Source organism: Urtica dioica, chromosome 2, assembly GCF_054948205.1.
Source record: "Urtica dioica subsp. dioica isolate 48M chromosome 2, U.dioica_male_clone48M_v1_H2, whole genome shotgun sequence".
Classification (NCBI taxonomy): domain Eukaryota; kingdom Viridiplantae; phylum Streptophyta; class Magnoliopsida; order Rosales; family Urticaceae; genus Urtica; species Urtica dioica.
In genome coordinates, this window is record NC_142757.1 from 40,042,634 (window position 1) to 40,114,722 (window position 72,089).

The window sequence follows — 72,089 nt, forward strand, 5'->3', positions numbered from 1 at the left end:
CGAGATTATGAACATAGTCGCACCAACAAAAATCAAAGTGACTACATTTACACTTTCCAAAGACACTCCAAAACAACCGGGAAGTGTGGAATATGCATATTACATTCTACTTTATATGTGCGACATCATCAAATTAGGTACAGATGGTCTTCCTAAAAAAATAACTTTATTCATAAAGTGAAATAGATGAAATTATACTAAAATGGTGTGAACATGTATGATGTTTTATTACTTTTGACTAGGTTAGTTTGTGGAATATGTTAAGATGATACAAATATGCATTTTTGGCACTTTGGTAGGATTTTTGGAATTGAAATGAATATTGATTTTAATTGGTTATGGCGAATATTTTGATAGAAAAATTAAAAGCATCAATCCCGCCATGGCAGCATAATTTCATGTCGTGGCCAAGCGAAACTGCAAATGGCGCCACCGCATCAGAATATTACTCTCCGAGGCTCCATTTGACAGTTATAGACTATCGTCCAAGCTTGTTCAGCCGTGGCGGATGTTATGACGCCACGACGAGAGGATTTCATTAGCCAATTTGGGTGACAGGACGACAGTTACAAAAAATTGTTGTCCAAACATGTACGACGGCAGCTTGAACGACATAAAAGTCCATCGTCCAAGCCAATTTTTGTAGTAGTGTATATTGAAAAATTCTCACAAAGAATAGGTCAACTTAGCCATGCACCATAATTCATTGATTAATTTTAAACATCTATTAGTTTCTAAGTTTGTTTGAAATTCATTGACTCACATCGTCGTGAGCCGGACTCGCATCTTCGTGCGCATGAATTGCATCATTGTGCGCCTGACTCAAATTGTCCTGAGCCTGACTCGCATCGCTGTGAACCTGACTCATATCGCCATGCGCCTAACACGCTTTCCCAAGACACGCCCGGCCTTGTCCCAGCTCCGAATCACCTTGCCACGACTTGCCATGCCTTGTCGCTCCACGACAAGCTTTCCCAAGACATGCCACTACTTGGCCACGCTTCAAAGACGTTGGCCATGCATTAACACGTGTTTCATAGGCCTTTAGCGCACTCCGACACCCAAACCAAGCCAAATAAGCACAACGAGAGAAATTTTGGGGCCATGCAAGCATCTAACCGGAACGAAAACCACTCTTTACCACATTTCCGGGCCAGACACACACTTGCTGACACGAAAATATGCTTGCCCCACAAAATTTACGGGCTGGCCACATTCTTGCTGCCACAGAAACTTCCTTGCCCTCCAAAATCTGGGCCGGCCACATCACTGCCGGCCTGGGATTATCCTAGAGGCCAAGTTTCCAGGCCGGCCACCCATGCCGGCCCGGAAACTCACTGAATGCTCAAGATTCGGGACGACCACATCATACCCAGCTTGGAAAATCACCTTGCCCCTAGTTTCTGTGCCGACCATTTCTCTGGTGCCCTAGAAACGTGCCCACATACCAAAGTTCGGGCCGGCCACACCCCTATCGGCCCAGACTCCCTTGTCCTTAACCATTTTTGGGCCGGCCACACTCTTGCCGGCCAGGAAATGTCTCAAACAGACCCAAATCCGGGCCGGCCAACCTATGCTTATCCAGACTTGACTCTCTTTGGTTGCCACATGGCCAAATGCCATCCAAATAGCCTTAAACTTCCAAAATCCGGCCGTTTTGCTAATGGTGGATCTCTCCACTCACCAATTGAGCTCCAATCTCACATAAACATCCAAGAAACTTCCTAGCACCTTCCTCACCATCGCAACACCTCAAAAACTCTAAACCCACTATTTCATGACAAGAGGGATGAACCAATTCATTCCTCCAAAAAATATACACAAATTACCACACACTCTCTTTTCTCTCTAACTTCACAACACCTCTACCACCACATCAACACATTCTTGTTCTTCCATCACTTCAAAAACACCTTTTCTCACCACATCATTCTCACATCACCACAACCACCACGAATCTCCATCTTTTCACCACAAATCTTATCCTTTTCACTAGAAAACCTCCATATTTCACACTAAAAAATACACTTTTCCTTTGCACTACACTCAAGAACACCAACAAAAGAGTCATATTTTCCTACCTTTCTTTCTAGAATTGGAGGAAAATCTCTCTTTATACACATTGACACATTTTTGTCCATTATAGAGTACATGGCATCACAAACGTCTTATTATCAAACCCTCTCAATGTGTCTAGGAACTTGTTGAAATAATATTCACAAGTTCCTCACTTTACATAGAGGAACATTCCATCTTTGACCCAATAAAATTCTCTTTTGTCACCTTGACTTAGAAGGAAAAACAAGAAGACTCCATGACGGACCACTCAAGGACGGCCACAACCTAGAACCACTCTCCCACGGAACTAAGGGAATCTTGGTTACTTCGGACTTGTACTCATCCGCCTTGATTCCTTAGTGACCCAAGGAAGTGGTTGATAGACTCGGGATTATCTCTCCGAAGAACTTTGGAAATAGAAGCCTTGCGGTATCAATGGTCTCGGATCTAAGGGAGAAATATCTCCATCACGACGTGTAGAAGCCGGAATCCTCCATGGGACACATGTCGCAAATGTTGTGTGAAAACTGCATCAACATTTATTTTGGTACTTTTTCATTGTGTGTGTTTATCTTCATTCTTTCCGAAGAAAAAAAAAACTTAATAATAAAAAATAAAATAAATAAATAAGAAAAAATAAAAGAAAACATATATAAAAGAAAGAGAAGTCATACTTGTTAGGAATATTGCCCACTGAAAATAATAAAATAAACATAAATGATTACTGAATTCGATAAGAAGTTTATTGTATTAGCATTTATGATTACTGTGTTGTTTTCTAAAGAGAATCAATAACATCTACCATCCATAGACTCCGTATTAAACTGAATTACATGTTGGGCATCTAAGTTCGGGCGGTAAGCTAAAACATGGTCGATGATTGATACATGCCTGTATAGCTGTATCTAAAATCATATATGTGGAACACAAGTGAAAGTTGATCACTTGGTGAGAGCATTTTACACTTTTGGTAGGTGTACGGCCTGGACAGACTTTGGTTGTTGATGTGTCGTTTAAGTAGCGTTACGACACACTAACCAGGGTCGCTATGATGATCAAAGTGAGACTTAGTCTAAATATTGAAGTGGTCATGGACTTCTGGATTGTATTATCAGGTTCTTTGACTCATTCGTTAATGGAACACACTAACCAGGGTCGCTATGATGGTCACAATGAGACTTAGTCTAAATCTTGAAGTGGTCATGGACTTCTGGATTGTATTACAGGGTTATTTGACCCATTCGTTAGTGGCTACTTGAAGATTCCATATCACTTCTGTCATGGGAATTCGAGATATGATATGAGCGGAAACTGATTCACATATACGAAATCCAGCCTTCCTGAAAGAAGGTCAATGTTCATTCACCTAAGGGTTGATTCCAGAACCGATTGATTGTGCACACTTTCATAGTAAGTACGTACGAAAGAATATTTCGCTGGGGAAGTAACGTACACTAACCATGGTCACTATGATGGCCACAGTGAGACTTAATCTAAATCCATTGATCACTGACTTCTAGGTTATATTACTGGGTTCTTTGACTCATTCGTTAATGGCTACTATCATGCCAAAATACTTACGTATTGGGAATTCAGGATATGCTCTGAGAAGAAAGTAATTCACAGATACGGAATCCAGCCTTCCTGGAAGAAGGTCAATGTTCACTCACCTAAGCGTTGATTCCAAAACCGATTGATTGTACACACTTTCGTAGTAAGTACGTACGAAAGAATCTTTCGCTAGGGAAGCAATGGTGCTTAGGGCTCATATGAAGGGTATAACAGAATAATTGACATTTCTCGATACGAGTTGAATCTGGAGGATTGAGATCATGTATTAACTATATCAGTGGACGCTCTTACATGAGTAAAATATAATTATATTAATAAGAAGAATGCAGTCTTGGATTATTTTGCAGAGTATCCCCAAGATTGCCGAATCGATTAAATTAGAGAAAAGGACTGTTTCGTCTATTTAATAGGATTTTTAGGAGCTTTTGTTACTAAGTTCATAATCCCCGATTCGGCTCTGATAAAGATGGATAAGAACTCTCTAGTAATAATGAATATTTATTATTACAATATCACAATTGTAAAATGTATTAGCAGCATTCTTTCGGAAATTTGTCTATTTGACGAATTAAATATTTATTGTGAAATTAATTATTTATTGTTGGATCGAGTAAGTAATAAATTGAATTTTAAGTTGGGCCTTGTGCACATTGTAAAATTAAAAAAATTCTTAGGCCCAATACCACTAGTTGGGCGCCTACTTTAGGGTTTAAATACCCAATATTCTCTATTTAATTGTTGTTAGATTTGTGGAAAAGAAATCAGGTAACTAAATAAATAAGAACGAGAATAATAATGGTTGATATATTTTTTCTCCATTAAATAAGGAAATAAGATATTTCTCTTTGTTCTCTCTCATGAATATGTTCCTAATATCTATGAGAATAATAATGGTAGAGATATTCTCTCTATTAAATAAGGAAATAAGATATTGTCCTCATTATTCTCAAATATTTAGATACCTTAAATATATGAAAAAAATAAGGAAATATAATATCCTAGATTTTGATCTGATGGATGAAAGAAAAAGTAGGATTTCTAGTCAAGATCCAATGGTTTATGCTTAACTACAAAATATGAAAGAATATAAGAGAATAATGAAATCCTAATGGCTTCCTAAAATATATCCATTCTACCATTATAAATAGGGGTCGAGGAGAACACAAAGAAAGTGAAGCCAACAGAAAAATTCGCTCATCACAACATCAGTGTGGCCGAATTCTTTTGTTCTCCCTCTCCCTTGAAATTTTGTGATTCCAATCCCATAAACACGATACAACTTGAATCTCCAAATCAAGTCGTTGTGAGATAACAAGTGAGCCCACACTTTCTTCTTATTCTATCTGGAGATTACGCTTCGGAAGATTACGGTATCATCTCTGGAGATCCAAACGATGAGAGTCCTGTCATCGTTCCCTAAGATTAAAAGCTTGAAGATCGAGTTATTGGAGCTCAAAACAGGATCTTGAAGAACTCAATTGTAGGAGTCAGTACCAAATTACCAAATATGTAAGTAATCTGAAAACTTGTCTTTTAATCGGTTGGTTGAATCGCTCTCTATTCTATTCAAATCTGCAAATCTAGATCTTGCTTTTTTATAATCGTATAAATAATTATCCTGTAAGCTAAGTTATTTATTTTTCGCATGATTATACGGATGATTAATTCCGAACAATACTAAATCAAGTAACTTTAGCAATTTTTTTTTCTCTCGAGAAAACTTATTTTGTATATGTTTACATCTTTTTATATTTATGTTTTTTTCATTGCATTTAGTTAGTTTCATGTGGTTGGGCTCGTTGAACTTTAGAGCGAGATTAGATTTGAGAGTTTATTTTGAGGTTTAGTCGCAATGCTTGATATGTTGATCTTTTGAGCCATAATATTTTCTTATCTCACCATTGACCCTAACCTAAAATTAAAAGTTGAGTAATAATCCTATGGACTTCCACGATAATATATCATGCATCAGTGGAGAATGAGTGGTGCTAAGCATGCCTAATGTTTTTTGCATTTTTTCTTTGAGCTTTTGTCTTCTAAAAGTTTGAGCGAATCAAAATTCTAACGACACTTAGCTTCGAGATAAATTCACACACACAGATCGATTTTAACATTAGAGCACTTGCTTTGTTGTTTTCCAATAATACATTTAAAATTATATTCGAATCACCATGACATTAGAGTTTTCATTTTTCTTAGTTGATATATTAAACTAACATGTGGAACAGTTCTTTAACTACGATCACCAAACCTTTTTTTTTTTTTCTTCTTTGCATTATTTAGTTAGTTAAGTTTTGTGTTGCTTGAAGACAAGCAATAGTTCAAAATCGGGGGTATTGGATAAGTGCATTTCATAATCATTTATAACGTGCTTAAGCATGAATCAAAGTACATGGTTAGGTGTTTTTTTTATTTTTTTGGGTGTAACTTTCTTAAAATATTTAGATCTTTTGTGTGAATAATATAGATTTTTCGAGAATGATTGAACAAAATTGGGGTATCGTAAGACGATTCAGATTATTTTCAGACAAGTTTGAGTAAAAAAACATACAAATATGTGTCATATTCTATATGATTTTGAGGTTCTAATAGAAAGATTTGAAATTATTTATTTGGTTAATAAATCAGAGCTCTCAATAACCTCTCCAACACTTGTCTATTTTCAAAAATCAAACACATGAAAATATAAGTTATGATTCATTCAAGCATCACTATGTGCTAAGGCACATCGCCACATAGACTAATGAAGCGGAAATGGATAACTTCGATACAAGCAAAGCTAATTTTGATGCACCATTAAGCTATTTGATGCATTGGTGGTTTTTCGGAGGCTTAAATCAAGAGGATTTTTTTTGTCAAGGGTTGCCTCCGGAGACGGTCCGACCGACGAGAGCCCATGTCAACACTGACTAGGTGAGGGCTGTCGTCTGTGGTGGTTCGACGAAGCATGATGCCTGTTGTGGTGAAGAGAAAGATGCGGTCAAGGGGAAACAATGTTTTCAATGAGGTGGCAATATTAGAGTCGGTGTTGTTGCGTGACTCGGAGTCTCCCATGTTGCCAGTGGTTTTTGATATGTTACATCTTCGACTTTGTACAAGCGGCTATATAGCCAAATAGAACTTAAGCTTTTGCAAAATAGCCATAGTTTGTCAACTATATGCAAACTAGCCAAAGTAAGATTAATCTAGGCTGGATTAAATTTAATCCCAACGAACTATAAAGACAGAATGTAAGTTTTATGAAGGCTGGATTAAAATTAATCGAGGTAGGATTAAAATTCGTAGTACTCTCAATTGGCTATTTTGCTATACCTAATGAAACTATGGCTATTTTGCAAAAGTCATAGTTTGAATTGGCTATTTCATACCATTTTTCCATTATTCTAAGCCGATGTCCTTAATCTTTTATGTATACAGTTACCATAACTAGGTTGATTTTCCGTTATTATTATTTTTTATAGTTTCACTATCTTTATCAATGTTATTTTATGTTCTTATGTATTGGACGCTTTAATTTGGATTGGAGACGGATTTGCTGCCTTTTATTATAATGATTTCAATCCTCTGTTAGATTTTAGTCTATAGAAAGACTAAAGAATTATCTCTTTCATAGTCGTTGGGCTGTAATTATTTGGCACTCTCTATTACTCATATAATTAGCCTAGTCTGAGCATGTTTTCGGACCCTCCGGGAACGTGCTCGGACCGTCCTAAAAACTAAAAAAAGTGACCACTTCATAATTTAAATAATAATAGCCTGAGAACACATGCTCATCAGTTACCTTAGTAAGAATAACTGCTAAGCAATTATGCAAAATAACTACCTACTAACAAGAAAAAAATGGAAGTTACAAAGTAACTACCGCATCATGGATTTGATCACCCCATGATCTTCAAACTCAGCTGTATAATAAGGGAAGCAAAACAATAAAGAAATGGGACTACAAAGAAGTACACGTCAGAAGCCTCACCTATAAAAAAGCACACTCATTTACATTCTATCTTTTATAAGATTCGTGTGTGTTTAGAGAAAATCCTACTTGGAACCTTTATGTGCTCGGGACTTAGTGCTTAGAATTTGGTGTTCTTTGCATGATAATTGTTGTAAAAGTTTTGCATGTCAATATTTTGGAGCTAGAAGGAGGGCGTAGCATTGAGATTAATGACAAGTACTATAAGAACACCATAGAACGTGTTCAGAGATGTCTCTCTGTTATGATTCATCGAGAAATATCAAACATTAACTCTCTGACAACAACGACAAAAAATGGGTTCCTTACACATTTAGATGCTTGGATGACCAGAAAAAGCCTATTTTATGAAAAAAAAACATCACCGTTAATATAAAAAAGGTGCCTAGCACACACCGAAAGGCTAGAAGGCTTGAATATATATAAGAAAAGGCTCCTAGCTTCTAAAACGAAACATTAAGAAATGTACCAAGCGTAGGTTCCAGGCTCATGAAGAAGAAATTTTAATCCATGAAGAATACATAGCAAGGTACTACATTAAAACTACTTTCATTCGTTTACTATAGTCTAGATATATATTTGTATAAATTGTAGGTATGGACGGGATAGATCTCAAACATACAAAAAAATTTCAAATTCGTGCTCGGATGGTATGAGCACAACATAAAAGAAATTTTAAAAAATATCAAGTCTTTGCTCATAAGTCTTCGGTATGAGCATACAAAAGGTCGGATCTTCCTGATAATCAGAACCGAAAAAAGTAAAAGTGTTCGAGGTATAATTGAATTGAAGATCATACCATATAGTTCTTTACCATTTTTACTAAAATACTAAGAAATTGGAAGGCTGCCGTTACTCATATAAACTGCACAAATCGATCAAGTCCTCGGAGCTCCGAGAATAGAAAGAATCCAACACCGAGCCCTAGTCAAATAGGCCCGAGGGATCATGAAGGTTAAGGAATGTCCCATTCATAAGTCAAGAACAAACCCTATCAGGTAGAACTTCAGAGAGAAGAGAAGATAGTAGGTCAAAAACTAGTCAAAACAAAATAAACACGTGTTAATAAATTCAAACTAAAGTAAAACGCTCACCTTGACGGTTACACCAAGCACTTGAGCATATAACCATCCACTACACACGTTTTGGGAACGGTTACTCGATATCCGTCAAGGACGTTGGATTGATCACACCACGCACTCGGCCCAATGCCTATAAATGCAACGAAAGAAATTTAAAGTTCGTGCTCAGATTGTATGAGCACAACATAAAAAAAATTTAAAAAAATATCAAGTCTTTGCTCGTAAGTCAAGTGAAGAAAAGACTTAGATAAATAAAATAAGTGTTAGCTCAAATGGTATGACCATACACGAAATAAATTTCAAGTTAGTGCTCGGATGGTATGAGCACAACATAGAAGAAATTTCAAAAAAATATCAAATCTTTGCTCATAAGTCAAGAGTAAAAAGATTTAGATGAAATTTCATAACAAAAAAAATAAGTGTTAGCTCAAATGGTATGGGCATACACGAAAAAAAAATTCATTCAAGTTAGTGTTCGGATTGTATGAGCACAACATATAAGAAATTTCTAAAAATATAAAGTCTTTGCTCATAAGATAAGAGCACAAAGACTTAGATGAAATTTCATAAAAAAAAATAAGGTGAAATTTGTTGTAAGTAGCCAAGTTTGTCATTCTTATTGGGGAAGAGCCCAAGTTTCATTATATTAAGCAAATAGCCCATATTTTCGGCTCAGACCATAATGTCCTTGGTAAATTCGCGAATTGGTTAATTTAATTAACCTACTGGAGTGAGTTAGGTTAATTAATTAACTTATTGGTTGAATATTAGTTTATGTTCTGATTTTTTTGTGAGTAAAGTTAATTTACTAAATGATTGAATTCGGAATTAGGTTAATTAATTGAATGCTTTGAATATCAATTGACTTAAGTTATGATTTTTGTAAATTTTTTGTGAATTTCAAATCCTTCACGAATCAGTTAATTAATTAACCTAACTCACACCAGTAGGTTAATTAAATTAACCGATTCGCGAATTTACAAAGTGACTCTCCTCAATCCCCTCCATCGCCGCCGATTTCCTCTCCGCCGCCGATTTTCTCTCCGCCGCCGATTCCTCTCCCCCCGCCGATTTCCGAGTCAATCTGGTTCGTTCCGGTGAGGTCGAGCATCGCCGCCGCCGGAGCTCGACGGAATCGACGCCGTCTATGGCGGATCTTGACGGCGTCTATGGCGGATCTCGTCGGCGACGTGTTAGGGATCAGCAACGAGGATGGACGATGATCAGCGACGACGCGGCGGCGTGAAATGGATCGGCGGCGATCGGCGGCATGAAGTGGATCGGTGGCGTGAAATGGACGAAGATGAGAACGAGTTTAGGTTTAGGTTTTGGGAAAATTGAGGTTTACTCTTATATATGAGGGTAATTTAGGTAGTGAAATATTAATTGGGCTATTCACTTAATTTATTCAAACTTGGGCAATTCTCCTAATATTGGTGGGTTGATTGGGCTAGTATGCTCACTCTCCCAAAAAATAAGTGTTAGCTCTAAGGGTATGAGTATACAAAAAAAAAAAAAAATTCAAGTTAGTGCTCGAATGGTATGAGCACAACATAAAAGAAATTTCGTGAAATATAGTCTTTGCTCATAGGTCAAGAGCAAAAAGATTTCATAAAAAATAAGTGTTAACTCAAAGTGTATGGACATGCATACACGAAAGAAATTTCAAGTTAGTGCTAAGATAAAAGAAATTTAAAAAGAAAAATATCAAGTCTTTGCTCATAAGTCAAGAGCAAAAATACTTAGATGGAATTTCATAAAAATAAGTGTTAGCTCATAAGGTAAGATCTACCACGAAGAGATTTCATTAGTGCTCGGATGGTATGTGCACAACATAATATAAATTTCTAAAAATATAAAGTCTTTTCTCATAAGGAAATTGGCAAAAAGACTTAGATGGAATTTCATGAAATAAATTTTAAGTTAATGTTCGGATGGTATGAGTAAAACATAAAAAAAAATTCGTAAAATATAGTCTTTGATCATAAGTCAAGAGCAAAAAGGCTTAGAAGAAATTTCATAAAAAAAGTGTTAGCTCAAAGTGTTTGAGCATACATGAAAAATATTTCAAGTTAGTGCTCGGAATGTATGAGCACAACATAAATAAATTTAAAAAATATCAAGTCTTTGCTCTTAAGTTAAGAACAAAGAGACTTAGATAAATAAAATAAGTGTTAGCTTAATGGCCGTATGATTATGAGCATACACGAAAGAAATTTCAAGTTCGTGCTCGGATGATATGAGCACAACATATAAAAAAAATTTCAAAAATTATCAAGTCTTTGCTCATACGTCAAGAGTAAAAAGACTTAGATAAATAAAATAAGTGTTAGCTCAATGAGTACGAGCATACACGAAGGAAATTTGAAGTTTGTGCTCGGGGATGAGCACAAAATGATGAGCCAAAAACCTCACTTATCAAAAAACACTCTCATTTACATTCTCTCTTTTATTAAATTTGTCTGTATTTAGAGAAATTATGTCAGGAACTTTTATGTGCTCGGTACTTAGTGCTCGGAACTTGGAGTTTTCATAGGATAATTGCTGTAACATTTTTGCATGTCAACATTCTCTAATATATTTTAAAAGACATTATTGTGTGTTCAATTTTTATTGTGTTCTACATTTGTTTCTATTGTCAGAAACATGCGTAAAATATAAGCATGCATAAGCACATGTAATTTAAATATATGATAAATTACATAAATGTCCCATGAACTTTTGATCATTTAACAACGTGGTCTTATTTTTATTTTTCTTACAGCGTCACTTTTGAACTTTGACAATCTTACAAACTTAGTCCTTCCGTCTATTTTCTCAACAATCCATCCATTTTTGCCCATGTGATTGGCATGTGACTATTTAAACAGTGACAAAATTGTAAAATAACAAAAAAATATTGATTTTATAATGATTTAATATTATTAAAAATTATTATTTATTATATAAAAAATAAATAAAAATAAAATAATTATGTAAAATATGAATTTTTAATAAAAATGAATTATTATTTATTATTAATTTTCTATTATCGTTAAAAAAAAATATAATGGAAATGTATAAAAAAAAGTATTAAAAAAAGACAACAAACAAAATGAAAAATGAAATTTTTTAATTTTAATTTATTAATTTTAAATATAAAATAATTAAATAAAGGATATATAGGTAATTTTAAATATTCAAGTTGTAATATGTCGATTACACAAGTTAAAATAGACGGAATATACAAAAAATTTGACGGAATGACTAACTTTGTAAGAATATGAAAGTTTAAGGGCGACGCTGTAAGAAAAATAAAAGTAGGGATCACGTTGTTAAATGGTCAAAAGTTCAGGGGGGCATGAGTGTAATTTATTCCTAAATATACTGAGATTTTATTATTTTGTATGTATGTAATGTTTTATCCCTCTTTTTTTTTGGAATGCTCCGCGTCTTAAAATAAAAGTTGTGATCAAGTTAAATGGGACGAAAAGCAAAATAAAGAACTATAATTTATAATTCCCAAAATGGGTGAAAAAGGAAGATATAGTAAGGCACATTTCATCTTCAAATGGTACCAAAATCTGATGCAGTCAAAAGGTTCATTAATGTTCGCTCAAAAAAAAAAAAAAGGTTCATTAATGCATAAAGACGCGGACTTGAGAAAGTAGGAGAGAAATTGTTGAATATGACTCCGGTTTGAGAGTTGACAGAGAAATCACACATGAGAAGATGTGGATTAGAAAATATTAAGAATATAAAGCAAAAAGCTACTAATGGAAACTTTGAAAATATTAAGCAGAAGTACTCTTATTCTGACCATGAACACGCGCAATTTACTCATTCGCACACTGAAAAAGAGGCCGAAAAACTCTTCTCGTGGAAAGAGTCTTTCGCCTAAATTTCACCCACCAAATTTAGCGTGAAATTGACCAAATCTTGCATGCTATTACGTGTCTTTTTTATTTTATTTTATATCATACGTCCTTTAAACTTAATAAATGGGAACGGAGACGATAAATTAACCATACGATAAATGAGTAATAATTTTAAAATAAATGTACTAAATATTCGTTTTGTAACAACAAAATTATTGTTACTAGTTATAAAAAAATTGTAATATATATAATCAGTTAATTAACCTTTTCTATTTACCAACTATTTAACTGAACGTACAAAAAATCAAGGTTTTGATTTTCGTTAGCAAAATAACAGAGTGGCTAGGTTAATTAGCCAATAATAAAAATATAAAAAAAAACCTTTCACAGTGTAATCTACGTGGTAGATGGATCTAGCATATAATACTGCAAAACAAAGATGTATTTATAAAGTAATCCCTTGGTTATTTTGCTAGAAATCTTGACTATTTTTCTTAATCTATTAGCATAGAAATGACTCTTTTGTCTAATTTTTATTTATTTATTTTATAAATGTGGTGAGACCTCATTAAACTTTGAATATATCCATACAAATTGACGAAAATGAGTTCAAAGCGTGCAAGAATCTAGATGTAACATGCATTTATGGAGTCTATATGATTAGCAACTCATTATGAACTAGCTTTAATTGCTTATATAGCACGTCAATACTAATTAGGTAAAAAAAGTCTAATCATAGTCAAAACGACCGATTTAATTTCCTTAGTGTGCTAAAATTGCGCAACACTCTATTAGAGAGTAAAAATTTCGGCTCATGTCATTAATATGACATCCCAATCTTTTTCACGATTTCACATTTCAATTGTTTTGTGAAGAAGAACTCCGTAACATTCTAAAACCCAAAAATGATCATGAAGTCCAACTTTACCACTTCCACTTTGCTGTAAACATTGTGCCCAAAACGCTTTATTTATTAATTTATTTTCCTCTTGTTTTGAGGTTTTCATTTGATTTGATTGTTGGTTTCTAAAATGCGAATAAATGGGACCTATATGGTTTCAGCATGTTGTAACCTAAAAAGAGGTTGATCTATACAGCATCGCCACGTGGGTGTGCAGTCACTTTTTTATAAAAGAATAATCATGTAAGCTTGATTTATGCTTTCTTTTCTTTCTTTATAGGAAGCTCTAAAATAGAAAATCCTTGATGTGATTTTTTTATGCCCCCCCTTTTATTTTCATTTTTTGCAATTTTGATGATCGTGATTTTTGAATTGTAACTAGTAAGTGCTAAGCTTGAAATCACAGATTCCTCATTTGTCATCTTTCTTTTCCTTTTTGTCACTTTGTCGGTCGTACTTTATGTAATGTAATACACACACACACACACACACACACACACACACACACATATATATATATATATATATATATATACACACTACATGGATACAAAATTCAAGGATAATTTATATTTATTACATCAATTATTACTAAATAGGTTACTTCGTGACACGCATAAGCATAATCCATCTTTTCTGTCTAAAACACTTTATCTTTTTTGCTCCTTTGAGTTTATTTCTTTTATAATATTCTTTCGCTCTGAAGGGTACGTAGTTTACCAATTGAAAACCCTAATGCTTCATAATTTATATTTTAACAATAAATTTCAAAACGCATTGACATTACTTAGAAATTGATGTAAACCTATTAATAGGTACACTCGTCTTATAATATATCATCATCAATTTATATTTAGTGTCAATCCTATATATCTACAAGTATTGTCAAGCATCAATCGAAATGATTTATTTCTTCTTTACCATTCTATCCTTTTTAATTTTTTTTTTTTTTTTTACGTTCTAGTATTTGTAGCTAGTGATGTACTGAACAGACTTGGAACTACATAAAAGAGATCAGAATACCAACGAACGAGGATTTAGTGGGATTGGGATTTGGGAATGATGAGCAAAACATGTAAATATAAGCTATGATGAGAAATCATCACAGGTCGCATAAGATATTTATAAAGATGACAAAATCTCAGTCAAAGAGACCCCATCTTGTAGAGGTTGTGTTCACTGCCTCCCTCTTTATCAACATTGCCAACAATATGTTGGCAAAACAACCATAATATGAGGCTCATTTTTTAGGGAAAATGTCTTGACAATTAGAACTGTACGTCTCAACTCTCACCTAATTAGAAAAAACTCATCACTAACAATTCCAATTTTTGTACTTACATTATTATTATTATTATTATTATTATTATTGCCTCCATGCAGAATCACGAGAAGCTATAAAAGCAAAAGGAAAAAAGACCAACATTAGACAAAATGTGGGGTTGATTTTTCCTTGACCCGCAAAAGAAGAACAAAATTTAAAATTCGAAATGTATGACATTGACATACATTTGAGGTAATTAAAGATTCTGCGGGCAGATTAATCATCATTTTCATTTATACCATTCTTTTTAGGAAGGCAAAATCAGAGTGTTGTTTTGGTTTTAGGCTCAATCAAATTATGAACGTTTTGAAAAGAAAAAAAAACGTCAAGGGTTTGGCCTAACCGATCACTTTCACCGGACAAAGAGTCAAAGTTCAACAATAGCAAAATTTGCACCACTAGTCTTAAAATATATATATATATATATATATATATATATATATATATATATATATATATATATATGCATGTGTTCAATTGAATTTGAGTCAAATTGATTAAACATGCCTAGTAAGCCAGCGACAACAATATCTTGGAGAAAAACAAAAGTATTATTAACAAGAAATTACATATCTCGCTGCTTTTTTACAACATTACAAATTTTATTTTTTTTGGACAAAAATACCCTTATAACGATTCGTTAAACCATCATCTCTTTGACCCTTACATTGACTGCCATAGCAACCGAGCCACCTCGCTGTCCGTGGCTCATGGCGCTCCATTCACGATGAGGTAGGTCGAGCCTGACTCCCTCGGCGACCTAGACTTGCCAACCTTCGTCGATTCATCAAGCTCCACTGCTCGCCTAGCTCTGTCCATTCTTCGATGCTGACTCTCCGAGGCTGACTCACTCGACAACCTAGACTCGCCAAGCTCCGCCAATTACCCAAGCTTCGTTGACACTGACGCCGAGCCTGACCTAGACTCTTCAAGCTCCGCCGATTCGCCAAGCTCTGTTGATGCTGACGCCGAGTCTGACTCCCTCGACGATGTCCTAGACTCACCAAGCTCCGATGATTCTCCAAGCTCCGTCAACGCTGACACCGAGCCTGTGATTCCATCGGTGACCTAGACTCGCAACGCTCTGCCGAGTATTTTTGCCTGAGCTTGGATAAGGAAGGACAGAGAAGTCGAGCAGTAAGTGGAAAAAACGTAGCTGAACAAGCTTATTAAACGAAATTAATAATAAGGGAAAAATGGACAATACACAGCTCAACGCGGTTATTTATAATAATTAAAAATTTATACAATTATCTTTGAAAAAAATTACGAGAAATCATTGTTGGGGGCTATTTCCACTATTATTGATGGACTATACTTAAATAGGAGGGATTGATCTGTGTAAATAAATCATTTGTGTTGTTTGGTAGAGAGGAGGGAAAGAAAAAATAGGGATTATGAGAGATTATTTTCCGTGGGCCTCACCAAAATTTATCCCTCCTAATTTGGGTTGATTTGGAAAAATGAAAACAAAAATAGAGTAAATTACCATATTATATTTATGAATATAATTTATTATGCATATATAATGATAATACACTAATTTTATTACAATAAACATCAATCATTCTCCTCTATTTGTTATCTATACCAAGCAACAAAGAGATGGATTATAATATTTCCTCACATTATATCAATCAACTCTTTAACAATTAATTTATAATCTATCACTTTCTTTTTCTATCTCTTCCATTGAACTTAATCCATCCACTCATACTTCTATCTTTCCTACCAAACAAAGCCTAACTTTTGATTTATAGTACCGGTATGATATGAAAGGTCTAAAGAAAAGAGTCTTAGTTTAAATTTGTTCATTCACATATAAATAAATAAAAATTAAGAAAATCAATGCGGTAATTGTATGCGATAATAATCGCAAAACATGGCTAAATTATTTATTACGAAAATAATATTTTAAATTATAAATAATCTTTTTGCTTTATATTTACCAATTTGTTTTAAGCAAATTGTTTACTGTTGAGGATTTCGTTTTAATAATTACAGCTTTATTTATAAGAAAAAAATAATCCTTATTAATCGTTTATAGTTTAAAAAATATTATTATAATTATTTAAACAACAAAGCACTTTAAAAACACTATTAATTGTAATTTTTCGAAAATAAATAACAATGGCAATATGGGCTGGAATGTGAGACATATTGCACAGCAGATTAAAAAAGGCTTCTAATTGTGCTAGAATAAAGCCCAGTCGGAATGAAAGTGCTGCAAGTGGGTCACTCTCAAACCTTGATGGGTTGGCCACTCCAAAAGCGAGTCCGTAAGTACCTCATTTCAATATAGAGAAATTGCCACAACTATCACACTATTTGATAAGCTTTTTTTTTTTTTTTTTTTTTTTTTTTTTTTTTTTTTTCAATTTCCCACCAAAAGCTTTATTTGGCAAAAAAATACTACTAAACCACTTGTACAAATACAATTTTATCCTTAACAATTGATGTCAATTGTTGGTATAAATGTCAACAATAGATGTCGATGGATGACATCTATGTCAACAAATAGAGAACTAAAAAATAACGGATTTCAACAATATATATCAATTGTTAACATCAACAATAGATGTCAATTGTTGATCATGTTGATGGTAAAATTGTATTTGTTCAAGTGGTTTACTACTATTTTTGGCCAGATTAAATTTTTGGTGGAAAATTGAAAAAAACTTATCAAATGGTGGTAGTTGATGCAATTTCTCTTTCAATATCACTACTACAAATGTTGGATTACACAACGGATATTCCACAACGGAACATAGTGGTCGGAATAATTTTTTCTTCTATGTAAAAAATATGGAATTAATTATTTATATTTTTAGAATGATAGATTTTTATTCCTCATATTTGTACATAATTTAAAACTAAAAATTAGTATTAATTTGACGAATATAAGTAACTAACACCGTTACAAAATAAAGTTTTAAATGCGAAATGTAATTATATGTGACATGTCTCATATAAAATTCTTTTTACAAATGTCAATTATAAGCGGCGTGCTGCATCTAAAGATAGGGCGGCGCAAAAAAACCGTAAAAACCGTAAACCGGACCGGACCGGGGATTTTTAAACCGCCGGTCCGGTTTAAAACGGTTTTTTTTTTCCCCGGTCCGGTCCGGTCCGGTTTACTCAATGTAAACGGTCCGGTCCGGTTTTTTAAAAAAAAAAACCGTTAAACCGGACCGGACCGGTTTATTTATAAAAAAAATTTAAAAAAATTTTAAAAAAATTAATTGATGTCCAATTAGCCAAATTAGGCATTTGTGCATGTATTTAACTCCCAAATATGATTATATGTTTGTGTTTTGGTGGAAAATTAATGGTTTTTTTTTAAAAAAAATTATGTTAAACGGTTCAAAACGGTCCAAAACGGTCCGGTCCGGTCTGGTCTAAACGGTTCAAAACGGTCTAAACGGTTTAAAACGGTCCGGTCCGGTCTGGATGATTTAAAACGGTCCGGTCCGGTCCGGTTTTTACAGTTTTTTGGTCCGGTCCGGTTTGGGTTTTTTTGAACCGTTTTGAACGGTCCGGTCCGGTTTTTTGGCCGGTTTTGGACCGGACCGGACCGTGCATAGGCCTATCTAAAGATATCGCCGAATTTTTTTTAAAAACTGGTAATTTTAAGTTTGATTTTTAGACATTATATTCAACACGTCGGATCTAATGTTTAGAAGTCACATCTAAATTTTGTGAAAATAAGGCTAGTCAACTTTTAGATGAGACATGTCGCATCTAAATTAGTCATTTGTTTTAATTTATTAAGAAAGATAGCCATTTACATGGCAACATTATGAGTAGGGCTGTACAAAACCGAATGGAAAATCGGATAAAACCGATATCCAAACCGAACCGAAACCGAAATCTGGAGCCACGTCAGATAACCGAAATTCGGATTCGGATAACCGATCCGGTTTCAACAACTGGACCGGATATCGGATTTGATTTTAGACAAATTTGGATATCGGTTGTATAACCGATTTTTTTTTAATTTAAAAAATATAATTAAAATAATTAAACACAGGTCTTTCACAACCACCTAGACCATGATTTTGAAAAAAAAAAAAAAAACTTCACAACATTTTTTACCTAACTTTTATTTTTTATTTTTTAGACTATGGATTATTATTTTAGAGCTTTATATGACTCGTTTTGTACTCGTGTTTAAATCATTGTAATAATTTTAGAACTAGATATGTATTCTAAAAATTGGATAGCCGGTTTGTTTTAACCGGATATAAAACTGGATCCGAAATTTAAAGAATCGGATAACCGAATTTTGAAAAACGGATATTGGACCGGATATTGGATTTAAGAAACCGGATAACCGAATATTTGGATAACCGAATTTCGGTTTTAGACTAAACTGGACCGGATATTGGACCGAATTTTTAAAAACCGAATATTCGGATTCGGATATAAAAAATGTAAGAAACTGAACTGAACCGATCCAGTTTTAGCCCTAATTATGAGTATTTCAAGATCCTTATTCTAGCCCTGATTAATTTCTTACACAATTTTTGAATTATACATGTTATGGGCTAAAAATTGGCCCCTTTGAAATAAGACAACTGGTGACGAAAACAAGATAGGAATCATTTCCATGCCTTTGCAAAACCAATCACCGTCGAGGAAAACGCGAACCCTCAACGAGGCCTCGATCGCAAACCCAAAGGTGAGACCAAGCTTGCCAAACAAGGTTTCGCCAATCTAAAGGCGATACCATGCTGGCTAGACGAGGTCTCACCCAAGGTTTGGTATGTCAAAGGCCGATAATGTGCCGATGGTATAAAAAAAATCGGAAATTGTGACGTTTGATGGAAATTGCGACGGAAATAATGTGAATATTTAAGAAAAAAATTTCGAGGGAAATTTGCAGCGACCGATGAAAATTGGGAGAAAATACGGAAATGCTGATGAAAATAATGTTGAAATTATAATTTAAAAACTTTATTTTGTTATACATAGTCTAAATTTAAATTCAAAATAAAATGTTCATGTTATATGTTGTATGTTGTTATAATTTGATACAAAAAAAAATGTCAAACAGCTTATGTTTTTTTGGCTTGATTTTGATTGGATTTTGTGTTTTTAATGAATTTATTCGGCCCATTTTTTTTAAACAAAACCACAACATAGCAGATTTGTTGCTTTTGGCCCACTAGGGCATTTACATTCCACCATCTCCAACATCTCACACGCTTCTTCGTCTTCGCTTTTGTTTTTCTTTTTTCAGCAGCTACTTATTCTTCTTCCCTCATGAGTTTCGACTCTCAACACTTTTTTTCCCTTCTGGTCACCTCTTTTTTTTCTTCTCTTTTCTTCTTGGACAATACAGTTTCACTACTCACTGCGGGAATGTCGGCAACCTCACGTCAATATGACGGAAAATATGTTGATTTTGCAAATGACTTGACGAAATAAGGTGGTCTTTGGCGAAATCACGATGCTCTGTGGCCGAATCTCATCTTCGAAGTTGAGAGAATAGTTTGACGACGAAACGGCAGAGGCATATTGACGACAAAACACCGACGCGCCGATGACAAGTTCTGGCGAAACGAACAACATGCCGGACCTCCCAAAACAGTGCAATTTTTTCGTCATGTCAACGACATTCCCCGAAATTTTAAACCATGGTCTCACCAACCCGGAAGCAAGAATAGGCCTGCCAAGAGATCACGTATTCCGTGGAGAAGTTAGCTGAGTTATACGTTAATAACGTGGTGAGACTGCATGACGTTCCTTTGTCCATTATCTCAGATTGCGACGGTCGTTTTACTTCTAACTTCTGGAAGTGCGTGCAAAAGTCAATGGGATCGCAACTGAAGTTTAGCACCGTTTTTCACCCCCAAACAGATGGTCAATCCGAAAGGACTATTCAGACCTTAGAGGATATTCTAAGGGCATGTGTCATGAATTTTGTGGGAGTTGGAGTAAGAGGCTGCCATTTATTAAATTCTCATATAACAACAGCTACTAAGCCTCAATCGTCGTTGCACATATAAAGCTCTCTATGGGAGAAAATGTCGATCTCCAATTCACTGGTTTGAAGCTGGAGAAAATAATCTCGAGAAGACAAATTTTATCCGTGACACAACAGGGGCTATAAAAAAAAATCGTAATCGAATGGGAACTGCCAAAAGCCGATAGAAAAATTATGCCGATAAGAGAAGGCGACCATTAGAATTCCAAGTCGGAGATTTTGAATTCTTGAAGGTAGTGCTCTTAAGAGAGCAATTGAGGTTCGACAATATGGGAAGATAGAGCACAAGATACATTGGTTCTTTCGAGATCACATGTAGGAACGAAAAAGTAGCTTACCGTCTAGCTTTGAATATCGAGTTAGCACCTGTACACAATGCATTTTTGGGTCTCGATGCTTAAAAACTACCTACCCGATCCAAATCATGAGCTAATCTAAGAGCGCCTATCAAAGGATACAAAGTTTTGACATATAAGAAAAAATCAGTCCAAATTCTCGATAGCGAAGGAAAAAAAAATTATAAGGAAAACGGTGATTCAACTAGTTAGAGACTATGGCGGAATCATAAGATAAAAAAAGGCACATGGTAACGCGAATACAATAAGAGATCTAAATATCCTAATTTATTCTTCAAATTTTAATGTTGCAAAGTAAGTCGTTTTATGTTGTTATCACGACTTTTATAATAATTTTTGGGACGAAAATTCTACTAAGTAGGGGAGATTGTGAAATCCCAAAAACTGTTTATATACCACCACTACCTCAAAACACCACAAAACTGTTTATATACTACAGTCTTTTTTGTAAGAAGACTACATTTTGGTCCAAAATTGGAGTCTATTAAAGTAGACTACGATAATCAAATTTATGGAATTTATTAGACGACATTCAAATTTAAATTACAGTTATTAGCTTTATATACACTACAATCTATATAAAAAATAAAAAGTAGCGTAATCCCGATATGAACTTTTTTTTACTGAAAATTTCAAAAATAGAGGGAAATTTCTCCCCTCTTTTTTACTTTGCACTTCGGCGGTAGAGACTAACTTTTATATCGTTACAAAAACAATTCTCTCTCTATCTCTCTGGTTTCTCCGACTCATCGTCACTCTAATCCAACCCTATTGAACTACAATACCACATTCGCTTATGACCCAAGGGTCTTGACATTTTCTTTATTCGAACGCCTAGAACAAGAGAGAGAGAGAGAGAGAGAGAGAGAGAGAGAGAGAGAGAGAGAGAGAGATGAAGATGGACAGATAGAGGATAGAGTCGTGACCACCACACTTACGCTCGGGCTAACGCAGTCTACGCTCGGACCACCTCCATTTGATTAAAATAAATTCCTAAATTTGATTAAAATTCAAACTAATAATTTTTATTAAATTTATATTTAAAAAATAGTTTAAAAATATAAAGTTTAAAATAATTCATGTTATTATAAAATATATTAAAATTGTTAATCATAGTTAATTATATTTTATTTATGCATCATCAAAGAACCAAGGAACTATTTGTTTTCTCAATAAAGTATATACTTGATCCATAAAAGGTTATTATAAAATATATTAAAATTGTTAATCATAGTTAATTATATTTTATTTATGCATCATCAAAGAACCAAGGAACTATTTGTTTTCTCAATAAAGTATATACTTGATCCATAAAAGGTAGAAAAAAATAGAGTTAATTATATTTAAAAAAGAATATATTCCAGTTTAGAATGCTAAGGAAACTATAAAAAGTTATGAGTATTAAGATTAAAATCATTCTTGAATCCACATCATAATTATATAGAATAGTCTAGTTTTTCATTAAAATATAAAATTAATAATAAAGTATTTGAGTCCGTCTCCGCGCGCCGGAGTCCGTCTCCGCCGCTCTATCAAATTATCATTTGATCATCTTAATCGGTTTTTTGTGATGACAGGCGCAAATGGTTGCCCAAGTGGCGAATATTCAAGCACAAGCGGTGGATAAGGGCGAATAAGTGGACGAGGATGATGCTGAGGAGTATGCAATGAACACCGTTCTTGGGACTCGCCGAGATTGGAATGTCGAGAAAGGTCCCACGATCCCAAAATCATCTCTACTCGTGGCCAGAGCTCACGATGATAGCGCGACAAGCTCATCATCTCGGTGTGATCCAGTGATTGTTGAGATGCAGGCCCAGATGCTGGCGATGCAGCAAGAGATCGCAATAGTTTCACAGACGTCGCCCATATCACGGATGTCGCCCATGGATGCTGAGCCTCAAACTACGCTACCACCAGCTGCAAGGGATGACGACGTCTTCCATTGAGTTCCAGCGAGACCGTCCTAGCAGCAGCGACAGAGGAGGAGGCATCAGCGGATCCCGAGGCCCGCCATTCGAAGGACAAGGATACACCCCTATCGACAAATGATGCAGGCAATGAAAGGATAGAGCGCCGTAGTTGTATGACTTTCAATTTGAGAATACTTGTAATGACTAATATTTAGAATTTTAATTATTATTAAGAATTTAATTATTAATATGAATTTTAATTATTATTAAGAATTTAAATTATTATTATGGATTTCAATTATCATTTTTAATTTTAATAATTATTATGAATGTTAATTATAATTCTTATTATAAATTATTAAAAAAAAGGAACCGGGTGTGACTTGTTGCACCTGATTCCTTGGCGGGAAGTACAAATCCCCGCCAAACTTAATGGCGGGAAATACGAATTCCTGCCATAAAAGTTGGTTGGAAAGGAATCGGATGCGACAAGTCGCACTCGAAACCCTTACCCCCGCCAATTTTGAGTCATGGGGGTGACCTCAAATTGGGGCATCAGGTGCGACTTGTCGCACCTAATGGTGCGATAAATTCGGGTGCGAAAAGTCGCACCCGAATAATCACCGGTGCGACATTTTGGGTATCGGGTACTAATTTTGTCGCATCCGATGCCCATTATTGTTCTATTGAATGTCAAACGTTTAAATTGACTATTTTCCTAGAGAAACGGCGACTACAAAAATAGTTGCCGTTAGGAAGCGTGACAAGGGCTGAATTAATCGTTGTTACCTAACAATGATTATTTTTAGGATATGTTTGATTGAAAATGAAAAGTGGAATGTGGATGGAAATGTGAATTAGAATGAAAAATTATTTTCTATGGCACTTATTTTTAATCCATTGAAAATAAGAATGGTATAGATCAAAGATTTAAATGCCGTTTTTGTTGCCGTTTCGAGTCTCTTGATTTACGGAAAATCGATATGCCGACGGAAAACCGAACATAAAATATGTGGATAAGGGAAAATGAAATTCCGTTTTCGATAGAAAACCGACATGCCGATATTGAAAAATCCAACGGAAATAATGTTGTAAAATAAACGAATACATATATATATATATATGTGTGTGTGTGTGTAAATATAGTCCAAATTTAAAACACTTCAAATCATACATATAGTTACAATAGAAAATGAAATGTATCAATAGAATCCCGATAGACGTCCCGGTTGGATAAAACTCGGTTGATTTTCTTGAAGATCGCAATATTTGCACCACGTGAAATGCCTCTTGTACAATTGTTGGGACTTTTTGAACATGCATTTCGTAGTCTGCTTGATCATACCCCACGACATCACTTATTAGTGGACATCCTAGTACACATGCTATAATGTGCTTGGCACCGAACCGATCTACGCGTACACCGAAGGCACGACGCCCACTTCCTTGCGGATTAACCTGTGACTGTGGTACTCATATTGGATTAGGGTAACGATAAGAAAGATAAGTATACGAACCGTTTATCTGTGTGTCTGGCATAGTGAATGACATAGTGTCTAATTGAGACCTCAAGTGATAGACGCTGTAGTCACTACCAGAGGACATGTACGTTTGACATCATTGTTAAAAGTCACCGCCGTAATCACTACCAGAAGACATGTAGTGCATTGGCGCTCTTTGTGCCAAATATTGTCGGACCTGGACAGATTAGCTCTCCTTGACCTTCTTCTCTTGTCTTCGAGAGGACTATCCCATGGCTGCAGATGAGCTTCATCACTTCTCTAGAATTTGTAACAACTTCGGCTACAGTTGCTCGTTTGCCCACGTCCTCGAGCGTTAAGTCAATACAATGCGCGGCGCACGGAGTCCAATATAGATGGTAGCTCCTAGCGAGTTTCAATTCAGCTTTATTGTAAGCCGAACAATTATCTATGATAATCTGAACAACATTTTGTTCTCGGACTTCTTTAACCACCGCAGACAGAATCTTATAGATATACGTGATGTGAACCTCGCTGCCTTTGCGATGAACGAAGCTCAAATCGTTGCGGAATTACGGCGGTCATGGCGCACCGACGATGGCAGGACCGGAGAAAACAAAGGCGGAGGTCTGAGAAAGAGAGAGGCGATGACGCATCGGTAATGGCGGAGGTCGTGGCGGTGATCTCGGCCCGCACCGACGATGGCAGTGGTGGTCTAGTCTGGTCATGGCGTTCTGGTCGAGAGAGAAGTGATCGCGTGCAGGGGTTGTGGTCGCCGACCGTGGTCTGGTTTGAGAAGAGTAGTGGAGAGAGAGAGAGAGAGAGAGAGAGAGAGAGAGAGAGAGAGAGAGAGAGAGAGAGAGAGAGAGAGAGAGAGAGAGAGATAGATAGATAGAGAGAGAGAGAGAGAGAGAGAGAGAGAGAGAGAGAGAGAGAGAGTTTTCTGTAAAATCAAAAGGGGCAGAGAAGAAGAGTTTAAATGAGCGTGACCTACTTTTTGGATGTGACAAAAGCGCATATGATACCACTTTTGGCTCACATGGGTAATGTTTTTTTTATTTTTAGTTTTTTTTATTATTTTTTACTACAATTTAATATATTGGGATCAATTGAATAGCGCTTTCAATATTACCCACCATGACTATCATTGACTACATGAAAATAATAAAATTAACATTTTAACGTTCTACTTATTATTTCCTTCAACTAGTTTGCTGTTTCTAAATAAACACAAACATTTTTAGTGGGATGAAGTTACCATATCATAATGTTTGATTCAATGAGTTCTCTCGATTGTATGCTAGGCCCAATTAATTTATTCATATGATCAACAACAAAGCATAGGATGATATACATTATATATCAACAATTCTTATTCATGAACTCCATATCTACGAGACTCGTGATCCCAACATGACTAAGTCATTTCACACATTTCCCAATCATAAGTTCTCATTGAAGAACAATGAAAATTAATTGGTTTATCATGTGAAGATGATTAGCAATAAGTGACTATGTCTCATTGAAGGAGTTAGGTAGAATGTATTGATACGTAGTAACTTTAAGACTATAGGCATAAAATGGTGCTAGCTATAAGTCTTAGAATGACACTAGTCATATTCAATATTTTTATAAGATATATATGAAAAGCTATATGTAGTCCCTGCTGCTTATGTCTCATAACCAAACATTATGAGTTCTCCTAACAATCATCTATTGGAACAAAATGTCCATTTGTGCTTACGATTGTGAATAATAACTATTAGAAGAGTTGATATCACTAGTACAAATGTTGAATTCTAGAACCAATATTTTACAACACTTACGGCTAAGCATTGTAGAAACAAGAGATTTTACAAAATTAAAATAAGGGTTGTAAAAACTTGGTCTTTCTACAACGTTATGGCTAAGCGTTGTAGAAGCTTGGTGTTTCTACAACTCTTATGGCTAAGCGTTGTAGAAACTTAGAGTTTCTACAACAGTTACTATAAGTATTGTAAAATTTCACCATATTTCAGATCTCTTACAACACTTAGACTATCCATTGTAGAAGCCTCGCCGCGGCAACGTATTTTTCTCCCTGCGGCGAGAATCTTCTACAATGGATAATCTAAGCGTTGTGGGATTAGTTACATTTAATGAACCTCGTCGCAGCAAGAATCTTTCTTCTCCGCGACGAGAACCGGATATCCGTTGTAGGACATTCTCGCCGTGGTGAGAACAGTTCCAGAGAACCTTTTTGGAAAAGATATTTGCGCCGCAGCGAAGGCTATCTCTCGCTGCGGCAAGATAATTCTGGGTTTACTTTTCAGCAGTCTCACCCGACGAGAAATAGCCTTCACCGCGGTGAGAGTTCTACAACGCTTACTGCAATTGTTGTAGAAGTGTTTTAAAACCTACAAATTTCAATATTAAAAAAAAACCTACCCGAATTTCAGACTTAACTAATTTTTGTTCTTAATTCTTCATTGTTCTTCATTCTTCTTCTCCACACCCCCCCCCCCCCCCTCTCTCTCCACCCTTAATTCTCTCTCTCCGCCCTCACTTTTCTCTCTCTCTCTCTCCACCCTCACTTCTCTTTCTCCGCCCTCACTCTTCTTCTCCGCCCCCACTAACTCACAACCCCAACCACAAACCCACAAAACCTACAACCACAAACTCACAAAACCCACCACCACGTCAAACCCACATAAGCCTAGGCATCTCCGCCACATATCCGACTCTCTCTCTCTCTCTCTCTCTCTCTCTATCTCTCTCTTCCACGCCTCTGTGCTCCTCGTCTTCATTTCAGGTTAGTTTTTTGGTTGAGAATTATGTATAATTTAAGTTGAAAATAAGTGTTTGTTTGGAATTAAGAGTATAAATTGATATAATTTAGGTTGAAACACTATATTTGTTTGATATTTAGTTGGAATTGAGTTTGGATTTGATATTTAGTTGGGACTGAGATAGTTTTTTTTATATGTTCTTGAGTTGGAATGGAGATTGAGTTCTTGATTGGATTTGAGTTGAAATTGGGATTGAATTTAAGTTGGAAATTGAGATTATGTTTTAAATTGTGTTTCTTAGATTCCATGTCGACCACCACTACTACTTCTAGTGGTAGCGGTAAAAGGAAAAGTAGAAGAAAACTACCTCAAATATACATCGCCGCGGAAAAAATTGGGGCAATACTGAGAATTTCTCGCCGCGGTGAGATAGTTCTACAATTGATGTCTTATCCGTTTTAGAATACCTCGCAGCGGCGAGAAATATACATCGCCACAGCTAGAAATTCTTGAATTTTTTAAAATTTGAGAATGAAACTCTACCATTGTATAAGCTTCTACAATGAATCCGTAACCATTGTAGAACCCGTGGAGCTTCTACGACGGATGTCTAAGCATTGAATTTTCTACAACGCTAACTTCTAAAATGCTAAGTAAGCATTTTAGAATCATTCTACAACTGTTTTTAAGCGTTGTATGATCCCAATTTTGTACTAGTGTATGCAAATATTAATTTGACTCTTCTTATGTTGTAATTTATTTCAAGACAAGAACTATTAATCATTACACAAACTTTTGAATAAATAACGAATGTTTATTTTTATTATTGGTTTACTTCACCAATATATCAAGTTGTCTTTGAAGAGAACTTATTACACTTAATCGTAAATATATTATTACATCTATCTGTGGTCACTAAACTCAACAGTAACTATGATAGCGCTAGTAGCTTGCCCCTTTATATTTCTAGAATTTATTTTAGCGTAGTCAAATTTCTTAGTTTTGGAAATAATATTGTTTAATTCATAATAGACAATTCATATAAATATTTGGGAAAACACATTTGATCTTATTATAATTATAAGAGAATCAAATTCAAAATCAAAGGATTGATGATAAATCCAAGATAAACTTAGCATGGTGGTTATCTTAAACTGTCAAATGCTTTACTTGTGCATTGTCGATACGCAAATTTCGTCAGCACACTAGCCAAATTTGTGATGAGCAATTTCAAACCAACTTCAACAAAGACATGTGTAATGTAATGGAAAAAGAATGAGTATCTATTCTAATGGGTAAAAAGATATGATTAGAATTGCTACAAGTTAGAAAATAACGTAGCTAATTTTCTTGAAGAGGAATACTCCACTAAATTATGGCAACAAAGGCTTGGGTACAACGGGTAAAACAACTTGACCAAAATCTCAAGCGAAGGTCTAGACAAAGGTCTACCACCTTTGAGTATGAAACTTGCTTTAGTATAGAGGACAAATCAGTTTCGAAAGCAAACCAAAAGGTAACATAATATATATTCTTGTAACAAATACAATTCTATGGTTATTTCACATGGATCTTATGAATTCAACGAACAATGCTAGCATCATAAGTAAGAAGTATGTTTGTTTGTCAATGATATTTATTGACTAACTTGGGCAATATTCTAAAGATAATCATATTAGATTCTTTTAAAACTCTATTTTCAAATTTAAATATAAGTAATGATAAAAATACTGATAAATGGAAAAAATTACGAGAAATATGAGTGTGACAGTGTAATATAATTTGAAAATTCTCTTTACTCTGGTTTTTGTGATGAATAAGGAATAACTTGTGTATTATGTGCTCTAAACTAAAGACTCGTGACAAGAATGGTTATGTAGAAAGAATGAACAAACTCTTCAAGAAATGACGAGAGACGTAATGTTGTGCAAGGACGAAAAAATCAATATGAAACTTGGAAAAGAGTAAGCCATTTCGTGTATTTAGTGGAAGGAAGTGCCCTTATTCGCAATTATCATAGAGACTACCTCGGAAAATTAGATTTTAAAAGTGGCAAGAGATTATTTCTTGGCTAATATATTCATAATAGATCATTTTCGTATCTATTATTTAAGATCATCCACTGTCATCAAATCAATAAATGTACTCACCACAGATCAAACTAATAATTTTGCTAAATATTTGTATGAAGAAGAATTAGAAGCATTAACCACTAGTACAAAAAAGACCTTTGGGTGTGACTTTTTTCGCACCCAAAAGTCAATTTTCGCACCCAAAGATATCTTTAGGTGCGACTTTGGGTGCGACTTTTCCGCACCCGAAAATCCGCACCTAAAAGTCTTGGGTGCGAAAAGTCGCACCCAAAAGTCTTGACTTTCGGGTGCGACATTTAGGTGCGACTTTTCGCACCTAAAGTCGCACCTAAATTGTCACCAAAATCCGTGGAAAGACGGGTAAAAGAGCATTGGGTGCGACTTTGTCGCACCCGATACTCTCCCGCCATGACAAGAAATAGTGTTTTAGACGTCACTTTATTATAAAGTGACTTTAAATCTTTGGAAAATAGTGTTTTAGACGTCACTCTATTATAAAGTGACTTTAAATCTTTGGAAAAACACATAATTGGTGCACTGAATATGTTACATTCTTGAGACCAAAATATACAATTATTTAATTACATAAAAAAAAGAGAACATCGTTTTCAAATCCTCATGCCTCTCGTACCTCGTTGTCCAATACACATTTCTTTTGTCAATTGAAAAGAAAATGAAAAACAAAAACATTTGTAACACACAAAATAATAAAAGAAAAAGCATCAGAACAAAACATGAGAGTGAGAACAACACTCTTCTCTTTGTTGAGTAGTGAGGCAGAGTAAAATCAGCCAAGTCTTCTCTGAATGGAATGGCTCCAACTCCAGTGTGGCCATTTTCCATCTGCGAGTGATTGGCCGGCTCGTACTTCTCCGGAATCCATGACACCACTATGATCTGAAAAAAAAACACGTATCATTTATATTATTAAACAACCTATATATATAACAATGTATGTTTTTTGGTTTTTGTTTATGATTAATTTGGCTAAAAATACTCACAAACATGGAGTTCCAGAACAGCTTCTCCATTTTTTTTTGTCTATCAGACCCGCATAGAAGTATGGTGAATTATCTAAACTTACTCTTTTAGTTGCAAAATGAAACCGATTACAAATGAATTATCGTAAGTTGACATTAAGGGACGCATGAAAATGATTCCACAGAAAAAAAAGGATACTCATCCTCAGAAAGGTCTGTTGCATCCAATTTGGAATTTCCAGTATTCACAAGTCCTCCAAAGGCCTACAAAAAAAAATGCATGAAGAAAGCTTTGGTTGTAACTGTAAAGAGCCAACGCTTGAGAAAGCTGAAGATTTTATTACCTGTACTCCAACAGAGCAGTACATACACATCACACAGAAAATTGTCCCCAGGTACGGCATCAGGCTTGGAATGAGGGTTAAAAATGTTGCAATAAAAGCTTTGTACTGCTTGACGTGCATCAGGATCCTTATCAATCGTAGCAGCCTTGCAAGAAGAAGGTACCGAATCCTGAAATAATGACAATAGTAAAAAAAGACATTAAAAAAAGGTTTATCGTGTACAATCTTAATTTACATATGAAATCTAATCAAACCGATGCCAAGAGGTTAAACAATTCTAAGCATGGGGAAATCAACAGAGCCTTCACAAAAATAAAACAGAACAAAACAAGAATCAACAGCTTAACAAAGACACGGTGACGCAGAAGGAAACTGTTCGTACCATTCTCCGTTGGAGAGAAAAGTCAGACCTTGAGGGGCTGCTAAAGTTATAGTTTCTCCAATAACTACAAACAGATCAATTGCGTGTTATAGGTTAATAATATAATGACAGTGTATGTCTAGAAGGCAATAGCCATTCAAATGAACTTACGAGAGTTTAGATACATGTTTCTTTATTTCACTTCTAAACCCTTGATTGTTAAGAGTAGTTAATTACCAATAATCCATGTGATAAGGAAATCAAAGATATTTTGGCCATCCCTCCATTTTGTAAAGATTGTAAAGATTGATATTTTGGCCATCCCTTGATTGTAAAGTAAAGTATTATTGATAAACTACAACTCAAAATCATCATTTCATTCCTAAGCTTCTCCATTTTTTTTTTCTGTGTAGATATAGAGCAAAAACTTTCTCGATAAAATTTTGTAATTTGTATATATTGAAGCAGGTGTGATGGGATAATAACTATGATTGTGGAGGGTATATATCACAATCAAGCTCAATCAATCATCAAAACTCAATCAATTCCAGAAATCATCCAAGAAATTCAAAAATCCCAAACACACGCACGGCCAGAACCATTTCACACGGCCAAGACAAACTCAAACTCAAGCTCGCTCAAAATCATAAACCAATCATCTCAACTATCAGAATCATCACTGAATCAACCTCAGAATCATTACATCCGAAAATCCCAATTCCAGCATAATTTCAATCTGAGAATCATTAAAGCACGTCCAAAAATCAAAACCCCCAATTCATGAACCCTAATACCTAATTTTCGGCCAAACAAATCAAGAGAAAAATCCAACCAATGATTTCAATCTACAAACTCAAGTACTAATCATCACAAACAAGCTCAAGCAATCATCCATAGCCAACAATTTCACGAAATCAAACAAGAAAATAAAAAAAATCCCAAATTTGAATTCCAATCCCTAGATCTCAAAATCCATTTCGGGTAAGAGAAATTCTCACCTTTGTGGCTGTGAAATCAACCCTCAAGTGCTCTCAGCCTCGTTTTCCGGCGTCTCCTCTCGGTCCGGCGTCCTCGGCTTCTCGGCTTAGACGCGCGCGCTCGAGATGGTTTCGGGTCTCGGTGGCTTGCTGTTGGTCGAGCTTCCTCATCCTCCGTGAGCTCACCCCCGTCGCTCACTCCCTCGCTCTCTTCCTCTCTCTCCTTCTCTCGGCTCTCTCTCTCCTTCTCTCGGCTCTCTCTCTTTCCCTTTCTCTCTTCTTTCTTTTCTTTCTTTTCCTTATTTCTTTTCTTTTCGCAAGATTTAGAAGTGAAATTTTAGAAGCGAAATAAGAGAGGGAACAAAATCCCGCTAATTTTTTAGGCGAAATGTTTTGGACTTTTGGGTGCGACTTTGTCGCACCCAAAGGTATGATGAACTTTTGGGTGCGACTTTTCGCACCCAAATGTAAAAAAATCAGCGAAATTTTTTGGTTACTTCAGTGACTTTTGGGTGCGAAAAGTCGCACCCGAAAGTAATTTTGGTGCGACTTTTAGGTGCGAAAAGTCGCACCCAAAAGTTATCCGCACCGAAAAACTGTATTTGTAGTAGTGAACTAAGTTAATAAAAAATGTTTTGAGCCAAGCGTTCACACGTATAGAGATATGCCCAAGGAAAACAACGAAAATTATTGACGTTATTATTCTTAAATTATTACCACTAATCTATAGTCTTAGATGCCTTAAAATTTGCTTCAGAATGTTAGGGATCTTACATGAAAAAGAGAATGGGAACTAACAAGGTTTATAAAAATCATGAGTCACTCCTCTCATTTCCAATTGGTTTTGAGATAGAACATCATGATATTTTCACATGGTATCAAAGTCCACTAAGTCCAAATGGGTAATCGGTCCAATCGTTAAGATTCGGCCCAAGAGCATAAAACCATTCATTAAAAAGAGCCATCATCTTAAGGGGCTGTTTGAAATCTCACATGAAAAAGAGAATGAGAACTAAAAAAGTTTATACAAATCATGGGTTACTCCTCTCATTGTCAATTAGTGTGAAAGTTGTGCCTCGTCATCATGACACGTTAGTAATAACTCAAGAGCTCGGGCTGAAGAGTTAGTTAGGAGCTGCAAGTGGTTCTGGAAAAGTTAACCAGGGACGTGTGTGTATATAAACATTGACCTGGGTAGTTTACTAGTTCCCATTCATTCATTGGGGGTTGGATAAAATCAAAGAGAGAGAATTCAGGTCTGAGAGAAAGTATAAAACATCAAGAATAGGGTCTTGATCTCACGGGAAATAGGAGAGATAAATTGTTGTGAGGCTGTTTGTGTTTTTTGGGTTGAAGCTTGAAACCAAGGGTAAGGGTTTGAGCAGATTTGTACTTGTACTCGGTTTAGAGATATTGGATCGTCGAAATGGGACTCTCTCGAGAGCTGACTGGATTAGGATTCATTCTGAATCTGAACCAGGATAAATCAGCGTGTCTTTTTCTCCTTCTTCCTATCATTCTTCATGTGTTCAATTCTTCCGCCAATTTTACGCAGATGACTTCCAATAGAAGTTATCACTGGTTTTGTGTTTTGATTAGAAATCCTATAGAATTTGTTTTTCAGCATTCAATTCTTAACAAAGGAGCTGATCTGATAGCTTTTGCATTTAATACAACTGAGATGATTGAAGAAGAACCAAGGAGCTACTCAGAGGCTCATAAGAGCAGTTAATGAAAATGTGGCATCAGGCCGTGAGTGAGGAAATGGAATTTCTGAAAAAGAACAACACTTGGTCACTTGTCTCAACACCAGAAAATAAGAGAGTTGTTGGATGTAAGTGGGTTTTCAAACTTAAACCAGACATACTATGTGAGGAGAAGCCAAGATAAAAATCGAAGCTAGTAGCAAAAGGCTATTCTCAATTTGGGGGCATTGACTATCGTGAAGTTTTCTCACCAGTAATCAAGCATACCTCAATCAAAATAATCATGGCTCTTGTGGCCATGTATGATCTGGAACTGGAGCAACTTGATGTCAAGACATCTTTCTTGCATGGCACAATAGAAGAAGAGGTTTTCATGGAGCAACCAAAGGGCTTTGTTCAAGGGAATCCAAAGAAGAAAGTTTGCTTGGTAAAGAAGTTCCTGTATGGTCTTAAACAATCACCTAGACGATGGTATCTAAGGTTTGATGAGCTTATGATAAAACAAGGATTTCAGTGGAGCAAATATGATAGCTGTGTTTATCTCACACAGTTTAAGGATGGCACATTTATGTATCTACTCATCTATTTTGATGACACGCTTATAGCCTGCAAAGACAAAATGGAGGTAGATAAAATGAAGGTTAAACTCAACACAGAGTTTGATATGAAGGACCTTGGTTCTGTTTCAAGGATCCTAGGCATGGATATTGTCAGAAATATGAGTCACAAGTCCTTGACTCTATCTCAACAAGGATATCTGCAGAAAGTAGTGAAGCTCTTCATTGTGAATGACTCAAAGGTGTCAAAGCTACCCATTGATGCTCATTTCAAGTTGAGAGCTGTTCAAGCAAATGAAGAAACTATAGAAAGGAAGTTCATGAGAGAAGTGCCATTCTCAAATTGTATTGGCATTTACATGTATGCCATGATAAACACCAGACCCGATATTGCTTATGGTGTAAGTCTCATCAGCAAGTTTATGAGCAAGCCTACTTGACTTCACTAGACAGCAGCAAAATGTTTTGTGAAATACATTAGAGGGAGTCTAAATCTGAAGATGGTCTTTAAAGGTGATAAAGATGGAAGCTGTAGAGTTGTTGGGTACTGTGACTCATATTACGCAAGAGATTTAGACAAAAGAAGATCTCTATAAAGATATGTGTTCACAGTTGGAGGCAATACTGTGAGTTGGAAGTCTACACTCCAATATGTAGTGTCGTTGTCTACCACAGAGGCAGAGTATATTGCTATTGACAGATGAAGAAACAATGGTCAATTGTGATTCTCAGAGTGCAATTCACTTGTCAAAAATTAGTGTTTCATGATAACCAAACACATTGACGTGAGACTGTACTTCATCAAGGTGTCGTAAATGAGAAGCTAGTGATGGTGAAGAAGATTGACACTGAGATCAATCCTACAGACTGCACTTAGCAAGTTCGAAGAGGCTCTGAGCTTGCTGAGATTGGTCTAGGAGTAAGGACCATGTAAATAGGCCTCGAGATGGAAGAGAAATCTAATGATCCACTCATAAGAAGACTTTTTGAAGTCTCTTGAAGATTACAAGTGTAGAACCTGGAGAATGAAGATGGGTGATGAATCAGCAAGGTGGAGATTTGTGAAAGTTATTCCTCGTCATCATGACATGTTAGCAACAACTCAAGAGCACGGGTTGACGAGTTAGTTCGGAGTTGCAAGTGGTTTTAGGCAAGTTGTAACCGGAGAGGTGTGTGTTATAAACACTGGCCTGGGTAGTTCACTAGTTATCCCATTCATTCATTGGTGATTAGAGAAAATCACAGAGATAGAGAAGTAAAATTTGAGAGAAAGAGTAAGAGATCAAGAATAGGGTCTTGATCTCACGGGAAGCACGAGAGATAAACTGTTGTGAGACTGTTTGAGGTTTCTGGGTTGAAGCTTTAAGCCAAGATCAATGGTTTGATCAGATTTGTTCTTTACAAGGTTTGAAAATAGTGGATCGTCGAAATAGGACTCTCTTGAGACTTGACTGGATTAGGATTCATTCTGAATCTGAACCAGGATAAATTAGTGTGTTCTTCTCCTTCTTCCTCTCATTCTTCATGTGTTCAGTTCTTTGCGCCAATTTTACGCATATAACTTCTGGTAGAAGTTATTGCTGGTTTTGTGTTTTGATCTAGTTTTCGATGTAAAATTGTGTTTTTCCGCATTCAATTCTTAACAATTAGTTTTGAATTGAAACTTCATGATATTTTCACACAAAATGTTAAAATATTTAATTCTTAGCAAAAATGTGTTATTAAAGCTTCACTACACCCTCTTGTTCTAGCGTCTACTTTTATACATTCAAAATATTAATATCGCATAGTGACACAAATGCCCAAGCAAGCTTCTATCTCCTTATCACAAAAATGTTATCTATGAGCTAGCTAGGCCATACTCAAAAACCATCCACTGAAGAGAAAATTTAAGAGGAGAGAGAGTTAAAAAAAAGGCGACAAGAAAAAAAAAAATATAAACCAAGGAAATAAATATTGTCATTTAAGTTCTCAGAAGCAGCATTGAATTCATGTCATAAACACAACACGACAAAAGAAAGAAAGAGAGAAAGAGAGAAACAAGTAGGAGTCAATACCCGAACCACCCCACCCTTGCTAACTGGTTATATTGGATTCAAACTTTTTCATTTTTTTTTTCTCTTTTCCAAAACCTAATTTTTTTTTAATAGGTCCTCAGTTTGAAATCCTTATAGCCAGAAACCAAAGGGTCTTAGCTGGTGCGTTCTTGACTCCCCCTGATCTTTACACATGTTTTAAATTGATCTCTACACGCACCCAATAATTCTCCAACTACCACCCACCAAAAAAAAAAAAATTAAACCTAGACCACAAACCCCAATACCACTGTGTCTTACTTTAATTCCTATCCCTTTTCATTTGCCAAAAACAAAAAGGACACCACTTACTTAATTAATGACCCAAATTACCCCTTCAGACAGTCCTCAATGCTAGCGGTTCCATTTCCGTTAATGTCATTGCTGTTTCCGGGGGGGCCGAGGGCGGCGGCGATCTGCTGGACGGTGGAGGCAAGGTGGGTGTTGATGGCGGCAATGCTGTTAAGGTGGACTTTGGCGGACGGGACGGTGCTGACGAGGACCTGGAGGCCAACCGTGAGGAGGCACCCGCTGGGCTTGCTGTCGGGCGAGGGCGGGCCCACGCAGGAGCCGTCCGCGGGGATGATCACAAACCCGAGGGGGAGGACCGGGATGAACGACGGGTCCTGCCCTCTCACCGCCAGCTGGACCGCCTCCACCGCCATCGTGGAGTAGACAATCAGGCTCCCCGACTCGTCCGTGCAGCTCTCCTGCAGCATCAGCTCCACGTGCTGCGACGAGTTGCTCGCCACCTGCCATCGTCGTTCATCAACTAATTAAGGGCATGCTTGGAAGAAATCTTGTCAAGTTTTTTAATTGTAAAAGATATTAGTGCAATTAATGATAAATAAATATCATGAATTTCAGGGTTTTTGTTTTGTTTTGTTTTCTTGTTATAAATTAACTGGGGTCGCTTGGAATATGCGATAAAATTAATTAAGGGGCATATTTTCTTAAACAAATTGGAAGAAATCTTGTGAACTTTGTAAATTATAAAGAAATTGGTGCAATTAATGATAACATATATAAAGAATTTCAGGGTTTTTTTGTTTGTTTGTTTGCTTGTTATAAATTGGGGTCACTTGGCTTAGGTAAGCAAGGTAAGACTCCTTATACAAAAATAAGCTAAAATCAAAATAAAATTTAAATAAAATTTTGGAATTTAAATAAATTTATAAATAAAATAAAAAAGAAGCTATTGGCTTAGTGTAGAGAGTGTGAAGCTTCCCTTAGTCTCAAGTGGATGTTAAAATCTCCAACTAAATAGGATGATAAATAAAAATGAGGATGTACATACATTGATCCGAAGAAGAGAGATGCAGTTTCCTGGATGAGAGCCATTAGCAATGTGGGCAAGCTCTTGCAAGGAATTCCCGTTCGAAAGGACTTCAAGCTGGTAAAATGAAAAAAAAAACACCATGATCATCAAACCATAAGCTCTAGGGTTAGGGCAACGACTAAGGGTGAATTTACCTGGGATCTGCGGCGCTCGTCCCTAAGGAGATCGAAGACATGGTAGTGGGGATAAGGGAGCCAAGTGGTGGAGACGGCGCTGAGGACGACTCCATTGGGCTGTCCCGCCTCAGTGATCGTCCTCTGAGTGATTCTCACGGTATCATCGGGGGTCGGCTCCGACAGAGCCGTCCACGACTGCCCGCCCGAAGTGCTTATGTTGGCGCAGAACGTCCTTATCATTCTCTGCGAAAGCTTTATCACGCTTTGCCTCCCCTCCAGAGATGGTATCACTGCAAATAGTGCAACCAAACAATCACAAAAAGTTCAATTTTCCTTAATTTTTTGTTTTTTTTTTCTTTACCTCCGTTATCAGAGATGTTTCTAGCCATGAGGCTAGCGACCCGTTCGCATTGCCTCTGCAAGATTGCGAGCCAGCGATGAGCACCGAACGCTGTTCCGTTCTGGACAAACTTGTTGAATGTTGGGTGAACAGGCTTCTCCTCTATCTCTGCATGTTCCACCCAAGTGACCTGTGCATGTAATTATAACCACCAACGTCAAAATGGTGAGAATATATATGTGTATGCATGTACATGTTTAGGGCAACGTACGGTAGAATAGCCGTTAGGCATGTCCTGGATGACACAGCCAGAGGGCCTCCTCCTGTAACGGGGCAGCGAAGGCTGGTGAAGAGAAGTCATGTCGCGGAATGTGTCCATCGGAAAATCGACTATCACCCAAACACCCTCCTTCGGGTTGTGATGGCAGTAACGGAGGAAATACGCCTCGCGGGTCGGCACCAGCGGAGAAAGAAACTGAAGCTCCGCGAACATCTGTGTCATAATTTATAACCATGAATATTTTTTATTATTATTTACTTCAAAATTTCATTCATCATGTCATGTGTTGAATATTTACCAGCTGAAGAGAGCCATTGGGCTGGCCTGAAGGATCAGAAGAGATGACCTGAAGAGTTTTGGCCCTTGACACAATTGAAGGAAACAAGTCCATCCACTTACTCTGAAAAAACAAAAACAGCATTGTAAATCACAACATACTTCTGAAGCAAAATTATATAAATTAAAAAAAAAAAAAACTCACGGCATCAAGAAAAGCATCAACGAGAGTGATGCTATTCATGATGACGACGGCACTGTCTCGTGTAGCTTCTGTCCTGAACTCTCCGCCCTCGGTGCCCTTGAGGGCCCATGGAAAGGCCCGAGCATACTCGTCGGGGTTGAGGACTTCCCGTGCAGGCCCATTTTCGCGTGCCGGGACCCACAAAGGTGAGCCAGAGTGGCACATCTTGAGGAGCTCGTCGGTCGAGGAAGCCGAGAGCTCTAACGCAATCTGCTTCTCCTCCTCCACCAGGAGAAGGCCGTTGAGGTTGTTATCGGCGCCAGCCGAGAAGTGTTGGTGGTGATTCTGCATCGGGACGGGGACCATGTGGTCGGGGATCGTGGGGTCCGCAAAGTTCCTCGAGTAGATTCCCATCTCGAGATCCAGCGGAGGCGCTGGAATCAGGGATGGCATATGAGACCCCATAGACCTTCCCGTGTACCGCGATGTCATACAGCAAACCCTCTCCAACTGTAGATTGTTTTTTTTTTTTGCAAGAAATGATCATTCAGTAGTAAAATGTTGGTGTCATCCCTTATTTAAATGAGTGTACATTAGTGCCTTTTTATAGAGAATTTGGTACTAGTTGTAAAAGTAATACAAACAGATTAAAACCTAATCACCCTTATTTGTTTTTATAAAAGAAAATATTGAGAGGGCATATCAATGTTACTTTGTGTATAAAGAAATAAAAGACATTACCATCACTACTTCATAATTAAATAGCTAAAGTCAATATCATCTGTTAACCATTCAAATTAAAATGGTTATAATAAAGTTTTTATTCTAATTGGTGTAATTGGGTTTAATTATATGAATTTTATTGATTTGATTAAATGTTTAACGGAGAAATTCAATTACAAGTTTGTATAGTTACCTCCTCCCTAAGCCTAGCATTTTCGAGACGAAGTTGTTGTTCATCGATGCCTATTTCGCCAATCATTGCAGGTCCGCCACAATTAGGGCACATAACATTCCGAATGGCCGCTTGAAGCCGGTAATTTTCATTCTTTAGAGACTCATTCTCCGCTCTAAGGATGACATTATCTGATCGGTCTTGTTGTGCCTAATTAAGAAAATTATAATTATCATTAATAATGTATCATTCAACAACCAAAATGTCATTAGACAGGATAAATTTTATTGCATATAAAAGCAATTGATACCCATCAATTTTAAATGCTTCCTTACAAAAAACAAAAAAAATGGCCTTTCTCTCTAGTATTTATTTTATTAACCCTTAATAAATGAAATTCCTTGACCATGGTTAACTGAAAATGTTTTTTTCAACTAGATAATTTTCAAAACGCTTCTTGTACTTCTGTTTGACACTAAAGCCGTCTGTAACCTAAAATGACGAAGCATTTATTTTGTGCAACCTTTGGGAATCACAAAAAATTAGGTAGAGAGTTTATTGCGAAACCAAAGCTCACATTTATGGAAAATTCATAATTATAAACGACTACCCATTTCTTGATGAGCCAAAACGGTAAATGAGACTCCAATTCGTATATTCCCTTACAAATGAGCGAGATTATGTGATTTATGACACCTAGTTTATCATTTTAGGAGAAAAAAAAGAAGATATATAGACTTTTAATGTAAGCAATAAAAAGCGCGTTAAATACTTGGGAAACGTGCAAGGATATATTGGCGAGGAGATTTGCCATTAACAGCTCAATTAAAGAGCTCGTATGTTGCCTCGTTTTAGGGTTATATCAATGAAAGCTTTTTAAAAAGATCACATCACAAAGGTTTTTCACTTTTCTTTGGTCAGCCAGGAAAAAAACAAAACAAAACTAAATTAAAAGCTAATTAAAGCGGTATCAGATTCAGAAACTAACCTTCATTTGGGTTCTTCTGTTTTGGAACCAGAATTTGACCTGCCTTGGTCTGAGCCCTAGATCATTGCTCAGCTTCGTTCTTTGCTTGTCATCTGGGTGTGGACATTCCTTGAATAAACTACCAAAAAAAAAAAGAATAAATTAAAAATGGGAATGTTCAGTGAAAAAGAGATGAGTTTGAGTCACTGTAAAATAAAAATAAAAGAAATTAGTTTTATTACGACTCCATTTCTTGGATCTGGCGAGCCGTGTGGCGGTGATAACGCTTCTTCTTGGGTTTCTGTTGCTGATCGGCACTGTTTTCTTGTTCTTCGTTCGCTGATTTGTCCTCCAATTGCTCACTTCCGGAACCACTCTCCAACATCTCATCTTTTCCTCTCATCAGAAGCCCATTCTCTTCCTTCTCAACCCAGAAAAAAAAAGTGTGGTCAATTTATAAAAGACAAAAAAAAAAAAGGAAACCAAATATTATACAATCATTTTGTAGAAATATTTACTCACAGGTGCCATGGAGAAGGGTTGGAAGTTGGGCATATTGGACATGAAGTTGTAGTTATTAGGGTTTTGGCCGATCGACGAAGCGAAAAGGCTATCGGAGGAAACAACAACGTTCCCTCCTCCCATGGATGACATCACTTGACAATCTCCATACATTTTTTTTTTGTTTTCCTTTTTTTTCTTTTTTGTGTGGTTTTGAAAAGGGTTTGAAGAGATAATGTATGCAATAAATTGTCTGACTAGCTAGGGTTTCTGGTTAAATTTAAGCTTTTTTTTTTCTTCTTCCTTTCAGTACTACTGCACAGCTTCTTCACTTGAGCCTCGGTTGATTAGACCTGCATTTAATTGATTTGTCAGTACAGAAGGAAAAGGTTTCAACGGTTTATATGTCAAAATAAAAATTGGATGAGAAAAGAAAAACAATATTTTGGCGTATATGTATATGATCTGCAATGGGAAACCATGGTGTTTTCTATGCTTTTTTATTCGCAAAAAAAAAAATCAATCATGCATATATATATATATAGGTATGATTTGTTTTTTCAAGTATCACTAAAAGGAAAGACAAAAAGGAAATTTCTAAATTAAACTAGAAGACCGTGTATTTTTGGAGCTCTTAATTTTATCTATGGCATGAGTTTCGATATGAAATATCAAAACAAATTGTAAGATCGGAGTAGATATGTAAATTAAAAAGAAGAAGAAGAAAGAAAAGAAAATCTGTGCTCTCAATAATCCCTTCATACCTAGAAGATAATAACTTCACCTTCAAGTAAAAAAAACAGCAAAATAAATCTCAAGGGCACCATAAAAGCCGACGAAGAATTGAAGATGAAAGGGATATGAATAATAAAAACAAAAGCAAAAAAACAAAGAAAAGAAATACCACAGTATATAAGCTCAGTACAACCGTGGCCAACGGAGATTAAATGAAGGTTTGAAATATTTAAAGCACACGAAAATAAAATAATATTAATTGTGTGTATCTCGAGAGAGATAGAGAGAGAAGTAAATACTAAATATCATCAGAACACAAACCATGCACAGACACAAACACACTCTCTTGTGTCGGTGTAAGAAAACTAAAGATATGAAAAAGAAAACCCTTCTCTCTCTCTCTCTCTCTCTCTCTCTCTCTCTCTCTATCTCTTACCCTGGATGATCTGTTTCTCTCTTCTTCAGACCTCTCTCTCTCTAAGTTTATCACCACTCGTCACAAACACATTCCACACATACGCTCCCTCTAAGCCATAAATCCCAAATTTATTGAATTCACTGTGTTTGGTAAATGCGAAAGAAAGGAAAGTAAAAAAGGTTTTGACGGAAACCGACTGATCGACGCCGTTGATCTCGTTTATGGGTTGTTTATTACACGTGTCAAGATCAAGATGGATGACCATTTCTTTCGTTCTCTCTCGAACAGTCATTGCCCAAAGTCAAACAATTTTCTTTTCCGTAACTGATTCGTCAACTTTGATCGCGCGTGGATTCACGCTTCTCTCTGATTGGTTGTTGTATTACACGCATTTATTAGGGCTTTCTTTCTTACCGTGGCGCTTGCGGTTAAATGGTGTGAAAGCGGAAATGAGATTTGACTTTGGCAATAAAATGGAAAGTTTAAGGGCTAAAATGCCTAAACTCTATATGAAAAAAATTAGAGAGTCAATGAATCAGAGCCGTTCATTTAGGGATTATCATCAGTCAAGTTCAATGTAACGTTTTTATATTTTTTCCTCTTTCTTTGTGATTTCTACCGCATGTTTCTATGGAAAGTTTTTTACTTGGGAAATTAATTTAATAGTTATTGCAACTTTGACCCTTATATTATAAATTCTTTTTTTAGAGTGAATGGTTTGACCCTTGTGTGCAAATATATATAATCTATATATATATATATATATATATATTTATATTTATTCTTATCTCATCTTTTTAAGATCTCGATCTTAAATTACAAAAACCTTAGGACAATCGTTCCTTGTTATAAAATAATATGAAAGTTGCTCGAGTAGGGTATAATCATAGTTTATGGTTTAATCTAGTGATTTAATAACATGCGTAGCCCGCGTCAAATAAAATACATAACTACTAATCTCCAATTTTCAGGTGAATAAACTTTACTATATATAGATAAAACTCGTAACTAATTTTGCGAAGTCAACTTTACCTATTGGTCTCGTAAGGTTTATGGTGAGGCTCATGAGCTTGCTAACCATCAAGCGGAACAAAATATGGAGGCTCAAAAATTCAATGATTATATATATATATATATATATATATATATATATATATATATATATCTTTGAGAAAAAATAGCGTTATTAGCACTTAAAGAATAAGAGCCAAATCGGCTAACAGAGGTTCTGCAATACAAGCAGGAATGTTATTAACCCAGGTAGCGAACATGGAATTAAACCCAAAGAAGCCAAAGAATGACCTACCAAATTTTCAGACCTTTAAACAAAGGAAAAATAAAAACAATTTAGAAATATGTGACGTAGCTAAATAGTCAATTAATTAATTTAATATTATGAATTTATAAAATAGTCAAGTTTGTCTTAATTTAATGAAATAACCAAAATGTGCAGTAATCTGGTTCCAAAAAAAAAAATTCACCCAAGATGAATTTTTTTGAAAATGATAAGTTTTTTATAATAATTATCAAAAAAATTAATCTTGACTATCAAAAAAAATTTTAAAATGTAAATTTGACTATTTTGCTGAAAAGTTGAAACTTTGATTATTTTACTAATCAATAAATTTCAAATGACCATTTTGTACAATTTTTTCCATTAAAAATTTAGGTCTAGGATATTGTCTACAAGGTGACCTTCCTCTCCAAGATGGCGAGTTGCTTTATTCAAGAGCTGGATCGGTTCCTTAGAATCCGACTCGATGTCGCACGGAGTGAAGCCGAATCTGCGCGCCATAAGAACACCTTCCTTGATAGCTAATTCATTATTATTATGAATAACGTGTCATTATTATTCGGGCATTGACTAAATAAGTTTATGATACTTGATTTATTGTTTCTTTTACTCTCTTTGCATCCGCCTCATTTACAATATACAATAGAGTCTCTAAATTTTCGCATTTTATTTGTCTGATGTTGCTCATATATTCACAAATGAGTTTGTGGACCTATATATTATTCATGTCGATAACTAAAAGAAAATCTCATCTACAAAAATGTGAAAATAGACTGTAATCAAACACCTATATGAATACGAGAGCACCAAATTTCAGGCATATGAAAAAAAAAAAAAAAAAAAAAACCTCTTCTGATGGGATATAACTCAAGCGTGAAACATTTTATACAAACCTTGTTTTTAGCTATATATTCTGATCACGCGCGCGCATACTTATTATTCAGTGGGTGACTATGATATGTGGTTAATATTGCATATATACTTATGGTGTAGCTTCTATTGACCGGGATTTTAATCGGCGATGCTTGATTAATTGAATTATATTAGCCGGTAGTAAAAAAGTTTCATATTAATCTATGGATTAGATATATATTTATCGGACACATTGGTGCAAGCCTGCTAGGTAAAATATAAAAATATATAATATATGGGATTCTGTACAAGTATTTAAAATCAATTCACTAAATTCACAACATTGCCAACCTAATTGCCAAGGTTTTTACAAAAAATTAAGAGAGTACGATCGAGTGTATTTACAACGTAATACATCGATTAATGGTAGGAAATAAACTACACGCGTAGATCATCCGTTCATGATGATTAGATTTTGGATATTATTGATTTACTTGATTGGACTTCCCATGGTATCAAAGAGTCGATTCACACACTGATTCGAAAATCTATTTGTAATAACTATGATACATTTTGGCGTAAGACTTATCACCAAGTATCTCGAATGATCATAGCGTAACCTTATTTGCTTAGTAGTTTCTTTTAATAAAACATTATATTATTCATTTAGTATGTCTTGGAATGTATTAATGACGATCTTTTATAAGATTGTTTTTTGGTTTTGTTTTCATATGAATCTTTCATAAGATGTATACAATGAACGGGAAAAACTCGATTTTAGTGATATAAATGCTTATCAAGTCGGTTGTAACCGTACTCACATGGTGTTAATCCTTTTTAAATTAAGATACGGTTACGGTTTTGGTTCATGATCATATCAGATATTTGCAGTGAGATGTTAGATCCTTGACCAATATTTTTTCCAAATAAACTATCAACTGGTAGAAAATAAATTAATCGAATAAAATTTATAGTAAAAAAGATCAAATCAATTTGTACAGTTCATTTTCCTTTTTTTATTTGTTATGCGTACACTGAGAATTCATTAATTATTATAATAATTATTATTATTAATATTATTATTATTATTAATATTATTATTTTGACACTGTGCATTACTTTTCCTTAGTGTGTGTATAAAGATATATATATGAATTTCTTCGAAAAAGGGAGAACTCGACGGATGGTAATCTTGTGATTTAATGCGATAGTTAATCAACTAGTTTAGAAAACTATATATTCATTATTTTTTGAGAAATCAGCCGTTTATAATTTTTTTTTTTTTTGTATATTTGGAAAAAGAGAAATAAATTAATCAATATTCGCTCTCTTCCATTGTATGTTACACCTGTCCAGTGCTCGCATAATAAAATTTAGGATTGCCATGACAGAAGATATACACTGTCAAACAATTTAGCTACCTTTAATTTGTTTTTTTTTTTGTTTTTTTCTGGAATCTAATTTATTATTATTATTTTTTTATTAATTTGGTCTAATCGATCAGTATTTTATGGGGAAACTAAAGAATTAATCCTTAGTTTTTATTATTATTTACGGTAAATCATTCTTAAATTCTTGACATGAAGAGCGGATAACGATTTGCAGAAATGATAAAAGCAAATTTGGCCTAGTCTCGTGTTTGAAATAAAACTTTCAAGAAAATGATAATCTTTAATCACATCTTTAAAAATACCCCACGAGTTATTCTTAAATGTACTTTATTTTCGCTGATGAACATAGAAAGCTAGAGACGATATAGAGAATAAAAAGAAAATGATGATTGTATATTGAATCTTAGCATTTGAGTGTTGCGTTAGAGAGTACTTATACAGTACCATGACGATGCTTATCATTTGGCTACACGTGCTGACTCAGCGTTACACGTCAGCACCATACAACACTCATTATTAATACACATAATTTGATACACATCAGCAGCGACAGACCCCCTCAAGCTAAGCTCCGGTAACCACCCAGGTTAGCTTGCCACACACGTCTTGGAACTTTGGAATTCAGAGTGCCTTAGTGAACACGTCTGACAATTGGTTCTCAGAGGGAACAAAGCGAATATAAAGCACCTTGCTCAGCACCATTTCACAAACGAAAAGCACGTCGATCTCAATATACTTTGTCCTAGCATAGAACACCACATCACTGCGCTTGAATTATTATTGTCCTTCACTCCCAACTCACTTAGCAGACTCTGCAACTAAACCACATCAGTTGTGGCTTCTGCAAGTGCCTTGTATTCTGCTTCACAGCTTGATCTGACAACTACTTTTGGTTTTCTTCAACACAAATTCACTAAGCAACTGCCAAGAAACAAACAATAGCCAATTATTAAAGTAATGCCCTTCGGTCTAAAAAACGCCGGCGCAATATATCAAAGACTCGTAAACGAAATGTTTGCCGAGAAAATTGAAAAAAAAAACATGGAGGTTTATATCGATGATATGTTGGTTAAATCACTCTGTGAAACGGACAACGTCCCACTTTTAGAGGAATGCTTTGAGATACTAAACAAGTATCAAATGAAGCTGAACCCCGCAAAATGCTCGTTAGGAGTTTCTTATGGAAAATTTATCAGCTATTTGGTTACCCAACGAGGAATCGATGTAAACCCCGATCAACTTCATGCACTGAGAAGTATGCCATTCCAAAGGAATAGGCGAGAGGTACAAAGGCTGACCGGAAGAATCGCGGCATTAAACCGATTCATATCTCGCGCAACTAACAAGTGCTTGCCTTTTTATAGTCTTCTAAAGGCAAATAAAAAGGCCGAGTGGAACGAAAAGTGCGAAGAATTATTCGCTCAACTTAAAGAATACATGGCTACTCCACCGATTCTGGCAAAGCCAGTAAACGCAGAACCTCTTTACCTATACGTCACGGTGTCCCATCAGGCCGTAAGTGGCGTACTTGTACAAGAGGACCAAGGTGATCAAAAACCAGTTTTCTATATAAGTAAATCACTCGTCGACGCCAAAACTCGGTATCCCGCCATGGAAAAACTAGCTTTAGAAGTTGTCACAGCAACTAGAAAGCTGAGACCATATTTTCAGTCACATACGATTATCATAATGACAACCCAACCGCTGATCCGGAAGGTTGACCAAATGGGCAATCGAACTACCACGGGATGAACCCGAGGCCAAATCCATGACGGAATGTGGACCTTGAACGTAGATGGCGCTTTTTCTAAACATGGTGCCGGAGTGTATATATATATGTATGTGTATATATATATATATATATATATATGGTTTCACCCCACGGTGAAGTAATCGAACAATCATTACGACTCGACTTCACTTCTTCTAACAATGAAGCAACGAAGCTCTCATTGGCGGAATGCAATTAGCAAAAACTTTTGGAGCCAAGACAGTAAATGCATACTGTGATTCACAACTCGTCGCTGACTAGTTTAGCGGAGAGTTCGAGATACGAGATGAACACATAGAGGCTAACGTAAAGATACTTCGAGATTTAGCGAAAAACTTTGATATTTTCGAACTCACAAGAATCTCTAGAGGAGATAATACTTCAGCCGACGCATTTTACTGCACTAGCTTCAACATCAGACATAGAACTCACTAGGATCATCCCAGTAGAGGTCATCAAACAACCTTCTATCACCATTACCGTTAATTCATTGATGTTAATAGAAGTGGAAGACTGGAGAAATGAGATCTTAATGTACATCACTAACGGCGACGCTCTGAACGATAGGCAAAAAAAGATGCAAATTGAAACAAGTAAGCGCTAGATTTAGCATCATCAATGGTGTTCTTTTCAAGAGAAATTTCGCTTGTCCTACCTTCGATGCATCTCTACGGACGAATGAACTCGCATCCTCTCAGAGGTTCACGAGGGAGAATGTGGAAACCATGCCGGAGGAAGAGCCTTGGATATTAAGATTAAAAGGCAAGGATACTTCTGGCCCACGATGATCGAAAATTACAAAAAGAAAAATTCTAAGGGAGAGCGAGAGAGAGAAAAATCGGCCACGAAGAGAGAGTGGTCGAATTTTTTCTCTTGTTTTTCGTGTATCACACGTGTGTTTTTGTGTTCTCTATGACTCTTATTTATAGTGGTAGGATGAAGATATTTTAGGAAGCCATTAAGATTTCATTATTCTCCTATATTCTTTTCTATTTTGTAGTTAAGCATGAACTATTGAATCTTGACTATAAATCCTACTTTTTCTCTCATCCATCATATCAGAATCTAGGATATTATATTTTCTTATTTTTCTCATATATTTAAAGAATCTAGATATTTGAGAATAATAAGGACAATATCTTATTTTCTTATTTAATGGAGAGAATATGTCAACCAATATTATTCTCATAAATATTAGGAAATTATCCATGAGAGAGAATAAATGACAATATCTTATATCCTTATTTAATGGAGAGAAAATATCTCAACCATTATTTTCTCATACATATTAGAAAATTAATTATGACAGAGAATAAATGACAATATCTTATTTCCTTAATCTAGAGAGAATATTCTCAACCATTATTATTCTCTCTCTCTTATTTATTTAGTTACCTGATTTCTTTTCCATAAATCTAGCAACTAATCAAAGAGAGAATATTGGGTATTGCTATTGGTCGATCACACATAATCCCATGGAGTATCTGAGATTTTCAAATCTGCTTGCAGCCAAAGCCTTGGTAAAGATGTCTACAAGTTGTTTATTAGTATGGATATATTCAAGTTTGATCTTCCTATCTTCCATAAGATCCCGAATGAAATTATGCCTAATTTCAATGTCCTTTGTCTTACAATGTTGGACCAGATTTTTTGAAATATTGATGACACTGATGTTGTCCTAGAACAATGTCATGACATCTTGTCCGACACCATATTCAGCAAGCATCTGTTTCATCCATAGTAATTGAGTGCAACTGCTTCCAGCATCAATGTATTTAGACTATGCCGTGGACAAGGAAATGCAGTTTTGTTTCTTGCTGAACCATGAAATAAGAGTGTTTCCTAGATAGAAACATCCACCAGATGTGCTTCTTCTATCAACAGTGCTACCTGCCCAGTCAGCATCACAATATCCCACAAGAGTAGAAGAGATATCAAAAGTGTATAGAAGACCAAAATCAGCAATTCCCGAAATATACCTCACAATACGCTTGGCTTGAGACAGATGACTAGCTTTGGGGTTCGCTTGTGAGATGACTTTTCCAAACCAAACTTCTTCACAATATTTTTAGCATATTTACTTTAAGAGATAAAAATACCATCATCCATCTGTCTGATTAGAACACCCAAGAAAAAGTTAAGCTCACCAACCATGCTCATTTCGAATTCAGATTGCATTTTTCACACAAAAAGGTCCACCATCTTGTTCGACATTCCTCCAAAAACAATGTCGTCAACATAGATTTGAGCAATCATGAGGTTCCCTTCCTACTTCTTTATGAACAAGGTTTTATCAACTCCACCTCTAATATATCCATTATGCACAAGAGACTGAGTTAGTCTTTCATACCATGCCCGAGGTGCCTGCTTGAGACCGTAGAGGGCCTTTCTAAGCTTGTAGACATGTTGGGGCGAGCTGGGATCTACAAAACCTTTAGGCAGAGTAACATAGACCTCCTTATTCAAGTATCCATGGAGGAACGCATTTTAAACATCCATCTTGAAGAGTTTGAAGTGGAGATGACAAGAGATGCCAAGTAAGAGTCTGATGGCTTCAAGTCGAGCAACATGGGCAAATGTTTCATCCAAATCCACACCTTCCACCTGCGTATAACCTATGCCACAAGTCTAGTTTTGTTTCGAGTTATATTGCCATGCTCATCAGATTTATTTTTAAAAATCCACTTAATTCGAGTAACATTAACATTATCAGGTTTAGGAACTAACTCCCAGACTTCATTTCTTTCGAATTGTATGTTGGTGATTAATACACCTTAAATAACAAATTAAATGCGGAAAAGAATAATTACGCTAACAAGAGCTAATTATTAACATAGTTATTAAACAAGATCTAGATTACTTAATTACTTAATCATAAGAAACTTCATCAATCAACCATATCATATAAAAGACGAGTTTAAGAAAACTTACAGTTTTAGGCTCACGAACCGAAAGCTTTCACAATACGTCTTCGTCTTGAATGTACAAGCCTCCACACGATCAGATCTGGAACTTCTCCTTCAAGGACTCGATGTGATGACACCAAAGTCTTCCGAAACGTAATATTCGAGGAAGATAAGACAAAAGTGGGCTTCGTTATATCTCACTACATCTGAAAACGGGGTGTTTCTGATCTTTTTCTCTTATTTCTAAGAATGGAATTGAAGCAATTCCGAGGAGAAGAAGAAGCAAGAAGCTCACGGCCACAAGGGAGAAGGTGTGGGCATTTTTAGCTGTTTGGCTAGTTAAATTTTGCTTTACATCAGCCCTTTATTTATAGCAGTTTAAAAAGTATCTCTATAAAATAGTCCAGAATATTCTAAAAGATATTATTTCATTTTATTGTGTTCACACTAGTGGATTAAATCTCATCCATTGGATCTCAACAACTGAATTATATTTTTTCTCTCATCCGTCAGATCAACAACTAGGATTTTATTTTATACAACAGTATAAAATATTTTACTGTTGAGAAAATCTAGGAAATTATATTCTCCTAGATATTCTCATAAATATCCTTCTAATATTTAGCCTAAATATTAGGACAGAATATAGGAAAATATATCTCCTATTTATTCTCCTATATTTTAGGAACATATAAACAGAAAAAATACTGGTTACCATAGCAGTGCAAAAATGGTCCAACACCGTAGGGGGTAGGCGATTTTTTGCTTTTTCAAGGCCTAATAGATTTAAGCCAATTAAACACTTATTTACTTGTCCAACAATAAATAATGAGTTTATCTACTTGATCTAGCAATAACTAAACAACATTACTATAAATATTTATTTAATTCCCAAAATACCCTTTTTGGAATTAATGTTGTCAATCACTATTACAGCAAGTGAGATTATAATAATAATACATATTATTATATTAACGTTCTTATCTGCCTTTATCGAAGCCGAATCGAAGACGATGGACCTAGTAGTAGAAGCTTAACAATCTCGATAAAAGACAAAAAATTTCTTTTTCTTTTCTAATCGAATTGTCTAGTACCTTTCAATACTCCACCGTGTAATCCAGGACTGAACCCAACTTTGATACTAGAATTATATTTACTCATTGTAACGAGTGTCCACTGATTTAGTCAGTACGTGATCATGACCCTCCCGGTTTTGCCAGTATCGAGATAGGTCAATTTGTTCCGTTATACTTTTCTCGTTACATATAAGCCCTAAGCATCGTTGCTTCCGCAGCGAAAGATTAAACCGAACGTAAACTAACTTTGGAAGTGTGCACAATCAATCGGTTCTGAAATCAGCTCTTAGGTGAGAGAACATTAACCTTTTTTCAGGAAGGCTGGATTCCGTGTCTGTAAAACACTTCCCTTCTACGATCATGTCCCGAGTTCCCAAAACATCCATTTATTCAACCTTCATTGGCCTTTCACGTGATGAATCACAGAACCCAGTAACACGACCTAGAAGTCCATGATCACTTCAAGATTAAAATCAAGCGTCACTGTGGCCATCATTGATAGGTGCGTTAATCACGCGTAAAACTCTTATTTCCCGAACCAAAAACCGACGAGTCCTCAAGTATTTTAATGGTTTGTAGTAGGTTTTTGAGTAGTTTCAGGTTCAGAGGAGTAATAGAGCGTCTACAATCAATTTCGTGGAAAGAGTACGGGATTTGGAAACAAAACGGTCGAAATAGAGTCAAAAAGCACAAGTAAGAAAATTGGCGACCACGCGCGCCGCGCGATGACAGGATTCGAGACCGCGCGCCGCGCATAGACGATAGCGCGCCGCGTATACGGGAGCGCAAATCATGAAAATACACAGAGTCTTATGCGCGCTCCGCGCATAACCTGGATTTCAAACCGCGCGCCGCGCAAGGACGACCGCGCGCCGCGCCCTCCTTCGGGTTTTGACGGACTTACTTTCCGTTTTTGATGTTTTTGGGCGAATTAAACCATTCCAAAGGCCCAATATGCTCCGAAAATCACCCCTTGACCTATTTATGAGACTCTAAGCTCTGAAAAACATATCTTTCCTTTTGTTTTTAGTTTCTATTTTATTTTTTGGTTGTTCTGGAGAGCTTTTGAAAGAGGAAACGGCGTTCTTCAACGGAATTGACAACCCGACGAGTTCTCCTTCTCCGAATTCAATCGTTCTTCTTTCTTCCCTTTCTTTTATTTATTTTATTGCTCTAAATTATTGTTGAACATCAATTTTATTTAATATGAATTCTGTGTTGGTTTCAATCTTTATTTTAGTGCTTTTAATTATTCTGTTATGTTTAGCGTTGATTATGAATTCCATTAGAGGCTAAGTTTCTTTTGGGGTTGCGATGTAGCCGGGATTGATAATGGTTGGGGGGCTCGTTAGGGTTAGATAATCATTGTTTGCTTCATTATTATGGATTGCTTGATGTGAATTGTGCCTTATGCTTTCTAGTGATTGATCACCATTAGAACTGTTATCTAGGATTGTTTAGCTACTCGAGAGAGAGTAAATAATCGTGCTTTTGTTCATGTCATCATAGTTGATCCTAGGTTAGAAAATCTAGGCAATTTATGTAATCGTTTGAACTCTTGTTTCATTGCGTGTGATTGTTTTAATAGGATTAGATGCCGAGAGGATAATAATCCGTCAATTGCATAGGTTTGCTAGAACACTCGAGAGAGGCTAGTGAATAAGTTTGATAGAGTGAGATTAGCATCCATAGGAGTAGATTTTGTTGTTCGAGCCCGAAACCCCCGTCCTAGTTAGTTCCGGTGAAATCGTGACCCCTACCTTCTCTTCTTGCAAAACTCGTATTTAACTCTTTGCTTTAGTTTTATTATTGCTTTTGTTACAACCATCTTCTTAATCTTACTTGGAATTAATTAGCATCAAGTTTCAGAAATCGCTACAGTAACTAGTCTCTGTGGGATCGATATCCGTTACTTACGTAACACTATTACTTGTTCGATACGTCCGCTTGCGTGCTTGTTATAAAAATATCGCAACAATCATTTGTGACCCTGGCTAGTGTGTCGTAACGGTCCTTAAATGACACATCTAAATGCAAGTTCTGTCCGGGTCGTACACTTACCACAAGTGCAGAATGCTCCCACTAAATGATCAACCTTCACTTGTGTTCCACATATATGACTTTAGATAAGGCTTTCCAGGCATATCAGTCGTCGACCAAGTTTTAGTTCACCGCCCGATCTCGGATGCCAGCATGGGATTCCGTTTGATACAGAGACTATGGATGATAGTTGTTATTGATTCTGAATGTTATCAGACCTCAACCCACTAATCATATGATGCTAATAAAGTAACTTCTTATCTTATTAAGTAATCATCATCTTCTAGTGGGTAATATTCTTAACATTGTACAAGTTCCTCTTGCATAGCACTAATCCAGTATTCATCATCAATTGCCTCATTGACATTTTTAGGTTCAATTTTAGAGACAAAGCAGAGATTACCAATCATTTCTCTGTAGTTTACTAGAGTTTTTGGGCGAGTACGCATATCATCTCCAATATCACCAATCACCTCCTCAACATGATGATTTTTTTGAACTCTCCTTGAGGGAACCCTTCTTTCTGGTGACGATTCTGTTTTCCCAGGGGAAGGCTCTTCGTCAGACACAATGTTATCCACTTTGTCACCAACATCTGTCCTGACATCTGTGCTACTATGAAAAACCTCATCCTCATCATCAACACTTTTGGAATCATCAGAAATGTCATTAACAAACACATTTATAGATTCCATCATAGACTTAGTGCGTTTATTAAAGACACGATAAGAACGACTATTTTTGGAATACCCAAGAAAGATACCTTCATCACTTTTCGGATCAAACTTTCGGCGAGGATCCCGATCAGCAAGGATGTAACACAGTGAGCCAAAGACATGGAAGTACTTGACATTTGACTTTCTCCCCCTCCATATTTCATAATGAGTGACAGTAGTACCCGGACGAATGGTAATTGTGTTATGAATATGGCAAGTCGTGTTGATATCTTCAGCCCAGAAATGAAGAGGAATGGTTTTGGCAAGCATCATCACTCAAGCCATTTCCTGAAGGGAGCGATTCTTCCTTTCAACAATCCCATTATGCTATGGGGTGATGGGGGTTGAAAATTCATGAGTTATTCCTTCTGCAATACAAAATTTAGTAAAACTCATGTTTTCAAATTCCCTCCCATGGTCACTTAGAATTCTGACCACTTTGCTTATGCTTTCTCCCTTTTCTCTTTGCACTTGCTTGCATAAAGCTTCAAACACAGCAAAAGTGTCAGATTTCTCACGAATAAAATCAACCCAAGAATACCTGGAGAAGTCATCGACACACATAAATACATATCTCTTTCCGCCAAGGATCTCTACCTGCATCGGCCCCATCAAGTCCATGTGTAGAAGTTGTAAAACCCGTGAGGTAGTATGATCTTGCACCATCTTGTGCGACTTCTTAACTTGCTTTCCAACTTGACAATCACCACATATTTTTCCTTCAACAATCTTTAGCTCAGGGAGACCGACGATAGCCTTCTCAGAGACAATCTTGTGCATGCTTCTAAGGTTCAGATGGCCGAGTATTTTATGCCATAGCTTAGCTTCATCTGCCTTGGACAGGAGACACTTGGTGACTTGAGATTCTTTGACCGGAGACCACATGTAACAGTTGTGTTGAGACCTGGTCCCTTTCATAAGCTCATATTGTTCCTCATTTATCACAACACACTCATCACGAGTAAAATTAACACGTAAGTTCAAGTCATAGAGTTGGCTAATACTAATAAGATTAGTAGCAAGACCTTCAACTAACAAAGCCTCTGTTAAGCAAGACAAACAATGATAATTAAGCTTACCTTTATCAATAATCTTGGCCTTCACTCCATCACCAAATGTAACATGGCAATTAGAGTAAGGTTTTATGTTTGATAAAAAGGCATGAACACCTGTCATGTGATGAGAACAACCATTGTCAAAATACCAATCATTACCAGTGGTGGCACGCAGGGAAGTGTAAGCAATATTGGCACGATAGGACGCATTTTTCACTCTCCATTCCATGTGAGGGGGGGGGGGGGTGACGACGTGGTTGAGCTTGCCTATGGGAGGATTGATGCTGATGAAGATTCCTCCCATATAGGCGATAGCAAAAAGGCCGAATGTGACCCCTACGTCCACAATGATGACATACCCAACGAGGTCTGTTGACATGAGACCTGGTTGGTCTATGAAGATGTCGCTGATGCTGATTCTGGAACTTGTCACGATCAGATGTCTGAGACATATTGCGCGGCCTCTGGGCAGCAAACTTTTGAGGGACAATAGTAGTCTGAGACGTGGAAGCACCGTGAGTATACCCAAGTCCCTTCATATTCTTCGCAGGCTTTCCAACTGTGAGAATTTTATCAAGGTTGTCGGTGCCAGAGTTCATCATCCTGACAGATTTTGTCATCTAGTCAAGTTCCTCATTTAAGCGGCTGACTTTGCGCTTCAGATCAACAATGGTTTCTAAGAGCCTCGTCTTATCTTCAGTAAGAGCTAGGATGAGAGCATTTTGTTTGTCAAGGACCTGAGACTCTTCAACCCATTTAGTGTGTATGCATCATCCATAGCATCATTAGAAAGTTCATCATCAGTAACAATTTTCTTTGAGGAATCAACAACTACATCAAAAGATTCAAAGTTATGAGTAGGAATAGAAGCTGTGGAAGCAACAAAATTGCTTGTCTGGTCAGAGTCACTATCTTCTTCTTCCTCATCTAAAGGAGTGGCATTGTAACCCTTTTTCTACTTTTTCAGGAAGTTAGGACACTCCTTCTGAATATGCCCAAACCCTTTACACTCATGACACTGTATACTTTTCCCTTCTCAGCAGTATTGTGAGAGCGTTCACCACATTTGTCATTTCTGTGAAAATTTCCATTTTTCTGGGACTTTTGCTGAAAGTTATCTTTGACATCTTGAGAGACATTCTTCCCAGTCATCTGGCTGAATCTCTTCATAACCCTGCCATAGTTTTTGGCCAACATAGCAATAGTATCATCAATTTCATTATCTGAGTCAGAGTATACATGCTCCTTCTGATCATGGATAGAGCTTTTGAGAGCCATTCCTTTGTGTTTCTACTCAATCTTGGGAAAAGATAGCTCGAAGGTCAAGAGGGATCCCATAAGTTCATCAAACTTCAGTGTCTTAAGGTCATGAACCTCCTCTATGGCAGTGATCTTCATCTTAAATCTTGGGCTTAATGTCCTCAAGGTTTTCCTGACCAGGTCTTCATCCGTTATAGGTTTGCCGAGAGAGTATGACTCATTGGCGAGATCTCGAATACGCACGTTGAAGTCGACAACAAAGTCATCTTCAAACATGGTGAGCGCTTCAAAATTCGTAGTGATGTACTGAAGCTTCTGCTACTGAAACGAAACTTGAAAGAAACGTTTATAAATTGATATATCTTATTTTAATTGAAATAATTTAAAATTATTATAATTAAAAAAATTCAAAATCGTTTATAAATTGATATATCTTATTTTATTATATTATTAAAAATCACAAAATAAATTTTAATAATATTATTTACAATGTTTTATCCATTTTTTCAGATACTCAATGATTTTTTAAATGATATTATCATATAAAACAAATAATTATTACTTTATATCATTGATAATATATTTCTTATTACTTTATACTCAAGTTTTTCGATTTCTCACAGCCCTCGCAACTACAATAACTCAGCGCATTTGCTTGCTAAATTTGCTCTGCCGTTTAATCATTCTGCTACCTGGTTATCTGATGTCCCTCCTTCGATTGTAAAGGCCATTTTGTTGCTGAAAAACCTTTATTTGACTCATGAATTCAGTTTCCCATAAAAAAAAATTTAAAAATATACCCCATTAAAAATAATATCAGGTTTAAGAAACTAATCAATAAAATAAAAGTATCCTAAAACACCTCTTTTGTATCCATTTTCCTTTCTCATACCCTCCGGCCACTAGCGTAGCCGGCTAAAACACCTCTTTTGCATGTGCCCATCAACAATTGAAAATCATAAATTTTAATTAAATCTTACATTTTTTACCCAAGGTTTGAAATAAGAGAGAGAAGAAAAGAAATGGAAACGCGAGAGAGAAAAAGCAAATGGAGAGAGAGATTCCTGTTTACGAGCACAATATGCAATAGATTTTTTTTTCATCTTACTATAAGGAATAAACTTTGAGTTTTGATTTTTTTTTTTACATTAGTGGAATGGTGAGCCCGTGCAGGTAGTCCCGACAAGAAGTGTTAACAATTTTACATATTCAGAATGGGAACAAACTGTTATAGATGTCCGTCGAGAAAACATTCCACGATGAATTTTATCGTCATAGAAACTAATGTCTCTAGTAGTGCGTATTCTCAAATAAGGTAGATTTAAATGTAAAGTAAAAGCGTTGTTGCGATATTTTCGTACTCAAGTGTACGTAATCGCTCAAGTAAGATATTTCATAAGTACAAGTCGATCCCGCGAGGGCAGTGCTTAACCAAGAAATTAAACTGATTAGTAACGAATTGAACTCAAAAGCAAATAGAGGTGATTATCAACTAAAATTGTAAAAATAAATAAAGCACGAAATATGAAAAAGGCAACAGCAACAACTTCATTAAACTCTCCTATGATCGCGGTTTATAGAATTACGCACGATTTTTCGATTCACACTCTTCACCAATTACTATTACATAATATTATCGCTAGATCGTTCGAACTTGTTTAGTCTTGAGCTAGGACTAAGGCAGCAAAAGTTCTTCGGGCTCGAGAGCATCTAATAACCTATGCCAATACCGAGTTTCTCAAACCCTAGAAATACGACAAGCATTACAATCGAGAGTGTACAGACGACTCCGTAACATCAATCTCTAGTCTTAGAAAATGTGCTACTGTTATCTAATTTTTATGCACGATTATTTATTCTCTCGAGCAATTAAACAATCCTAGAATTCATGAATGAGGTCGCGAATCACATACAAAGACTAAGCAAGGAATTAAATAAAGTGATATAGAAGATGGACATGAAAAATACTTCAATCAATAAATAAATCTACAGTCATATTGAAGACGCTAAGTCATCATCCTCTCGGAGATTAGTTCAAGGCGACGAGAGTAAAAGATTCATAAAATAATTAAATCCAAACCATGAAAACCAAATTAAAACTAATAAACATAAACAGGAGTTCCATGGAATAAGATAGAGGGGAAAATGCTGAATCACGGTAGTGAATGGCGATGAAAAGTGATCTTCTTTTCCGATTGCCTCTTATCTCCCAACAAGCCAAACAAGCAAAGATGAACTAAAGGAAAACCTAACTTAATGAAAACTTGTGTTTTAGGGGTTCTAATTTATATAAATGGTTTTAAGTGATTTTCAGAGCTATTTGTGCTTTTGGATCTCATCAAGAGATTCAAAAATCTTCAAAAACAGAAAACAAGGGTGAAAAGGAGGGTTCTGTCCGGTGTCCTCAGCTTGCAGTGATGCTTAAATTAGCAATAACTTCTTTCTCCGATGTCCGATTCTTGCAAATAAATATTCGTTGGAAGTCTAAGAGAAAGCTCTATCCAATGGTGGGAAGAATTCATCCATAATGTTTTATAGAGAATCTAAAAATCATGTAGAATAGGACTTTGTGTTTCTTGTTTCGTTAACTTATTCGAAAAGTCTTCGAACCACCTCAAAGTTGCTCCGTAACGTCACGTGATTATCCATTAACCTCCTTAACACCCAATTGGTCTTTCAAACCTGTAAATTACTCAAAAACACACCAGACACACTAAAAGTCACTCGAGAACGTGTGAATCTAGACCGGAAAATAATTGTTTAACACGTACACAACGCACTTGTCAAGCATGCCATCTTAGCCGTAGAAGAATTATTTAAATGTAATACGTGATGTAATAAATAAGATTTTTTTCTTAATACATTTTGTATCATTTTATTAACTATATATTGCGTGCCCATCAAGTTAATATATTCACTGAAAACTTGACTAATAAATTGAATTATATAGCGTGCTTTGACTATCAAGTACAAGATCTCATTATATTATAGAACACAAAAGGTTGTCAAACATTAATTTTTAATTCATGACACAGTAGTCAAAAATCGCTTGAAAATTTAAAATTATAAAACTTAACATACATCCCAAATAATGGTCAACATGCTACGTATAATGGATGACCGATTTGGTCAAACCTAATTATATGGGAGGTTCAGTGAAATTTTGAACTTCCGTAATAGTACTTCTACTAGTAGTCAATGACTTGAGTGACGATCAACCTTTCTACTTATGGTAGCACTTAGTATAAATTAAATAGAGTTTAAATCCTATTGTATCAATATATGATTTGAATAATTGGTAAAGATTTTTTTTTTTTTTTTTGAAGAAAATTGGTGAAGATTTGTTACTACGTATTTGGCAATAATAATGCATTTATGTACTACTCCCGATTTCGTGACGAAGAATATTTAAAAAGAGATTCCCTTTTCAGTCTACGCTTATTTTCGAGATATTTGCGCAATATCTATGCACGACACAAGTTATAGTTATCACTAAACAATCAAGAAAAAGTCATTTTTTGGGATCCATATAAAGAGTTATAAGGCTGGTAGGGGAGAAAGAAAATCTGACCTTATCTCAAGAATCTATGGCATCCATTAACTTATAAAGAGAAACGTGATAATAAAATTCACTTATACGAGTAAATGATAAAAATAAAAAAAAAAATAAAAAATTATCTGCTTGTTGTTTTTATTTCTCCTTGAAAACTTTTTGCAATAATTATTTTACAACAATAATAATTGTCAGCGGACCAGCACGTTAGTTAGTGGTGTGACTCCACAGTGGGTAGCTCACTTTTCAAAAAAAAAAAAAGAAAAAAAAAAAGAAAGGCTCCTGCAGTGGGTCCCACGTTTTTTTCAAAGCCAATGAAAAGCTTAAAACATGAGACCCTTTATATCAGAATGAGAGGGTTTATTAATCTCATATATGATCAAATAATATCATATTGTAATGGGGCTTAAAACATGAGACGCTTTATATCAGAATGAGAGGGCTTATTAATCTAATATATGATCAAATAACATCATTCTTATTGTAATGGGAACGAGACGATTGTAAGTGATTTTAGTGGATCGAATCCATAAATAAAGAAATTTGGTATAGTAAGAGCCAAAGTTGAGTCGTAAATTTGTACATCTGAAAATACATATTACTACGTGTTATTTGAAATGTTTTTAAAATAATTATAAAAGATGATCTAACCCAATATATAATAAACTGAGATACAACAAAATGGAGTTTAATTTGTATTAATCAAATTCCATTTCTCAATATAATGAAGTGAATGAATAATAAAACATCAAATATGGAGTTTTTCGCAATTTATTCACCTGTATTTTGGAGTGAGATAATAATAATATTATATTAATTTATCTAATTATAAAATAATCCCAAAACTTACTATACTTAAATTTTGTGTGAACTTGTATTCATTCTAAATTACACATGAAATATATTATTATAATTTGGTATGAAAATTAATTCTCATATGTGATATAAATTACACTAAATTTATCATTGAAAAGTATTAATCTACATTTTAAACAAACTAAAAAATAAAACATATGATATAGATGTATAAATAAAAACTTTACATTTGTATTTTAGTATGAAGTACTTACTTTATAAATTTTATATTAATTAAGTATATTCATATTATATGTAATGTGTATTTATTTTATAAAAAATATTTAACATAGTGGATAAAAAACATAAGGTAAATGTATGTATATGAATTATAGTAGAATAAATAAAAATTTGTTAACAGTATTAAAATGAAAAATATATTTTTTGGTGTTGAAAATGTGGGATTATGTTGGAGATAAAACACATTTTGATGTTACATAAATTACATTTTTTTGTGTAAGTAATTGCATTTTAAAAATTTTGGTGGAAATGCTCTAGGTGTTCGTTCATATCTATCAATGATACAGTTTAAATTTATAGTTAACTGTTAAATAAGTTCTGTTGAATATATTTGTTAATAGAAATTGTTATAACCAGAATTTATCGAAGATAAGCCGTTCGAGTATGATTGGCAGAACCGAAAAAGTCGGAGAAGCACTCGGTGTAAGAAATACTAGTCAAATTAAAGCTTATAATGGCTACGTAAGCACCAATAACCGTTCGGATAAGTCACGACCAATTATTTAGACGGTTATACCACACGATCAGAGCGGTTATTAAATAACCACAAAGGACGTGAGAACTGATCAACCCACGTCCTCACCTGACCCATACCTATAAAAAGCACAAGCCCCCATCGAAGAGGTGGATTTTGATAACACACACATGATGCACAATAATTCACTGTTATTTTCAACCTTTAGTTTAGATTCCTTGTATTTTTCACACTTCTTGTATAGAAATTTGTCTAATACAAGAACAATCTGATTTGCATATCTTATACATTGCGGTATTTATTTTTTGACATCAACAATTTGTCGCTAGAAGAAGGGGGTTCAGCATTGAAGTTCAATGGCAAGTTCGTCGGCGACACCGAGACCCGAGACAAAAGGAGATCCTCGAAGTTAACTGCACGAGCAAATTGAGCATCAAAACAAGACTCTACTGCAAGAGCGTCCGGCACAACTGGGAAGGAAGAGTAAGGAATTAGAGGAGCAGATCAGAACCAGGCGTGTCACGGTGCAGAGTGCAATCGCAACACCGGAGTGTGAGATTCCCCGCCAAAGGCCAGAGAAAGAAGTCGATGGCGCTAAAGGCCGGTGTAATAAGGCTAAGAAACACGCGAGAGATATGTATGAGAAGGAAGTTGTCGATAGACTCCGATAGTTCTGACCGTCATGACAATCAAAGGTTTGATGACGCATATCAGCTCTTTGAGGAAGATCTTTTCCTAAGAAGGCAAAGTCAAAAAGTACTCGAGCATACATATTAGAATCAGACACCGAAGAACCATAAAACACTACCTAGACTAATTTCCAACGGCTCGACCGCCGAATTGAAGAAATGGCGCTGGGTCGAAGAAATATTTTGTCTCTTGAAGAGACATTAATTCTACTTTCACCTCAAAGGTATTAGAACACATTCCTCATCACGGGTAAATGCCGAGCATTCCACCATACGATGGAAAATCCAACCAAGGAGACCACCTTGAAACATACAAGTCTGGGATGGCTTTGCAAGGAGAGAGCCCTCAGGTGATGTGCCAGGCGTTTTCCATTACTTTATGAGGTACTGCTAAGAAGTTGTATCGAAAGTTGAGACCGAATCAGATCGGCTCCTGGAATTAGATGAGCAACATCTTTATGGTAATCCGATAGAGGTTTAATGAATCTTTGCAAGTCATAGTGCTGGTCATCCCGAATCCCGATCATCCAGAGAAGGCTTTGCAAGTCGGCAAATTTCTAAATGAGGGTATAAAAGCCAAACTCATCTCTTTATTAGTAAATAGATTATATGGTTTTGCTTAGAAGCAAGCCGATATGATAGGAATAGATCATGTTCATGATTGTCACTGATTGAATATCAACCAAAAAGCAAGAACAATTAGGCAAAGATGAAGGCCTATGAATAATGATAGATATGCAGCACTTAAAGATGAAATTGACAAACTCATATCCAATTGGTCAATAAGGGAAACGAAATACCCAAACTGAGAGGGTCAATCTTGTTTTGGTTATGAAGCAATATGAAAAATGGTGTACTTGTTTAGATTTTACAGATCTTAACAAAGACTGCCCCAAATATAATTTTTCGATGGATGCTTATTCGGGATACAATCAAATCTCGATGTATCGTCCTGATGTGGATCATACAGCATTTCTAACCGATCGCGGTCTATATTGCTATACAATAATGCCATTCGGTCTAAAGAACACATGGACAACCTATCAAAGGCTGGGAAACTTGATGTTCGCCAATCAATCATGAATTTCAATGGAAGCTTATATCGACAATTTATTAGTTAACAGTCGAGTTGCATTCGACCACGTTTTAAATCTTACTAGTACATTTGAAATTTTAAGGCAATACAGAATGAAACTAAACCCTTTGGAATGTACTTCGGTGTTTCTTCAGGAAAGATCCTCGGCTATATTATCAACGAGAGAGATATATAAGCCAACCCAAACAAAATCAAGGCTCTGATCAACATGAGGCCACCGAGAAAAATCAAGAAAGTTTAGAAAACTTGATAAGAGTGTCCGATACTTTGACACATTGAGATGGTCGTAAGAATTTGAGTGGACGACGCAGTACAACCAAGTTTTCCAAAGCTAAAGGAATATCTCAGCTGGCCACCTCGGATGATGAAAGTCCAATAAGCAAAACCACATGATGCTAATAAAATATGAGGGATCCATTCAACTTCTGGTATACTATACCAGTCGCAGATAGGGATGCAGAGACGTGGTACCGATAGCTAGAAAAACTGGCATTAGCATTGTTGACCGCATCGAGAAAGTTTCGCCACTATTTCCTAGCTCATCCAATCACGGTCTTGACTGAATTTCCGCTCAGACAGGTCTTGAAAAAACCAGACACCTCTGATCGGTTAATGAGGTGGTGGATTGAACTCACACAGTATGAAATCAACTATCAGCCCAGATCGGCGATCAAGGGGAAGGCGGTTTATGACTTTCTAGCAAAATTCACATACCGACCAGTGAAAACTATAATCTCGGAACTGTACGTCAATAATGTGGCCAACATCCATGGCTCGGGAGCAGGAATTACCTTGTCGGCCCCATATGGCTATCAAGTAATCATATCTTTACGATTTAAACGTAAAGCTTCAAACAATGAAGCCGAATACGAAGCTGTTATTAATGGGCTAAAGTTAGTTGAAATCTATAACATTTAAAAAAATTGAAAGTTTATTCAATCTCTCAACTGGTTATTAATTAAATAACATTGAATACCAGGTGAGAGGAGAAAGCATGATGCAATACGCCACCACTACATGAGCTCTGGCTTAATGTTGTTACTTTGAATTGGTTGTTTTTTTATTTTGGAAAAATTAATGTTCTACATGTTGTTTGAACATCTATTACACTAGTACAAAAAGCATCATTGGGTGTGACTTTTTTCGCACCTAAAAGTCAAAAGTCGCACCCAATGATACCTTTAGGTGCGACTTTGTCGCACCCGAAAGTTCGCACCTAAAGGTGATGGGTGCGAAAAGTCGCACCCGATGGTCATGACTTTTAGGTGCGGTTTTCCGCACCCAAATTCGCACCCATAAGTCAGAAAAGATGTGCGAAAAAGTCCGCGGGAAGGCCATTGGGTGCGAATTTTCGCACCCAAAGGCCTACCCGCCAAACCTTTTGGTGCGACTAGTCGCACCCATTGGCCTACCCGCCAAATTTTTGGGTGCGACAAGTCGCACCCAATGGCTTTCCCGCGAAACTATTGGGTGCGACAAGTCGCACCCAATAGCCTGCCCGCCATTTTGTGGCGGGGAATGTTGACCTTTGGGTGCGACTATTCGCACCCAAAGGTCTACCCGCTCAATTTTCGGGTGCGGATAGTCGCACCCGATAGTTTTTTTTGAATTTTTTTTTTGGTTTATTATGCTTATAAATTTATGATTATAATCAAATAATACTTACTAAATAGTTTATTAATTAGAAAATTCATTAATTAATATTCATAATAATAATAAAAACTAAACATTTGTTGTTCGATTACAATAATTATTATAATGTACGACAAATAATTAAAAAAAAATGTTCATTCTTTTCCCTTTCCTTTTCCTCGGTTTGTAAACCACTCCTTGAATGTTTTACTCCCTCTTCCGCCAAATCTTCCTCCGAAACTGCTGCTACCTCCTCGTGCACTGCCGCTCGTACGCTCTCGCTATAATTCTGCTGAAGCTGGCGGCGTCGTCTGAGCATCTGCCATTGAAAGTGATGGCGGCGTTGTCTGAGGCGACGGGTGCATTTGAGGCGACGGCGTCGTCTGAGGCAGCCATGGCAACATGCCGGGCGACATCTAAGGCATCTGTGGCATCGTGCCGGACGACATCTGAGGCAAGGGCGAAAACTGCTGCGTGAACGCGAACAGTTGTCGCTGCATCTCCTCCATCTACTGTTGTTGGGCTCGCCTCATCTCATCCATAGCGAGTTGTTGTGCCGCCACCTGAGCTTTGAGCTCGCCAACCATTGGATCTGGAACGCGGCGCCGCGACGAGCCTGAGCCTGACGACGAGCTTTTGTCCTGAGCCTGAGCAATAGCCCAAGATGATCTCGGGACCGCTAGACTTATTCCAACGTACCAATCTTGACGGTTCCCGAGAATTTCTAGCATCGCGTGCTCCTCTGTGTCGTCCTGGTTAAAGACTACGCCTTGCTCTTCTGCTTGTCGCTGAAGATCCGCCACTAGAGTAACTATCCACGCCTTTACACATAAGAAAAATTATTAAAAATTAATTATTATGTAAGTAAAGTAATCGTAATTATCACATATGACTTACATGTGCTCGTCTCGCCCAATCTGTCGTCCATTCACCTTTTCTATTATGGTGTTTTTGCTCCTACGTCGTTAACGCGGAGCCCAAAGTCCCATCATCCTTACTCTGCAATTGTTATGAAAATATAAGTATTGAATTTATTTCAAATTAAGTATTTCAAAATTAGAATAACTTACGTTCAAATGACGATGAGCCAAGAAAGAAAGAGATCCTTGAGTCGACCTCGTCTTCTTCTTCTTCTTCTTCGAATTCTCCTTGTTGCGATTAGACTTTTTCTGCAAATAATTAATTTTGTCATTATTCAATCTGATAAAGATATTGTGATTTATTACAATCATACATTACGTACCTTCCAATCGTCAGTTGCGAACTCGTCTACCACCGCCTCCCAATCCTTTTTCTTATATCCCGGTGGTGTTTCCGCCTTAGCGTTTTCTTTGCTCCCACAAAACTCCAACCTGAACTTCTCTGATAGCTTGGACTTCTGGTTGCGTCGCCTGATCTTGGCATTCCGAATGATAGCCTGATCAATTGTATTCTGATAGCAATCCGCAGGCAGATCCTCGCCGGTGTCAGGATCCGTGTACACAAATCTGAACTCGGAATGAAGTGCGCTCAAAATAGCAGCCAACGTCTGGGGCGTCACTTCACTCCAATCACGAGTCGTAGGCGGGATATGTGCTTTCACCAAAGCACCGAGGCGGTTGTTAAATAGTCCAACCTTTTTATTTTCTTTCCTTATCTCTTGATAGAATGTTTGGTTTATTGGGTCCCACTTGACCACCTTCGCACCCGGTACACCCTGTGTTGCTCGCGCCGACGTCGAGCCGGTTGTTGGTCCCCTTGATTTCTTAGGACCTTGGGAATCAGGTTTCTCTGATGGACCTTGAGAATCCGGTCTCTGTGGCGAATCTCCACCAGAACCTGAAGCGGTCGACATCCTATAAAATGAAAACAACATTTGTAAATTGACATCGTATAAAATAAAACAACATTTGTGAACATACATCACAAAACAAAAGGGAACAACATCATACAAAAACGTGGGTGACACCACGAATATATTTTATTATAAAACCTCACATATGGTCGGATAAATTCATTAACTCCGATTTTATACTGCAAGGACAACCGATTGTTCTCGGTGATCCAATCGCTAAACAAAAGGGAAAAAGAACAATTATTAAGAGTTGTTGCTAAGTGACGAAGACGAATGAAGTCGATTACTTATTGCTACGTGACGAAGATCAATGAATGAAGATGAGATTTTGAATTTTATGTTATTTGAAGTCGAATTGAAAAAATTAGGGTTTTGAGAATAATAGACTGGAAACTCAATCTAAATTTCGGCAGAGTTTCCCCTATAATACTAACGAACCAAAAACCTGCAAACTCATTTAAAAGCATATACAAATCATCCAAAACTATCCTAATAATCAACTAAACCCTAAACAGAACCTCCGTGGCTCGTTTACAACAAAAATACAATAATCACAACTCATTTATAAAAAAATGTGTGAAATAAAACTAAATTATACAATAACATAACTAATTTTAATTTCATGATTAACAATTTAACACATATCATTAAACTAATTTGACAATTTCAATTAACCTAAACTAATCAAAACTAAACAACCTAAACATATTATTAAACTAATTACAATTTCAATTTGACAATTTCAATTAACCTAAACTAATCAAAACTAAACAACCTAAACATGTAAATATTAAACTAAACAACCTAAAACTAATTAGAACAAATTTCAATTAATAAATTAATTACAAACTAACTAATTAATTCATTACAAATCAATTATAAACTAACTAACTAATTAAAAACTAAACTTCTAATCAAAATACTAAACAAATTATGAAAAATACCGATCGTCGGAGGGGCTGGTCGGATGGGCTGCAGCGGAGGCTCGGGACTGGTCGGAGGGGCTGCAGCGGAGGCTCGGTGCTGGTCACGGAGGAGCTGGTCGTCGGAGGGGCTGCAGCGGGACTGGCCGGCTCGGTGCTGGTCGTGGAGGGGCGGCTGGTCACAAATCCGAGCATAAAACCAATCCAAAAATCATCAATTTAATCTCAGAATCACAAAGCCCCAAATCCACTTCATAAACCCTAATTTCGGATTTTGAATCCTTACCTTGATGAAGGAGACGAGAACACGGCGGTGGTTGTTCGTCTCGGTCAGAGTCTGGCTCGAGGGGGTCGCGCGAGGAAGAGGTTCAGAGTCCGAGGAGGACTGGTCCGAGTGGTGGCGGCGACGGGTTTAGTGGTGGTCGGAGAAATTGCAGAAGAGTTTCGGAGAGAGAGAATAAGGGTTTTGGTGTTTGGCTCGGGTAGAATGAAAACCGAGCAGCTTTTTATATAGAAATTTGAATTTGGGTGCGACTTTGTCGCACCCAATGACACCTTTGGGTGCGACAAAGTCGCACCCAATGACTTGTGTCAGTGATTTCGGGTGCGACAAAGTCGCACCCAATGATATTTGTAAAAAAAAGGGGGAAAGTTGGCCGCGGAAAAATTTAGGTCATTTAGGTGCGACTTAGTCGCACCTAATACGTTGGAGAAAGTATTGGGTGCGACTAAGTCGCACCCAAAAGTATTAACAAACTTATGGGTGCGACAAGTCGCACCCAAATTCAAAAAAATTCGCGAAAATTTTCCAGCGCTTATTTGATTTTTGGGTCCGACTATTCGCACCTGAAAGTCCTTTTCGGTGCGACTTTTAGGTGCGAATAGTCGCACCCAAAAGTCATCCGCACCGGAAAACCATATATGTAGTAGTGTTACGTGACATGTGTTGATTGTTAAAGTTCTCATTAGACTCGATGACGTGGATTTCTGTTTTAGCTCTTTTTTATTTGATTTGCTTCCGTTTTCTATATGACTAATTAGACTTCAATGACCAGATGCTGAAACCCTCACAAGGCGTCAATCACGAGGTTTCATCACATACAAATGACAGTGTATGCCTCATGAGTAGGGTTACACACTTACAGTTTTTGTGAGAGGTCTTCGAGCGAAAACACTTTGACCCTTCTGTGATTTATTTTTATATTGTTCTTCATCGCAATTGTTCCTGCAATAGAAAAAAATGGGCATTGTAATCGTGATATTTTAGATCACGTGTTGTTATAAAAACGTTGATCAATCACTTGGTTAGTGGGTTAAGTGAAAAGTGAGGAGAGCTCACATTCAGGGGAGCCTGAATCAGAATTCACATATGTAGTTTGAGTCTAGGAAATTTGAAAGGTGATCATTCAAAGTTGTCTGTGTTGTACTTATTCAACCATTTACTGAAATTCTCTTTTTCACTGGGAGTATCATCCCTTCAGACTTAGGCACGCTTTATCGAGCTAAGTTACCAATTATTTGTCTCTTTATTTACAGCTTTAATAGTCTAATTAATCTGTTAAATTATTTGGTGTTACATAACTTATGATAACAATATTGAGAGTAATCACGAAAAAGCGTGAATACACTTTTTCACTGCTGATTATGATTTTAACACCACGAGAGCTCTTATCCCAAAACATATACCCCTTAGTTCCATTATGATGTCGGTAACCTAAGAACACACATCTTAGAGATCTTGGATCCAGGTTGCCATCCCTATTATGTGCATACGTAGCACACCTAAAGATTCTCAAGTGACCTAACCCTGGCTTTCTACCAGTCCAAACTTCCATAGGGCACTTAAGCTCTAAATTCCTATTTGGACTCCTATTGATAAGGTTGGTTGTAGTAGCTAAAGCTTATCCCAAGAAAAGCTTGTTAAGACCAGAAGTAAACAACAAGCTTGTAACTATCTCTAAGTGGGTTCTGTTCATCCTCTCAGCAACACCATTTTGCTTACAGTTGACTTAACAATTTTATGTCTAAAGATACCATGGTCCTTATAAAAAGGTCAATATCAGCGTTGAAAAATTCTAAGCCAATGTCAGTTCTAAGTACTACTTTAAGAGTTTTGTTTGTCTAATTCTCTTTAAGGGTTTTACATTTTTTGAATTTTGAAATTAAGTAAAAAAAAGTCAAAACCCTTCTAGAGATATCATAAAAAATACTAAAAAAATACTTGTTCTCACCATGGAACTCATGTGACTCAGGAACCCATAGATCAGCATGTGGATAATCAAGGATTTCCTTATACAAATGAATACCACTTAAGAAACTACGCATGTATTGTTTAGCCATCACACAAGGCTCACAAAAAGGGAGATCAGAGATAAAATCATTACCTAACATACTTTGCTTGCTCTGATCAGTCAAGCCTTTTTTTTACTCAAATGGCCAAGCCTTAAGTGCCACTTTTGAGTGCTTGACAGGTTAGTCTGAGTCACAGCTACACAACTTGTGACCATGTTGCAAGAAGACCCATTCATAATGTAGAGACCAGTACCTTATACTACTGGTTAGAATCAATTTACCATTCTTCTACACGATCAGGCTTTCCTTTTCAGCTATGTAAGTGCATCCACTATCATCCAGGACTCCAAGAGATATGAGGTTTCTCTTTAATCTTGGAATGTATATCACGTTGGTCAAGGTGATTCTTTTTCCATCAACCAGTCTCCGGTTGACAAATCCAATACTAACAATATCACACGTGTTGTTATTGCCCATATACACAGTTTCATTAGAGAGCTCGGACAGGTTGTTAAACCATTCTTTTTCTGGAATCATGTGAAACGAGCATCATTGGTCAATATGAGACTTTTCAGCCACATTCAAAAGCTCAGGGGATTCTTGAACTCCAGTTAAACTAGAAGCCACATTGTTTTCGAGATTACCTGAAGACTTGTTCTTTTCAAGCCATTTGAAGCAGTTCTTTCTTAGGTGTCCGATTTTGCCACAATGATAACACTTGTTGGTCTCAGATTGAGGCTTTTTTTTTTCATTTCTCTTCCATTTCTTTTATCTGTCATTGCTGCCATAATTATTCTTAACAAAAGGTTAGAACCAAACTTAGACATGATTCTTGAGTATCTCAACTCTCGAGTCTTGAGATCATGACAGTACTGACATCGTCTTAACACATGATTTGTTCCTTTAGCACAAGAGTGAGCTTAAGGAACTTGTCAAGGTTTTCATCGACTATTTTTTCAGTATCCATTTTATAAGAGAAGAGAAAAGCCTTTAGGTATGCAATATGGGGGTGCATACCAATTAGAGTATAAAGATTCAAGTTTACGCCATAGCATTTATGGAGTCGTGCACCCATACACCTTTTCGATAATCTTGTAGGTGAGATTGAGGATGAGAAGTTTGTGTGCCTCCTCATCGATCCCCGTCTTTCTTTTCTTGTTCTCTTCCGATTAGAGCTCCTTATTCGGCTCCATGCGATGATGACTTTGTGGTGCGAGAGAAAGGCCTTGATTTTGGAGCTCCATAGCCAAAGTCTGATTTTCCGTCAAACGTCGTGGCCTCGATGCGTCCGACTCTCATAATTTCTAGCACAACAGAGACATAGAACAACACGAAATTGTGAGTACCGGGATTTGAAATTAAAGGCAAATAGAAGACTGAAAAACCCTAATTTGAAGAAATTAGGGTTAGTGAAAATATCGATGCACAAAAAAGCTCTAATACCACTGTAGTAACTTTTGTGCTAATCGTAATTGCCTAAATTTATTAGACGAATTGCAAGAACACACAAACACAACTAACATAGAAAGAAAATAACACAACTAGGATTTTTCACGTGCTTTGTTCAATAAAGAACTACGTGCACGTTGAGCTCCATGGGAGAAGCGCGGTATGTACTATGATCGTCTTGATTAAACTATCAGCCTTACCAACTCTTTCTCACTTTACAAAGTCCCTCAATCTCTCAATATTGTTTATTCTTTTTCTCAGTTTCACACAAGGAA

General features: G+C 36.3%; 2 protein-coding genes across 6 annotated transcripts; both read right to left on the reverse strand.

Annotated features, from left to right (window-relative positions):
- Positions 1-30,549: 30,549 nt before the first annotated feature.
- Positions 30,550-31,335, reverse strand: LOC149404717 (uncharacterized). Its single transcript, XM_089607650.1, has 4 exons — positions 31,287-31,335; positions 31,071-31,134; positions 30,689-30,857; positions 30,550-30,608 (listed from the first exon to the last, which is right to left on the reverse strand). Exons 1-4 carry the CDS (start codon positions 31,295-31,297, stop codon positions 30,550-30,552), a joined length of 303 nt encoding a protein of 100 aa, XP_089463776.1. The 5' UTR covers positions 31,298-31,335.
- Positions 31,336-36,224: 4,889 nt separating this feature from the next.
- On the reverse strand, positions 36,225-42,536 carry LOC149404718 (homeobox-leucine zipper protein HDG5-like). Of its 5 annotated transcripts, none has more exons than XM_089604959.1 (12): positions 42,434-42,536; positions 41,284-41,615; positions 41,004-41,182; positions 40,783-40,900; positions 39,816-40,004; positions 38,921-39,409; positions 38,738-38,839; positions 38,431-38,652; positions 38,181-38,349; positions 37,838-38,109; positions 37,662-37,757; positions 36,225-37,116 (listed from the first exon to the last, which is right to left on the reverse strand). In XM_089604959.1, exons 2-12 carry the CDS (start codon positions 41,434-41,436, stop codon positions 36,694-36,696), a joined length of 2,412 nt encoding a protein of 803 aa, XP_089461085.1. In that variant the 5' UTR covers positions 41,437-41,615; positions 42,434-42,536; the 3' UTR covers positions 36,225-36,693. The 5 variants fall into 5 exon arrangements, with proteins under 5 accessions (XP_089461085.1, XP_089461094.1, XP_089461090.1 ...); XM_089604968.1 differs by lacking the exon at positions 42,434-42,536 and adding an exon at positions 42,167-42,423; XM_089604964.1 differs by lacking the exon at positions 42,434-42,536 and adding an exon at positions 42,027-42,146.
- Between the last annotated feature and the right edge of the window lie 29,553 nt (positions 42,537-72,089).

Coding starts and splice junctions, on each gene's coding strand:
- LOC149404717 (XM_089607650.1), bottom strand. Junction 30,858..31,070: donor TTTCTCTCCAACGGAGAATG/GTACGAACAGTT, acceptor TCATTATTTCAG/GATTCGGTACCTTCTTCTTG. Junction 30,609..30,688: donor ACTGCTCTGTTGGAGTACAG/GTAATAAAATCT, acceptor TTTTTTTTGTAG/GCCTTTGGAGGACTTGTGAA.
- LOC149404718 (XM_089604959.1), bottom strand. CDS start 41,436: ATGTATGGAGATTGTCAAGTGATGTCATCCATGGGAGGAGGGAACGTT. Junction 38,840..38,920: donor TTGATGCTTTTCTTGATGCC/GTGAGTTTTTTT, acceptor TTGTTTTTTCAG/AGTAAGTGGATGGACTTGTT. Junction 38,653..38,737: donor CCAATGGCTCTCTTCAGCTG/GTAAATATTCAA, acceptor ATTATGACACAG/ATGTTCGCGGAGCTTCAGTT.